This window comes from Phyllostomus hastatus, unplaced genomic scaffold, assembly GCF_019186645.2.
Source record: "Phyllostomus hastatus isolate PE091 unplaced genomic scaffold, TTU_PhHast_1.1 phas_contig_113, whole genome shotgun sequence".
NCBI classification, from domain to species: domain Eukaryota; kingdom Metazoa; phylum Chordata; class Mammalia; order Chiroptera; family Phyllostomidae; genus Phyllostomus; species Phyllostomus hastatus.
In genome coordinates, this window is record NW_025333530.1 from 15,027,871 (window position 1) to 15,099,959 (window position 72,089).

At 38.8% G+C, this 72,089-nt stretch overlaps 2 protein-coding genes across 6 annotated transcripts; one reads left to right on the plus strand and one right to left on the minus strand.

Moving 5' to 3' along the window:
- The first annotated feature begins 2,404 nt into the window (after positions 1 to 2,404).
- On the plus strand, positions 2,405 to 2,800 carry LOC123819556 (60S ribosomal protein L32-like). Its single transcript, XM_045839966.1, has one exon. The coding sequence runs from the start codon at positions 2,405 to 2,407 to the stop codon at positions 2,798 to 2,800; it is 396 nt and encodes a 131-aa protein (XP_045695922.1).
- A 1,612-nt stretch (positions 2,801 to 4,412) lies between these two features.
- DDX6 (DEAD-box helicase 6) lies at positions 4,413 to 40,954 on the minus strand. 5 transcript variants are annotated; one of them, XM_045837629.1, is made up of 14 exons: positions 40,932 to 40,954; positions 37,421 to 37,890; positions 34,458 to 34,521; positions 32,762 to 32,866; positions 23,412 to 23,541; positions 22,475 to 22,621; positions 19,791 to 19,885; positions 18,636 to 18,758; positions 18,029 to 18,157; positions 16,494 to 16,610; positions 15,116 to 15,179; positions 10,736 to 10,837; positions 9,934 to 10,116; positions 4,413 to 8,700 (listed from the first exon to the last, which is right to left on the minus strand). In XM_045837629.1, exons 2-13 carry the CDS (start codon positions 37,618 to 37,620, stop codon positions 9,941 to 9,943), a joined length of 1,452 nt encoding a protein of 483 aa, XP_045693585.1. In that variant the 5' UTR covers positions 37,621 to 37,890; positions 40,932 to 40,954; the 3' UTR covers positions 4,413 to 8,700; positions 9,934 to 9,940. The 5 variants fall into 5 exon arrangements, with proteins under 5 accessions (XP_045693585.1, XP_045693583.1, XP_045693576.1 ...); XM_045837627.1 differs by lacking the exon at positions 40,932 to 40,954 and adding an exon at positions 40,427 to 40,555; XM_045837620.1 differs by lacking the exon at positions 40,932 to 40,954 and adding an exon at positions 40,405 to 40,498.
- Positions 40,955 to 72,089: the final 31,135 nt, after the last annotated feature.

Genomic DNA, 72,089 nt, shown 5'->3' on the forward strand with positions numbered 1-72,089 from the left:
AAAAACAACCAGAACTGCCAGAAAATCAAATTGTGTGGAAGTCTGACAACCAAGGAGTTAAAGAATAAATATTCATCTAGACTAGTAGGAAGGGCAGAGATGAGCAGTTGGAGAGGAGAGGACTCCCAGCAAGGCGGTGGCTGAAGGACCGGAACAGGCATGGGGTTGCTGGTAGACTGTGCAAACCCACATTTGTGAGTGGATAAACCAGGAGAAACAACTAGGGAGCAAGACAGAGACCGTGTAACCCAGGGCTCCAGCACAGGGAAATAAAGCCTCAAGCTTGTAACTGAAAAAAGCCTGTGGGGTTTGTGGTGGCAGGAGAAATTCCTGGCCTCCCAGGAGAGTTCCTTGCAAAGACCCACAGGGTCCTAGAACAAACACAAACCCACCCACCTGGGATTCAGCACCAGAAGGACCCAATTTGCTTGTAGGTAACAGAGGAAGTGACTGAAAGCTTGCAGAGAGCTGAACAAGCACCATTGTTGTCGATATATCAGATCCCTCTCCCACATACACAGCCACATGTAGCAATGTGCATTGTTCCACCCTATCGAATACCTAAGTCTCTGCCCCTTACTATGTAAAAGGTGTGTGAAGACAAAAACAAAAAAGGCCCAAAGCAAAGAACAGATCTAAGCTCCAGAAAAAATACAACTAAGCAATGAAGAGATAGCCAACCAATCAGATTCAGAGTTCAAAACACTGGTAATCAGGATGTTCACAGAAATGGTTGAGCAAGATCACAATATTGAGGAAAAAGTGAAGGCTATGAAAAGTGAAATAAAGCAAAACGTACAGAGAACCAAGAGTGACGGAAAGGAAAGAGGGACTCAAATCAATGGTTTGGAGAAGAAGAAATAAACATTCAACCAGAACAAAATGAAGAACAAGAATTCAAAATAAATGAGGAGAGGCTGAGGAACCTCTGGGACAACTTTAAACATTCCAACATCCGAATCATAGGGGTGCCAGAAGGAGAAGAGGAAGAGCAAGAAATTGAAAAATTATTTAAAAACATAATGAAGGAGATCTTCCCTAATCTGGCAAGGAAATAGACTTCCAAGAAGCTCAGAGAGTCCCAAAGAAGTTGGACCCAAGGAGGAACACACCAAGGCACATCATAATTACATTACTCAAGAGTAAAGATAAGGAGAGAATCTTAAAAGCAGCAAGAGGAAAGGAGACAGTTACCTACAAAGGAGTTCCCATAAGGCTGTCAGCTAATTTCTCAAAAGAAACCTTGCAGGCCAGAAGGGGCTGGAAGGAAGTATTCCAAGTCATGAAAGGCAAGGACCTACATCCCAGATTACTCTATCCAGCAAAGTTATCATTTAGAATGGAAGGGCAGATAAAGTGCTTCCCAGATAATGTACTGTTAAAGGAGTTCATCATCACCAAGCCCTTATTATATGAAATGTTAAAGGGACTTATCCAAGAAAAAGAAGATAAATAGGAACAGTAAAATGACAAGAGACTTGTAACTACCAACAAATGAACCTAAAAGAAAAGAAAAACAATGAAAACAAAAACTAAGCAAACAAGTAGAACAGGAACAGAATCAGAGAAATGGACATCACATGGAGGGATTTCAGAGGGAAGGAGGGAGGGCGGAATAGGGAGGGAAGGTACAGGGAAGAAGAAGCATAATTTGTAGACATAAAATAGATGGGGAGATATAAAAAATGGTATAGGGAACAGAGAACTCAACTTATATGTACAACCCATGGATATGAAGTAAGTGGGGGGTGCAGAGTGGTTGGGGGATAAAGGTGGAAAAACTGGGAAAACTGTAATAGCATAATCAATAAAATACTTAAAAATAAAAATAAATAAAATTTTAAAAATATAATGCACCCCTATGTTCACTGCAGCATTACTATGAATAGTCAAGACATGGAAGCAACCTAGATGTCCATGGATAGATGAATGGATAAAGATGTGGTGTACTATAGAGTATTATTCAGCAATAAGAAAAAACAGTATCTTGCTGTTTGTGACATGGATGGACCTAAAGGGTATTATTATGTAAGTAAAGTAAGTCAGATGAAGACAAATACCATATGATCTCACTAACATGTGGAATCTATAAAAAAAGGAAAGAATGAATAAGCAGAAAGACTCAGAGATATAGAGAATAATTAGCTGATGGTTGCCAAAGAGTGGAGGGTGGAAGGAAAGACACAAAATTCCATGGATCACTTGACCTCCATAAATCTTTACTGTGACCTTTGTAGCATATTGGGTCTCAGTAGTCCTCAGAAATAATATTTATTCTTTTCCAATACACAATCAACCTAGTAAATAGTCACAAGTCCTCTTGAGATAGGTTAGAAGGGGTACCCAGCTTCTCTTTTATTTAAGAGGCTTCTGTCAGGTGGTGGCCATCTCTTACTTGGCACCAATGGTGGCCCTCAGATCCCTCGTGAAACCCAAGATTGTCAAAAAGAGGACCACGAAGTTCATTTGGCACCAGTCAGACCGTTATGTCAAAATTAAGTGGAACTGGTGGAAACCCAGAGGCATTGACAATAGGGTGCACAGAAGATTCAAGAGCCAGATATTGATACCCAACATTAGTTATGGGAGCAACAAGAAAACAAAGCACATGCTGCCCAGTGGTTTTCAAAAGTTCCTGGTCCATAACGTCAAGGAGCTTGGAGTGCTGCTGATGTGCAACGAATCTTATTGTGCTGAGATTGTGCACAATGTCTCCTCAAAGAACCGCAAAGCCATTGTGGAAATAGCAGCCCAGCTGGCCATCAGGAGTCACCAATCCCAAAGCCAGACTGCACAGTGAAGAAAATGAATAGACAGATTGTGTGCACATTGTATTTGTTAATAAACCTTAAAATTCTGGAAAAAAAAAAAAAAGGCTTGTTAGTAGACTGACTCAAGCCTGAAAACTTAAGAGATGTTCAACAGACTGACTCAAGTTGGAATTCTCATCAGATAGAGATTTTCTGCGCATACGAGTCTTATAAAACATTAAAAGGATGCCATCTATTCTGCTCTAGGCACCGTGTAGTCAACTACTAAGAATAAAGGTATCTACAGATAAGAATGCTTTTTCAAAACTCCCAGAGGCCTTCTCCTTCTCTTTGTATGTTAATTGCATGTTCATAATTTTAATTTTTGTCTTAATGTATGCACTCAAGAACCTATTGTTCCATATTGCTAGAACCCCTTGATTTCTCCATGGCTTTCTTTTCCTTTACCTGAAGTTCATTCCATGGTACCACTAGTAAAAATTTGAATTATGACACTGTGCCATAGGTTATACATGTCCCATCCCCTGCCTCCCCTCCACCAATCCCCGTAAGTTTATTATTGATCTCATCATTTAAGAATCTCTTTCTTACCCTCGCTAGTGTGGTTCAGTGGTTGAGTGCTGGCCTTTGAATCATGGAGTTGCTGGTTCGATTCCCAGTCAGACACATGCCTGGGTTGTGGGCCAGGTATCCAGTGGGGGGCTCACGAGAGGCAACAACACATTGATGTTTCTCCCCTCTTTCTCCCTTTCCCCTAAAAAATAAAATCTTAAAAAAGTGTTTCTTGAAGTCACTTCCCATTCCTAATACAATCTGGGTCCCAACAAGAGACCACAGCTATAGCTGTGGTCCTTTATTTACATACACCCTGTCTACAAATGTATAGGTGTGGGGGAAACCAAGGTGACCCAAGGCAGAGAAATACCCAGTACTTTTTTAATTAAGAAGTTTTTAAATCCTCACCCAAGGATACATTTACTGACTTTAGAGAGAGGAGCTGAGAAAAAACATTCATCAGTTACCTCCTGTATGCACAGGGACCAGGGATCAAACCTGCAACCTTCTGGTGTGTGGGACAACACTCCCAGCCAATAGTGCACCCAACCAGTGCACTCAGTACTTTCTGCAATTAGGTTAGTAATAGCCTTGCATAAACAGGGTGAGCAAAACTAGGTGTACTCATATGCAAAATGCAAGTAACATAATACAATGAACTGTTCCGTGTACTATCTGTACACCTACTTTTGCCCCACCCTGTGTTGTTATACCTATCTTTGGAGGTCTTCAGCTTTCTGCACCTCTCATTTAGATCTTTCCACAGTACTTTGTAGTTTTCAGGATACAAGTGCCACTCAATGTTAGACTTATTCCTGTTTTGTAGGCATATTCATTATTTCTGAAACATTTGGGAGGTGATGACTACTGGCAATCAATCCCCTTGGACACCTTGTGGACCAACATCTTTTTCCTTTGCAAATAAGTCTCAGTTCTGTTTATGTGATGAAAACTGACAAAGTGAAACCCAGAGCTGCAGTGTTTTTATTTTACGGGGCTCACAGTAGTGTAGTGTTACTATTTCAACTCAGTATGAATTACTTGAGATAGCACAGCCTTCTGCTTAATAAACATACCACACACACATTTGGAGTTCCAGTGGGCTTTTATTGAGATAAATGAACAAAAATCAAGATTTTACCAACCATCTTTCCTGAACTTTATCAACTCAGCAGAGACTTGGGTCTATATATGCACATACAACATAACACATCCCAACAACAACAACAAAAAATGTCCCACTGGAACACTTGCCAATTAACAGAAAGCCAATTTCCCCTTTCCCCAAATGTTTTCAAAACTTTTGAGTCCCTGCTGTTCACATCTCAGTGGAATTGGTCCCTTGTGGCTAGGGACAATGAAATTCTACCCCATCTTTTTTCTTTTTGAAAAAAATTTTTTCAGGTTTTTAGTTTTCAAAAAAAGGGATGTCACTTTGTTTTCTCCAGGCACCCCTCCCCCACAACCATTGATTAAAATACAGTAGGTCTGTATCTTAACAACCCAATCCTACCCCTCACCCATGCCCAGTATTGTGTATTGGAGAATTTAAATACACCTCTTGTTAGAATCTGTCAGCTATGGAGGGGCAGAGTCCAGGTGCCCAGCTAGCTCCCTGACCTCATGAACTGTTATAAACTTTGGACCCTTAACTCTTTACCCCAAAGATGAGTTTTTACATCAGGAGAGTAGATTTTCTTTGGGAGTTTTTAAAGAACTATCTTTAAGGATATACAGTAGAACCACAAACTCACGCAAATCCATGTAAGTTTACCAAAAAGTTGACTGACTTCAGCTCCCACAAGGCCAATAATTTTGACAAAGATATTTTGCCAAAAGATGATTCTACAATAACAATTTTTAAGGTATACAGAACAGTGAAAAAAGTGGCAAATTAAAATAACATGGCTTAATTCCCAAGAATTTATTTCATCTTTTTGTTACTCATCTGTAGGGTCAGGAGTGTGGCTCAAGGCAGTTTTTGATGAGGTTATGGGCTTTCAAAGTATTTGTAAATCCTTAGTGCAGACACCCTCCCTTTTGGGGCACAGTCACCTCCCTCCCACCCCTATTAAAACAATAAAAATAAACTGAGTGATCAGAATGAGATGTTTTGATTCCAACAATTTACACTCAAGCTTTGTGCTGAGCTGTCTGGTTCTAACCCAAGCATGATGGTATCAAACACAAAGCACACAGCAGAGGAAAGATGCTCCCATCTCATTCTGAAGACAAATATCGATAACCAATTGCCTCCCCCCACCCCCAGCCTTTGGGGTCAACCCTTATGGTGCAGGGGCAACTTGAAAATAATTGAGACATTTTTAGGTTTCCCTCTCCCTTATTTCTTCCCATGGAACATCATTGTGGAATTTATTCCATTCCTAAGGGAAAGGCAAGAAAGTTCCTCCATCAGTATGGAAAAAGATAAAATAAAATAGGCCCAGAGGCAACAAGGTGTGTAACAGTCCATAACCCATTACACAACTATACAACCACAGGCTAAACCATGGGTTGGACATTATTTAAATACTGAAAACGATAGTTTTCATCCAAATGAACCACTGGAAAAAATGTTAGCACTAAAAATAAACACCCAATACTGGAAGAACATGAAAATTTCCAATAGTAACAAATGCTTATTGTTAGGGGGATTTAAAAAGAGACTAGGCTTTGACCTAGTTCTTAGAGCATCTTTCCATTTAACAATTCCTATTCCAAGAGTCAAGCACCAAAACTGGACAGCTGCCTGTACAAGACTGTGTCCAATATTGGTGTCCCAACAGTTTAAGTGCCACTCCTCATCAGAGGCTGTACTTCAGTAATACTTTCAAATCTGTGCTTTAAGGACCCACAGGCATGTGGCACCAAGCAGACACAGTCTTGAGGATGGCAAAGAGGACTGTGCTGTTTATAGTCACCCACATTCTCTAGCAAGACACAAAACTGCATTTACGAGCTTTTTTTTTTTTTTTTAAAAAAATAATGATCCCTCTTATCTTGCCAGAGGTGCAGGAGAAAAGCACTGCATCAGTACTAGGGTGAGTTTTTTTTTGTTTTTTTTTTTTTTTGGTCAGAAGTTGATGCCTTTTAAATCCCCTCCCTCCAATCCCTTCCTGGAAAAAAAAATTACTTCTTTAATTAGGACTTGTATTTAGTAGCCAACACTGGCTAGATACCAAATAAATGAGCTTATTCTTGAGTTTGTACTGTGCAGCTCTTGCTAGTTTTTAAGGAGTTAGGGCTATGTCTGATCAGGAGGCATCTGCAGGATCTTGATCCTCAAGATATTCTGGGTGAGTCACAAAGTTTTTGTTTAGAACAAGACAGTAAAAACTGCAACTATGAATAACTGATTTCTTTATCCAGATGAGTCAAACATAAAAGCATTTGCAGGACTCTAATATTTCAGGGTTTTGAAAAACAATATGGAAATCAAATTTTTAAACATTCTTATTTTGCCTTTTTTAAAAAAAAACCCTTAGATGCCTCCTGATTGACCTAGTATACTTGGGTTAGAAGGGAATTAAAAACATTTAAAAAAAAGTTCACTGGTTTTGATTCAGCTCACTCCTTTTGCCTGGAGATCAGGCCAAACATCAAGCATGTTGGGAGGGGCACAATTTAATGCAACACTATTGACTGTAAAGCATTTGCCAGCAATTTACAATGCAAAATGACAAATAATTCTGGTCACAAAGCTAGAGGATAGCAAGCAGCTTTCTGCAGCATGAAAGTTAACAGTTCTCAGGGGTTGTCCATTCCTCAAGTTTATGTATCAAGGTGGGCAGAGGGCAACACACTTGTACAGTACAGGTGACCCACACAAATTAAGCCCCAGAACTGCTAATTTTAACCAAAGCTGGTAACTGGCTAATATTGTGAAATACAAATCCATGCTCTATACATACACTGCCACTCAACTGAATTCCCACACTGCAAGGCAGATTAATCTCTGTCCCCTTTCATAAAGCTTGAAGTTTCAAACTTTTAAAAAGGGGGAAGAAGCAAAATCAGAGAGAACCTCTCAAAAATAACACCATGAATTAAAAGTTTTGGAACTTTCTTGCACCCTCTGACAGGCCTCCTCTGAAGGTACTACATGAGATAGTGTGGCAGCAAACAGTGAAGATGTCTGGGGCCCTTTTCCACCACAGGGTTCCCAGAGACGCCTGCTCTCTATAGTAGGAGGCCAAAGCACTTTTTAGAATTTAGTGTTGCAGAAAACTGAGCCCCTCTCATCTTTAGCTGCTCCCATAATCACTCTAATCCCCTTAATCCCAGCAACCTTCATCAAAAAAAAAATAGATATATATATGTGTGTGTATATATATATGTATATGTGTGTATATATATATATATATACCCAGAAAAAACTTATTTACAAAGTTTATACAAGTATACACACCCAATTTTCTATGGGACACATTTTGTCACAGAGGAAAGAGGGTCAAGGCTGATATGTCTACACATCAAGTGCCATAACTGCTAATGGAGGCGTATGTAAACCAGTCTTTAGTGTTCTGCTATAGAGCACAAAGGCTTGTCATATGGCTCCTGCAATGATATAGACTGCTCTTTCCTTTGGGGAGCAATGATGTTGCATCTACTCAGCCCAGAAAAAATTTTTACTTGGGAGTTTTTTTTTAAATACATGTATTTACAGTGCGGATGAACTGCAGTTGCATTATCAACTCCTCCACTTAAAGAAAAAGAAAATGGTATCTAACATTACTAATATGTTTCATCTTCCAGCCCCGGGCTTGAGTATTGGATAGAAAAGGAAGAGCGAGACTCCAACTTGAAACCAAAATGGAAGAAAAAATTTTAAAGAGAAAAAAGAAAAGAAATTACTACTGTTGACTTCTTGGGCTGTGTTTAAAAGATGATATTCTGAATGGTCTCATAGCATAAGGCACTTCGCACAAATAAGTAATAAGCTCTCCAGGCTTAAAAAACAGATGAGTAATTAGGGAGAAGTTGAAATGCACTCAAGAACCAGCTGTTTGAGAATTCTGAAATCGTAGACAAGCTTGTATGTTCATCAAGATTCTTCTCTTTTTAAGGTTTCTTCCCTTGTCTTCTTTTCCTCCTTCCTTGTCCCCCTTCTTTCCCAGAAAACATTTAAAAAAAAACCAGCAGTTAGTGCAACTAATGTTCAGTCAGCACACAGTGCAAACAAGTGGAACAAAAAAGGTAAACTCCTTCTTTTCAGTTTTCGCTCTTCACCAGTTAAAAAAAGAAAAAAAAATGTCTGAGCTCTTTTAAGTCTTCATAGTTCCAAAATAAAAGATGAAAAACCCACAAAGAGAAGAGCATCCCCCCAAAATGATGTGTCACAGATCCAAACAAGCCTTCTTTAGTTTGTCAAAGCCTAAAGAAAGAAGAAACCTAAAATTAACACCTTTGAAGGCAATCTGAATTATAGTATATAGGTTTTCATAATCCCCATCCCCAATGTTCTCTCTTTAATAGCTTCTACTGAGCTTTTGCCTACTGTACAAATCCACACAGGATTAAAAAAATTTTGCTAGGCATTCTAGAGACAGAGGCTGAAAATTCTGGTAACAGCTAGCAGTCATCCACAACACTTAAGTCAACATTCCTTTAACCTTACATAAAACTTAATAAATAGCCTGCCAATACACTAGCAAACACTGCCTAGTTTTATGTTTGGCTGAAGATTTTGTTTGACATTTAAACTTTTTTAAAAAATAAAAAGAATAATTTGAGGCAGGTAAAATGTTCATTCCTAATTTGGAAACCATCATCCCTCAGATTAGATTTTCCTTAGAAAAAAACTCCAAAAATAGACACTTTATGTTGAACTTTGTTTTGAGCATGTCTAGCTGAGCCTGAGTGTCACCAAAACATGAAATGAGAGGGAGGTGCAGGAAACCAGAATGGAGGGCATTTAAAAAAGTCTTGTTATAGTTACCCTCATAACCTGATTACACATTTAGCAATAAGGTATTACAGGTAATTTAACCCGATTTATTGAGGTACCCATTAGAAATTAAGAGTGAATTCCAAGAGAGATGACATGATAAAATATTTTCACATTCAAAAATTGCTGAAAATGATTCTCTTTGCTTTATTTTTGAAGTTTGAATTTGTCTTAGTACTGCTCACATATCACATCACTTTGAGTTGCATTCAAGAACAGTGTGGATTCTTCTGCCCTGGCTGGTACAGCTCAGTGGATTGAGCACTAGCCTGGATTGCAGGCCAGGTCCCAGTAGGGGCCACTTGGAGAACTTCTCCTTTTCTCTCTCCCTTCCCCTCTGTCTAAAAATAAATAAATAAAATAGGAAAGGAAAGGAAAAAGAAGGATAATAGAGAAAGGAGGAAAAAGAGAAAGGAAAGGGAGAGAGAAAGAAAAGAAAGAACAATAAAAGAAAGAAAGAAAGAACAGTATGGATTCTTCTCTAATGAGACATACCACAACTTCACCCAACAGATACTCTGTTTTATTGTCATTTATGCCAACAAGTGTTTTACCCTCCACTGCTGTTAGGTATGGTGGGGACATCAAATTTCCCCCACAAAAGACGATTTTGATTTCTTTCAACATTATGCTCACTTAGCTACATTGTAAGGTACGCACATGCTTGTTATGGTTTATCATCTTCTACAGGTTCACTGTGGTATTCTGCCACATATAAGCTCTTGTCAATGTTGCTTGGAATAGGTTTAATTTCTGTTCCCAGCTGCTCCTCAATACTTTTCAGGTTGAAGCGATCATCATATGTGATCAAGTTGATAGCTAAGCCAAGATGACCAAAGCGACCTAACAAAAAATATTTTTAATTAATATAAAAAGTAGTTAAATATGAGAATCAATGTGCATGTGCAAGTCTGCAAGTGTCAAAAATCATAGAAGACTAATGTTTTTGTTCAGTGCCATTCTGGATATACAAAACCACTTTTTCTATTCTCCTCAAATTCATGTTATTTCAGGTTACAGCCCAAACTAGTCTACTCTATTTTACCTTTTTCAAATGACAATATGAATGTTTATTTGTGTCAAAAGTTGCCAAAACCAAGAGACTGTATTCAGGACTTGGGAATAGGTTAGGCTGTTATTTACATAGGAAATAGCAAAAGGACTTTAAAGTTTTTTAAAAAGTTGCCAAAATATACATACTGAACAGTACTTATTGATTGTACCACCTAATGAAAAAAAGTTAAATTCTCCTTTGTGAATTTTATTCTCAAATTACGCATATGGTAGTTAACATTTCTGAGTAAGTGTTCCAGAAGAACCAGAAATTAGCCTTAAATACCAAACAACTAAATTAGTTTTAACTCACTGTTCTCATTGATACCATACTCTATTTCACAGAAAAACATAATTTAATAAATAAACTTCTCAAAAAACTTCCACAAAGAACATCTCTTTTCCTCACCTGATCTTCCAATACGATGGAGATAGGTCTCTGCCAGCTTTGGGAAGTCAAAGTTTATTACCACATTCACAGCTTGTATATCAATACCTCGGGTAAACAAATCTTAAAAACAAAAGCAACCCCCCCATTAGATCTTTTAATTTTTTAGTATTTAAGCAATTTTAAGCATCTTGGTACCATAATAACTACTATTTAATGGATATTTCTAGTATAACCTAAATTAATTTACCTTTTCTGGTAACTCAAATACATTTACAGATTACTGGTATTACCTTTCATGCATTATTATCATAAATAACAATCTGTTCATAAGTTACCTTTGCCCAGCTCTTTTAAGGACATTTTAGAAGATGGTCTATGGTAATTGGAAATACAGGTAGATACCAGGATAACTGGTAAGCTCGTAAGTAAATCTCAGAAATGACCAGGAATTTATTTTCATTAGTCTGTGTTCTAGTATTTAAGATTAAATAGCAAATTATCTTCAAAAATAGTTTGTTCTGTAATACTGAGTATTTCAAAAAGGGAGGTGCTGTATTTTGCTGTGCATACTGACTGCGCACTGTTGGGGGGGGGGGGGTTGGCCCAAGTTTTTGAGGGAAGAATAAGGATGCACATTATACATGGGTATAATAATCCTGTGTATAATGTGCACAAAATGTGAGTGTGCATTATACATGGCAGAATACCATAATACACTAGCAATAATTATGTTTAGAATTCATTCATCCTATTCTGCTAAATTATTTATAATAGGTCTGAGGTGAGCTAATATGCAAAGCCATCCCTTTTAATCTTTTCTAGTCGCACAATTACCACAATAATTTAGACTCTGAAAACTATAAATAGAAACAGGCTAATAACTACGTTTCCCTGCCTCTATCAGCTCCACACTCCAACAAAACAATCCATGATGGTCAGAATAGTATTTCTAAAATACTGCTCTGAATTTCTAACTCATTAAATTGCCTCCAGATAAAATTTAAAATCGACATTCAAGGCCCTTTTCTCTGTATTTTGCTTTTAACATACTTTTCTGACACATCTCCTCAAACCTCTCTCTACCAAATTCATCCTTCTTTGAACATACGTTAGCCTTCTATGGATCACTTTTTACACCAGTCCCCTAAATTAAACTTATCTAGCTTATAAAAGCCAGTTAAAATTCCACCTGTTCTCAGATAACCTCAGCTAGTTACTTCCCTCTCCTATGAAAATTTAAGCCTACTTACTACAGTTGGCCCTTGAATAATACTGAAGGGAAGGCGGGTCCAGGGGCACTTCCCCTGCACAGCTGAAAAATCTGTGAATAACTTGACTTCCCCCAAATTTAACTACCAATACAGCCTACTACTGACCAGATGCCTTACTGATAAGTAATTGATTAGCACATATTTTATATATGTTTTATATATTGTGTTCTTAAAATATTTTTACCTTAACATTTTCTTTAGATTTAAATTTCAATATATATGTACTGTACTTATTGAAAAATAAACTGCATATAAGTGGATCCATGCAGTTCAAATCCATGTTAAGGGTCAACAGTGTACATATCTCAAATTTGCAAACTACCTTTACTCCCTTATAGATCCAGCTCAAGGCTTGTTTTTGCAAATAAAGTTTTGCTGCTTCATGGCCACGCCCATTTGTTTAAGCACTGTCTAAGGGTGCTTTTGAGTTAGAATGGCAGAGCTGAGTACCTCATACCAGAGACTGCATGTTGTACGAAGTCTAAAATATTTACTATCTGTCATTCTACAGAAAAAGTGTGCAGGCCCTGCCTTAGACTCTTAATAATATTGTTTACCTTTTTATCACAGATTAAACTATTGCTCATTGAAGAAAGGGGTGGGTGGTACTCTGCATGTATTCATTTATACATTTAATACATGTTATTCAGTACTTAATGATATATTATTGATCTGTAAAATCAGATAGGAAAAAGCACTAACATTTCAAAACCTTATGAGGGCAACCTTGTAAGTAATTATTAAAAATAAAGTCCATTAGCCACAATAATTCAAATCAGCGTTTTAAGTACTATAAACACAATGAACTTTTTTTGGAAAACAAAACAAAACAAATTTCTCATTCAAATAGGGAACTGTGCCCTGGCTGGTATGGCTCAATGAGTTGAGTAACTGGCCTGCAAACAGAAAGGGCACTGGTTCGATTCCCAGGCAGAGCACATGCCTGGGTTGCAGGCCAGGTCTCCAGCTGGGTGTGTACGAGAGGCAACTAATCGATGTTTCTCTCCCTCTCTTTCTTCCTTCCTTCCCCTCTGTCTAGGAATGAATAAATCTAAATTTAAAACAAAACCAAAACCAAAACCAACAACAAAAAATAAACTAAAACAAAAAAACCACACCAAGTAGGGAACTGCTTAATAGCAAATGACACCTTCTCCTTGCCTATACATTTTCAATTTGCTTAACAATTCTAAACAATTCCCTAATTAATTATTTTCTCATGTAGGTTACAGGGGCCCCAAATTTTTAATTGTGGTAAAATACACATCACATAAAGTAAGGGAGCATATAGTTTTGCAGCACCTAGCTAAGTATCTGGCAAAGAATAAGTTATTTGTTGAATATCAGTGAATATTTTTTGAATAACCTACAACAAATATTTGTCCAGAATTTAGTTTAAAGCATCCCCATTTTACAGTTTTAAAAAGGCATAAAAGAAAAGGATAAGTTGCTGAAAACCTTATGATTAGAGGTAAACAAAGGCAGGACTTGGACCCTAATCTTAAAACTCAGTAATCTAGTATTCTTTCCACTAAATCAAATATTTTATATTTTGAACACTTCAATATATTTAAAAGTCAAAGGTGTTGATAAATGCAAATATAAATGTGTTAATTCAGCTATATTAACTGTTTTTCAAATGTGAGGCAGAGAAACAAGATAAACAGAAAGGTGTACAAGAAATTTGACAGTCCTTTTTTTGATTCTTGTAACTTAACAAATTTAATACTCTACTAAAAATTTTTTGGAGTTTATTTCTATAGCAGTATTTTCTTTTAATCCTCACCTGAGGACATTTTTCCATTGCTTCTAGAAAGAGAAAAAGGGAGAGAGAAAAACACTGGTCAGTTGCCTCCCATATGCACCCAGATTGGGGGGATCATATGCACCAGGACAGGGGATCAAACCCACAACCTAGGTATGTGCCTTGATTGGGAATTCAACCTGAAGCCTTTTGGTTACAGGATGATAATCCAACCAACTGAGCCACAATTGGCCAGGGAAGCAGACTTTTTGTTTTGTTTTTTAAGAATTTTATTTTTTTTTAAAGAATTTGTTTGTTGGTTTTTTTTTTAAGAATTTTATTTATTTATTTTTGGAGATGGGGAAGGGAGGGAGAAAGAGAGGGAAACATTGATCTATGAGATACACTGATTGGTTGCCTCTGGCATGCCCCAAGCTGGGGACATGGCCTACAACCCAGGCATGTGCCCTGACTGAACCAAGACCTTTTGGTTTGCAGGCTGGCATTCAATCGACTGAGCCACACCATCCATGGCAGTTTTTAAAAATACAAATTTTGAGCCCCTGCCAGTGTGTCTCTGTTGGTTGGAGCATTATCACATAACAGGAAGGTAATGGATTTGATTCCCAGTCTGGGCACATGCCTAGTTGGTCCCTGGTTGCGTACAACAGGCAATCCATGTCCTCAGGTGAGAATTTAAAAAATAATATAATAAAAATAAAATACAAATTTTGAAATATGCTACATCTTGATCTAGGTGTTGGTTACATGTGTGTATATACAATGTAAAAATTCTAATAATATATATGATTCATTTATCTATGTGTGTATACCTCAATAATTTAAAAAGAAGTCTAGGTTTTTCTCTCCATCTAGAAGATTGTTAACTTCACACCAATACTAGGATTACATTCCCTGTGTTAAGATGGGAGGAAACTGAATCCATTTGCTTTGTCTGAATGTTCACCTGCCTCACCAGTGTTATTCTTCATGTAGTAAAGTACAATAAAAGTGAGATTAGTTTGCTTCTGGCAAAAAAAATTAAAAGGCCACAACAATTTCTAAAACACAGATGGTTTCATAATATGATTAATTTTGCATATGCAATATATAATTTACTCCTGTACGCTAGCTGAAACTATTCAGAAAACACAAACTCCAAATTGGTTTAAAAGGTAAGTAAGATATGAGTGCCAGAACAAGTCTTCTACAGTTTCAGGTATGGAACCTAATTTTGGGAGCTCTCAACTTTAGGAATTCTAGAAGTGGTAAGTTGGGTGAGGTAGGCCATATGTCATAGGCTCCTGCTGCATACCATGGAGAAAGAAAGCAAAACAGAAAGAGAGGAAAAAACATTCATTACAAGAAGTAGGAAATACTTACCAGTGCAAACAAGATTGCGGCATAAGCCATTTCGGAAATCATGAAAGACACGATTTCGATGTTCCTAGGAACAAAGCAATGCATTTGATTTGATTTGAAGTCATACACATGGCCCCAAATTCCCATTATTTCTTCTATACAAAATTTGTTTACACAAATGAGACAAGCCAATTCAATACACAGAAATTATAGAAATAAAAGGTTAAAAAAACCCTCCATAAATTGGTTTCCCATGGGAATTTTTAAGCAACTTAATACCTATCTGTGCATATCTATATGTAGCATTTATTTTAACTCTTAAAGGTATTTGTTTTTTGCTGGAATGCATTTTAAGTAACAATTTTCACTATGTTTCAGTATTTGTACACTTTAAAAAATGTGTCAAACAGAGGATGCCAAAAGTTTGGCTTGATCAAAACACCTACCCATTTTACCTTTTTAGTAATTATAAACAAAAGCTAAAAAAGAACTACTTTCCAATTTAAAGACAAAAATAAAAACATACAATGACTCGAGGAGAAGGGATAAATCTAGCATCTGGCAAAGTGGCTTAACTTTTCAGTGCAACATTCTTCCACTTTAAAATATTTTATCAGCTTAATACATTCATTTCCTGTGATAATGGTATCTGATCCATGACATTAAGCTTCTTTGAAAACCAAATGTGAGTTGACTCGTTTAAGTTCTTAACCTGACAAGTCTACAGAGAAACTGCTTTCTCTTCATGGAATTTCAATTAGAGTTAGTACATACACAAAAAATGTCTAGTTATGGTTTTGATTTTATTTTTTGTTAAATCAAGTTCAGAAATTTAGAGATTCTATCCTTTTCTTCTGAAGAAAAATCATTTGGTTGAGAAGGTACATAGATACATTAAAAATACACAGCATTGTTGTCCAGTAGAACCTTGTGCTATAATGGAAATATTCTGTATCAGTACTGAACAAAACTGTAGCTGCTAGTGACATGGAATGTGGCACCTGTAATGTAGTTAATGTGACTGAGAACCTAAAGTTTAAATTTTATTTAATTTCAACTCATTTAAATTGTCACATGTGGCTAGAGGTTATTTTATTAAATAGTGCAAACCTAGAGATTACCTGGGGAAAGAAGGGAATAAAGTCTCACATTTGTATCATGCTTGACAGTTTATAAACATTTGTACATTGTCTTAATCTTCCTTGTGTGATGATTATGTATTATTACCTTTATTTCATAGTCAGAAAACTGAACCTCTGAGAAGTTAAAATGAAGGGTCCTTTGACTACTAAGGAATAATTTCTTAAACTCAGGGCATCTGGAGGAGCACTAAAACAAAATCCGATAAATACTTAGAAGGTTTTATAAAAATCTGCCCAAATTCTAGTTTTACACTCACCTGCCTCATTTTAGCATGGATATAGAAGCAAGAATAACCCAGTTGAGAAATCTTCTTGGCTAGCAATTCAACTCGCTGAGAGGAGTTACAGAAAATGATCGACTGGTTTATCTGAAGCTGAGCACAAGGGGGAAATAAAACCCTTTATTTACTTTTGCACATCTTGAAAATACTGACTGGCAAACAAATGTTAAAACCATGGTCTATGACTTAGCATCTTATGATACAAGAGATGCAAAACTGTAAAAACTATTAACTTAATAGCTGTAGAAAATAATTTATAAGTTTTATTGACAAGTATACTTCATAAAGACACATGATTGCCAGCAAGAGTAAAATACAGCCAATTATTATCATCTGTGATAGTTATATTCTATAAGGTTGTGCAAACACTAAATTAGTGAATACAGAATCACTGTTCCTAGAAGAAATACAGGGTAGTTCCTGCCAGCTGCTGGTCATAAATTTTTCATCAATGAATTAGTAAGACAAGCTTGTTTTATGTGTGTTACTATTTAAAGACACCTTATTTACTCATGGCCAACAACACCATAACTTGTGCCTATTATACAAAGTCCATCTAACACACATTTTCTCTGCAAGGAACATCAGTCCTCTTATACTCAGGTGCACTAAACATCACTTTAGTACCCTGACTGGCGTGGCTCAGTGGACTGAGTGCCGCCTTCGAATCAAAGGGTCACAGGTTCAATTCCCAGTCAGGGTACATGCCTGGGTTGCAGGCCAGGTCCCCAGTAAGGGGCACTTGAGGCAACCACACAATGATGTTTCTCTCTTTCTCCCTCCCACCCTGTCTCTCTAAAAATAAATAAAACACAAAAACATCACTTTAGCACTACGCTTAGGGGTCGTTAAAAGTAAAAAATGAAATAAAAAAAGGTACAAAAAAGAAAAAAAAGTGACATTAAATAGGTCATATTGGATATGATATGAGAGCTGAAACAAGAGGGCAGTATTACCTTGTTTGACTTCAGCTGGGAATATGCAAAATGACTCAAAATTTTCATTGTGTTATGCATGTCCACAAATGACCTCAAAAGCACACAAGTATTGATTTTGTGGTTACAAATAAATTTTGGCAAGTTGGCAAATTTGCAAATACTGAATCTGCAAATAATGAGGACTACAATTACTGTAAACAATGAGCATCAATTGTAATTAGGATCAAACTATTTTAGAATTAAATTAAAAAGTACCTGTGACTTGTCAATTATACCCTATCAACTTCAGCTCAACTGAAACTGACTTTTAGGAAAAGCTAAGTCCCCCCCCCCTTTTTTTTAAACATTTGAAGTGGTGGGAAAACTGATACAATGGTCTGGCTACCTTCTGAATGCTCCCCAACTGGGGACCAAACCTGCAAACCAGGCACATGCCCTGACCAGGAATCAAACCAGCAACGCTTCAGTTTGTGGGACTATGCTCAACCAACTGAGCCACACCAGCTGGGGCTAGAACAGTTTTACTGGGGTTAAGTAATGGATAATGTTCAGCAACTGAAGCCTATTATTTACCCTGGAGAAAAGTGTGTTCAGGCAGTGTACTTTTTGGCGCTCAGTTACATATGCGTAGTACTGGGTTACTCCCTTCAAAGTTAGTTCCTCCATCAGGTTAATCTCATAGGGTTTCTGCAAATGGGAATTCTGGGAGAAAAAAAAAAAAGGAGAGTCTTGTTCTTAAGTGAAAAACATATAAACTCAAAATATATCCTATACATCTTTCTGATAAACTCTTGCTTTAGGGGATGCGGTTCTCTTCAAAGCAAGTCCACAAAATTTGTCATAGAAGAAATAAATTATAATTAAATTAAAGATCTAACATTCAGATACATAGCTAAGTTACTATTTTGTACTTTGTATATAGGATTATGCTGTATCAGCCTGACACCAAAAACTAAGTAAACAATGAAGACTTGAATCATATTACTATCACTGCTTTAAAACAAATCAGTTAATTTACGCACAACGAACCTTAACTAATCAGCTGAAGAAAAAGTCAAAAAGCCAAAAACTTGAAATAATCATCCCAAAGTATACAATGATTAGATAAATGATGGATAAAGGTATACTCATGGGCAACAGGGGTTGGCACTGCTTCCAAGTACGTTTGTCTTATACTCACCATGAACTTCTGTACACTAAGTGGGAAAGTAGCGGAATATAATAAAATCTGTCTGTTTTTAGGTAGCGTGAGAATAATATCCTCCATTATCTGCACAAAATCCTGTGACAGCAACTTATCTGCCTGCAATACAAAGAGAATTTTTAAAACAATCAAATAATGTCGAGGTTTTTGGTTAATATGGCTTCATCCAATAAGAATGTTCATGGAATATTCCTAGTTGTAAACATTAAGTTCTCTACAACACTGCATAATTCAATGGCACCAAGACATATGCTGAGTGATTCAGAAAGGGAAAAGGACTCTAATGCCCATCTTTAGGGGGAGAGGTAGGGGATTCCTAGACAGATATAATCCTTGTTCCCGTAACAAAATTTTAATGTGATTTCCATTGAAGAGGCAGTGTGGTGCAGTGGTTAAAAGTATTGATACAGGCTGCAGAGTCAAATTACCTGGATTGAAATCTTGTCTCCTTCACATATTAGCTATGTTGGGAGCTATATAGCTATGTTGCTTAACCAATCAACACTTCAGATTCCATAATTTTAAAATTAGGATGTATACTCACTATAGTAACTACTTTATAGGATACTTACCTTAAAGGGTTGTTGCAAAAATTAAATTAAAGGCAGTCATGTGGTAAGATAATATGTATAACAGAGATTGAAAAACCAAACAACACTAAGTCATATATGCTAAATGAGGAGTTACAGATATTACATGCTTTTAAAGATGTATCACTGAATGGAAAGAGAATTAACTTGGTTTGAGGTTACTCAACAGCTTCTCTGCTTGGAAAACAAAAAACCCCAAACTACCTTGTGTCCCCAAGGCAGACACAAGGTGGAACTATTCCTATAAATTCCTATCATCTGGTGCCCCTTGTTTTCATGTAAATTACATTTTTACTCTAAAGCTCTTTAAGGTATAGTTTTAACAAAAATAATACATATTCAATTGTAAATTTTTTCCATATATACAAGAGTATATAAAGATCACACTTCCTGTAAAATGTTTTGTAAGCGAATTAGTACGAACTGACAAAGGCCATGTTTATTAGAAAGTCATAAAACACAGAACCTTTGCTTCAGTTACTGACAGTAACAAAGCTCAAAATACTACAGAATAATATCTTTCCAAATAAAAGGACATTACCTCATCCAATACTATCATCTGGACATGATCAACCTTTGCTACTCCTTTCTTGATAAGATCCAAGATTCTCCCAGGGGTAGCGATTACCACATGCACTATACAAGATTAGAAAACACATTCTCATTAATTTTAGCTTGGGCCAAAAAGATGTAGTAAGTTTGTATACATATATAAACTTTTTAAAATATATTATTTTATCAGAAATATTGTAGAGCTAGGAATTCAGTAGTCCTCCTTATCTAATTTAACTTTCCATGGTAAATGCAGTCTGAAAATGTTAAATGGAAAATTCCAGAAATAAGCAATTCATATGCTTTAAATCACATGCCATTCTGAGTAGTGTCATGAAAACTCCCACCCTCCCACAATATCCTGCCCAGAATGTAAATTATCCCTTTGTATAATGTATCTGCTACCCACCTGTTACATTACTTAGCTGTCATCTAGGTTGTCAGATTGCTGTACCTCAGTGCTTGTGTACATTTAATTTGTTGGGTTGGCCAAAATATGTTTGGTTTCTTCCCTAAGGTGGTCCTAACTAGAGCTTAGGTGTCTTTAATTTCATTTAAAACAATTGTTAGATTGTATTGTGACTGCTATCATATTAGTGTACATATTTAAAAAAATACCAAAATTGATGAATTTTTGTGCAGCCATTTTAATACTGAAGATGGGAGAAAATACGCAACATTTTCATTATATTATGCATTATTATTTCAAGAAAGGTAAAAACACAATGGAAACTCAAAAGATTTATGCAGTGTATGGAGAAGGTAATGTAATTGATGGAATGTGTCAAAAGTTGTCTGTGAGCCCTGGCTGGCGTAGCTCAGTGGGTTGAGCTCGGGCTGTGAACCAAAGTGTCGCAGGTTCGGTTCCCAGGGTACATGCCTAGGCTGCAGGGTATAACCCCCAGCAACTGCACATTGATGTATGTATGTCTGTCTGTCTCTCTCTCCCCCTCCCTCCCCTCTCTAAAAATAAAAAAAAGTGGTCTGTGAAGTTCATGCTAGAGATTTCTACCTGGACGATGCTCCACAGTTGGGTAGACCAGTTGAAGTTAATAGTGATCAAATAAGAGACATTAACTGAGAACAATCAACGCTGTACAATGTGGGGGATAGCTGACATAGTCAAAATATCCAAATCAATAAAGTTATTGGTGAGAATGAAAACTATCTTTTATTTTTTGGGGGGGCAACCCCAAACAAACAAAAAACAAAACAAAACACTAAATGAACTTTTTAACCAACTTAACAATTAAACCGCCCAAAGCGCAAGAGTGGCAACTTGGGTATGCCAAAGTGCTTCTCCCGGTGAAAAAGTAGAAATGCTTCCTTTAAGTGAAAAGGTGAACATTCTTGACAGAAGAAAAAAAACTATATGCTGAGTTTGCTAAGATCTATGACAAGAACCAACCTTCTACCTGTGAAATTGTGGGGGAAAAAATTGTGCTAATTTTGCTACTGCACCTCAACATGAGTAAGTTATGGACACAGTGTATATAAATGCTTAGTTAAGATGGAAAAGGCATGAAATCTGGGGTGGTAGATGTGAACAGAGAGGAGCCACATTCTATAACACACTCTCCTATAATTGTTCCAATTTATTATTAGTTTTTGTTGTTAATAAATGCCTAATTTATAAATTTATCACAAATATATATACATATACGGAAAAAAACAATATATATATAGGGTTCAGTACTATCCTAAATTTCAGGCATCCAAGGGGAAGTGCAGGGTTATCTTAGCATATATTCCTCGAAAGTAAGGGAGGACTGTAGCACAAAGAGGCAAAGATGTTCTTCAAGATATGGATTTCCATTGCATCTTAGGTTGGCTAAGAGAATACTTGTTTTTTTCACGTATACAATGGGGTGAGCTTCAGCTTCTCAAATCGCCTGCTCCAAATGAAGGGCGTATTTTCCTGTCTTAGGACAATCCTAATGAATAATGAAAGGCATACCAGGCTTCTGATATATATAGTAGATTGCCTCTTGACTAAAGTAATGGTCTTCACAAGATCATTATTAAGAATCAGAGGAGTTAATAATTTTAAACAATTGTGCAATATGAAGAATTTTATAATTAATCTAATGACAATTATGAAATTCTGACTAAAAGTCTACATATAATTTTATATTAAGTATATCTCATTCTTGCTGTTTTATCTTTTTTCACACAATACTGTTATCATGGAGAACTCCTCATAAAAATTAATACAGATAAGCTTCATTCTTTAATGATTGTGGGGAATTCCATTCAGACTATCTTCTATGTTTAGGTTGTTACAGTTTTTCACTACTACACAACCACACAGTAGTAAACAACCTCATATTTGTCCAATCATTTCTTCAGGGAAGAATCTTGAAAATACATTTATAATTTTGAAATATAATGCCAACTTATCTTACACCCCTATGCTGCAAGACAATTATGCCACAAACATTATTGAATACTGAGATTTTTTTGGTCTCACCAATCAGAAAGGCACATAGCAATCTGCTGTTTCTATTTACATTTTCTTGCATGAAACTCATTTTCTTTACTCATTTTTCTACTACAATGTTTCTGTTCCTCATTAATTCTTAAAAACAATTTTTAATAAGTTGTTGTAAGGAAACACCCGTGTGTGAAATTACAGTTGGTGAACTAGGCCACCTTATATCAGTTATTTCCTACCTGTATCATCAAGCCTCATTATGTCATCGCGTAAATTGGTTCCTCCTGTGGTTGCCATCACTTTGGCTCCTCCCATGTGTTTGCTGACCTGGATGCAAATCTGACTGACCTGTAGAGCAAGTTCTCTTGTAGGAACAATCACCATTGCTGGAAAATACCAAGCAACAGGGGAGGGGGGGATAACATATATTTTAAGAATTTAAGTCTTGTACTATTCTTAGTTACAAAACTTTAAAGGATTCTTTGAGTTGGCAACTTGCTGAAGGTTTATCAATTCAGTGTTTCAGTACAAAACTCACTAAACACTCAAATACGAAACTCTTGCTGCCCAGGTTCATTTACATCATATGAAAGTATGCAAAGTGAAGATGGGAGAATGATAATTATAGCTCATAAATGCTGAGGATTTAAGAAAATGCTTTAGAAGTGAAAACTAAACTCTATTAGCTTATTCTGGGTACAATTATGGAAATTTGTTTCTTCCCTACTGCCTAAGCTCTTAAAATTCTAAAACCACATGGCTTAAAAAAAAAGTTCAGGTTTCTATAAGAATCTTGCAGACATACAAGTTGCTACAGAAACAATTCAGTTCCACAGGTTTTTTTTTTCTATTTTATGTTTATTTTGTTCATTAGATTTTACATATAAGTGAAATCACAGTAGTTTTTAAGTAGTAACATGAGGTAATTGAACTTCTCATGCTCTTAGTTTTCTTATCTATAAAGCAGTAACTCACACTTTGCTTATCTTACTGGAATATTGTCAAAACTGCGTAATATGTAAAAATATTTTGAAAACTACAAATCTCTTTAAAGAGCTGTGAAAAGAAAGGGTAAATACTGATTCCAGATTATGTAAATTCTAACAAAAGGTAATTATCTTCTATTAATACATAGCTACAAGATTTCAACTATCATTTTTAGTTTAAACAGCTAACCTTGTATATTGTCCTTCTTCAGGTCTAGCCGTTCAAGTAAGGGAATGAGGTAGGCACCACTCTTGCCTGTTCCATTTTTTGCTCTAGCTAAAATATCCCTACCAGATAAAGCAATGGGAATGCTCTCCTCCTAAAAGAGATAAGACAATGCAAATTACTTGTCAATAAAAACAGCACATAAACAAATTCTTCTCTAAAATACACTGAAGGAATACCTCAGTGGTACTCCTCCACTGCTTCAAAGTGCCTTACACTTGCATTTAACAAGAGTAAGTAGAGACCAAGTAAATTAGCAGGATAAGTCAACATCACCTTCATTATCAATCGATTATTTACCAGAACTGTTTGTGGAATACATTTTATATTGTATCCCAATGTAATAAAAACTGTACATGTTGAGTGTATGTGTGAGAGCGTATATGGCCAAGGAAGCTGAGCATCCACAAGAGAACAAAGAAAGGAGGAACATAGGCTGACAAATAAACAGAGAGAAAAAAAGCAGAAGTTATTTCACAATTAAAAATTGGAGGAAAAAAATTACACAAAAACAAAACAAAGATTATATATGATATTTTAAGATTAGTAAGCCAATTTTACAATGAAAAATTGTAGCTTGGACAACTTATCCTTGCACAAAGCAGGAACAGGCTGAAAAAGTTTAACTTCAGGTCCTATTTGATGTTTATTTTAATGGCTGCCTCACAGCCAACTTCTCTGTCCTAAAATGTGCTTAGAGACTCAACTTTAAGTTATCTCAATCCATGGACACATCACTGAAGGTGACTCTCATTTTAATATTTAAATTATTCTGTCATGTGTGTTTTGCAGAAGACAAATTTCCTATTACCCATATTTTTTGGACCATAAGACGCACCTGTGCTTTAGAGAATAGAAAAAAAATTTGAAGCAAAAAATGTGGTAAAATATTTAATAACATAAGATTTCACCAATATAAATGTTAACAGAACTTAACAGCAGCATTAACAACTATTATTCCTCCCAAATGGGGGGGATGGGGGGTGGACTACCTTATAGTCCGAAAATATGGTAACTCAGGACAAATTTCCCAGACAACAGCAAAGAATGGGGAAATAAATTAGAAAAGAGATTTATAATCACTGTAGTAACTAGTTCTTTCTATGCCTAAGCTAATGACCAGAAACAATTTCCCCAGCACCTTAAAAATTTTTATTGCAAAAACATCTAAGTCATAAGCCCTGGCTGGTGAGGCTCATTGGACTGAGCGCTAGGCCTGTGAACCAAAGGGTTGCCAGTTCGATCCCCAGGCACATGCCTGGGTTGTGGAACATGTCCTCAGTAAGGGAGAATGTGAGAGGCAACCACACACTGATGTTTCTCTCCCTTCTCCATTTCTAAAAAAAGAAATAAATAAGAATCTTAAAAACAAACAAACAAACAAAAAACAAGTTATAAGCATAATGATTTCTATTTTCCACCATGACACTCATTCTATCATACCTAGAACCCCAATCACAGGGGTGAGATGGTTTCCATGTGATCTGAATAACACCGTTGCCAGAACTGTGAAAATGGTCCAATGACAATACTGTTATCTTGTTCCTATAACCAGCATTAAACAGTCTACTTGTTACATTAAAGCAGGTCAAAGAAGAAAACCTTGACTCTGACCACCTGGTCTGAATCCCTTCCCTCCAACTCTGAGTCAACTGCCAGTTGTTCTGGAGATCCATTATCCCCTATCTCCATCAGTTCATTCTCTTCTATGATTTTTAAACAGGCTGCCTATAGTTCTGTGGTGCATGGAGACAAGAGGCCAAATGGTCTCCATGAGTCTTCTAATGATTTTTCTGAGCCAGGTCCTTTAAAACTATACACTTTTCAATTAAGTGAGGCAGGTAGAATTAATTTGAGAGTATTCTCACTCACATTTTGGGTATGTCTTTTGTTTTAATTTGAGGCCGCTGACTTCTATTCCTCTGCCCTCTTTGACAGGGTTTATGCCCTACAGAAACTGTTTAAGGATAACGCTTTTTAACAAAGTAAGTAATCTAGTCTCTAAGTTAAAATATACTCATATTTTGCCCTGTATTATGGCCATCATGATTAGTCTGGAAATTCAGTGCATCACACTGTCTCTTAGGAGACTAGGTAATGAAGCAAGAAAATTCAAGTCTGGCTCAGACAGCTTTGAAACCCAAGAGGAAATCATGGGAAACTGCCAAGGAAAAGAAAAAAAGAAAGGAAGCTAAAAAATTCTTGAAATGCTCACTGTATGCAAGGTACTCTGCTAGGTAGTTACCTTATGTTATTCATTTCCGTTCAAGTTGGTACTTTTTGTTTTACAACTGACAAAAAGAATCCTCAGAGAATAATTGTTTTGCCCAAGGTCACAAAGCAGGAAATGCTAGAACCAAAATTTAAACTTGGGTCTCCTCACTTACAGTGAGGATGTGGAGAAATTGGAACCCTCATACACTTCTAGGGGGAGTGTATAGCCACTTTGGAAAACAGCCTGGTGGCTTCTAAAAAGGTTAAACATTATTACCATAAGAACCAGCAATTCCACTCCCAGATATATATACCCCTAAAATGAAAACATCTCTACGCCAAATTTGTTCATGAATGTTCATGGCAGCATTATTCCTAATAGCTAACAGCGGAAACAACCCTACCAACTGATGAATGGATAAACCAAATGTGGTATAGCCATACAATAAAATAATATTCAACAATAAAAAGAGATGAATTATGGATACATTACAACATGGATGACTCCTAAAAAATATTCTAAGTCAAACAAATTAGTCACACGAGACGGTATATAATTCCATTCATATGAAATGTCCAGAACAGTCAAATCCATAGACAGAATGTAGATTAGTGTTTGCTTAGGACTAGGGTAAAATGAGGAGGGACTGCTGAAGTTCTTTATGTGGTTAAGAAAATGTTCTAAAATTGACCATAGCACAACTGTGAATATACAAAAACCAATAAATTGTATTGGTTTCACACTTTAAATGTGTGAATTGCACGATACATGACTTATATTTTAATATAACCCATCGACCCCACAAACTTAGGTTTGATCACAGCACAATCATGCTACCAGAGCTCTTCAAATCCATGTTCCATGTTTTGGTTACCTTAGTATCCACTCCCTTTTCTTAGAAGCACCCTAACTTCTTTCTGAGGAATTACATCCCCCCCACCTCAATGTATCAATAGTCTAGCCAACCTCGCCAACCTCCTCAGGCAAATGATAGACAATGACTAAACCCAGGCCAGCTGAATGCTCCCTTCTCAGAATTCAAATTATTATAGCGCATCCTATTAACAATTCAGCTTCCTAAACCCTTCAGAGCTTTCTCAGTTCTTGGCCAATTAATTCCAAGTGTGCTCCTCCAGACCTCTCCTTAACCTTGTTCATGAACTCCCGATATTCTTCTAATAAATTTCCTTTTGTTTAAGTTAGCCCAAATTGGTTTCTGTTGCATATAAGAATGGCATAGCTTCCAATTGCCTAGTACTAAGGGGCACTTTACACAAGTATGGTACCTGAAAAAGCTTGAAATTGCCTAACTAGCTGCTTTTAGAGCAGTTGCTGCTCTTACACTTTCAAGGGCCAGGTGGGTTTATGAACCTAAATTTCAGGGGGGAAAATGAGCACTGTGAAGGAGATAGCAGTGGTTGTCAAATACCCACTGCTACCTAGCAAAAAAGAAAATGGAAGATAATAATTTCAACAATATCTAACTTAAAAGAACACATCCAATTTTACCACCGTTATCAATGGAAAAATGCATTTAAAGGTTTTTTTTTGAGAATTTAGAAAAAAATTATTTTAGTCATAGTAAGTCCATGTTAGAAGGAAGAATGATTTACAAAAAGATTAAGAATGTTATAATTCCTAGCTATAAATAATAAACTATTAACCCTTATTAGACTCGGTTGGCAAAATAATTTCAGATTCTTGGTCTGATACGGAATTGAGTCAACAACAGTTAAGAAACTTCCATGTTTCTTTCTATAATGGACTGCTTGCCATTTTATCACCTTATGTAAAACTTCTTCAAAGGCTGTGTCTAGAGTCTAGAAGCAGCAAAACTGCCACCTCTCAATCATCTATCTTAAATAAAAGGTTTCACAATGTTAAGCAAAATAATACAGCAAGTTCTCATGCCCTCCACAGTCTGTGTTTCTATATTAAGATGTCTTTACAATGGCATAGTTATACAGCTGGGCACGAAGAAATAGAGTCACAGATGGTGAACCAAAGAAAGATGTGTGGGAGCAATCTGTAGTATACCTGGTTCCAGCCTATCAGTGTAAAATCTTCCTTTGCAAGGATATCATTTTAAGGGCCTCACTCTCCAATAACCTTATAGCCAAAATGCAACTACATTCCATGTCTTAAAAGAGATTCAAGCCCTGGCTGGCATAGCTCAGTGGATTGAGTGTGGGCTGCGAACCAAAGTGTCGCAGGTTTGATTCCCAGTCAGGGTACATGCCTGGGTTGCAGGCCATGGCCCCCAGCAACAGCACATTGATGTTTCTCTCTCTCTCTCTTTCTCCCTCTCTAAAAATAAATAAATAAAATCTTAAAAAAAAAAAAAGATTCAAATGAAGATGACACCCATTTGATCAAGAAGGCTTTTATCAGGAGGAAAAAATTCCTGTAAAACAATACTTTTGGGGGGGGACAAAAAAAGAGAAAAGGTAGAGACTTCTGGCAAAGATGGAGGCGTATGTAGACACACTGTGCCTCCTCGCACAACCAAAAGAAGGACAACAACAATTTAAAAACAAACAAAAAAAAAAACAACCAGAATTGACAGAAAAATCGAACTGTATAGAAGTCCGACAACCAAGGAGTTAAAGAAGAAACATTCATCCAGACTGGCAGGAAGGGTGGAGACAGGCAGCAGGGGCAGAAAGGGCTCGTTGCAAAAGCAGTGGCTGGTGGCCGAGGCAGTGGATTGTGGACTGGGTGGCCCCACATTGGAGCACAGATAAACCAGGCGAAACTAGGGAGTGGGACAGGCTGCACAACCCAGGGTCCCAGCGAGGGGAAATGAAGCCTCAAACCACTGACTGAAAACACCTGTGGGGGTTCAGGTGCCGGGAGAAACTCCCAGCCTCACAGGAGAGTTTGTTGGAGAGACCCACAGGGTCCTAGAACATACACAAGCAAACCCACATGGAATCAGCACCAGAAGGGCCCACTCTGCTTGTGGGAAGCAGGGGAAGTGACTGAAATGCAACAGAGAGTGGAACAAGTGGCATTGTCTCCTCTCCCACCCCTCCTCCACATACAGCATCACAACCTAGCCACTGGGTTGCCCCACCCTGATGAACACCTAAGGCTCCGCCCCTCATACATAACAGGTGAGACAACACACACACACACACAAAATGGTCCAAACAGAGAAACAGATCAAAGCTCCACAGCAAATACAACTAAGCAACCAAGAGACAGCCAACCTACCAGACTCTCAGTTCAAAACACTGGTAATCAGGACGCTCACAGAATTGGCTGAATTTGGTTGCACATTAGATGGAAAAAAAAAAAAAAGGCTACATTAATTAAAATAAAGGAAAATGTACAGGGAGCCAATAGTCATGGGAAGGAAACTGGAACTCAAATCAAAGGTGTGGACCAGAAGGAAGAAACAAACAACCAAACAGAAAAGAATGAAGAAATAAGAATGCAAAAAAAGAAATGAGGAGAGGCTTATGAACCTCCAGGACATTCTTAAATGTTCCAACATCCAAATTATAGGGGTGCCAGAAGGAGAAGAGGAAGAGCAACACATGGAAAAGTTATTTAAACAAATAATAAAGGAGAACTTCCCCAATCTGGCAAAGGAAATAGACTTCCATGAAGTCCAGGAAGCTCAGAGAGTCCCAAAGAAGTAGGACCAAAGGAAGAACACACCAAGGCACACCATTATTACATTACCCAAGATTAAAGATAAGGAGAGAATCTTAAAAGCAGCAAGACAAAATGAGAGAGTTACCTACAAAGGAGTTCCCATCAGACTGTCAGCTGATTTCTCAAAAGAGACCTTGCAGGCAAGAAGGGGCTGGAAAGAAGTATTCCAAGTCATGAAAGACAAGGACCTACATCCCAGATTGCTCTATCCAGCCAAGCTTTCATTTAGAATGGAATGGCAGATAAAGTCAAGTTAAAGGATTTCATCATTACCAAGCCCTTATTGTGTGAAATGTTAAAGGGACTTATCTAAGAAAAAGATAAAAAAATATCTTTTTTTAGATAAAAAGATAAAAAAAACAGGAAAATGACAACAAACTCAGTTATTAACAATGACACCTAAAACAAAACCAAACTAAGCAAATAACTAGAACAGAATCACAGAAATGGAGATCACATGGAGGGTTATCAGTGGGGAGGGGGAGGGAGGGAGAAAAGGTACAGAGAATAAGTAGCATAAATGGTAGGTAGAAAATAGACAGGAGGAGGGTTAAGAATAGTATAGGAAATGTGGAAGCCAAAGAACTTATATGTATGATCAATGGACATAAACTCAAGGGGGGAAATGTGGATGGGAGGGGATGTAGAGGGAAATAAAGGGGGGGAAATGAGACAACTGTAATAGCATAATCAATAAAATATATATATATAAAAAGACTTTTCATTCCTACAGAACTACATTGTAGAAAAGTAGTTCCTAAATATTTTTAATATCTACATTTACATTACCTGTCTGATGACATATAAGGGGGAACCCCCAATATTCCCCCAAATTTTATTAAAAATTGTGTCCTTATTCTTACATGTTTAAACTTCAGTCACTTTCAAAGTACTCTCCAGCTGATGCAATATACCTATAAGATGTTTTTTCCACTGCTCTAAACAGTTTTTGAACGTGTTAATTTGATGCCTTTTAGTGCTTCTGCCTTTTTTTCACCTCTTCCATGTTAGCAAAACCCTTCCCTTTGAGGACTTTTTTCATGGGGGGTGGGGTGGGGGGAGTCGTTTTGGGTGAGATGGAGTGAATAGGGAGGGTGGGACGTGGGGGTCATATTGTTTTGGGTCAAAAACTGCTGAACATCCAGCACAGTGTGGGCAGGTGTGCTCATAAATCACCCATCCTGAAATGGGCAAACATGTGCAATGAGACTTCAAAAAAAAAAAAAATCACTGAAGATGAATGCAGCCTCTCACAACAATGCCAGCTAGTACACTGATATAGATAAGTCCCTAACACACTCACCTAGTGGGAGAAGCCTGTACTACAAGGAGCCCATCCTCCAGAACATAATTCCATTTTGCGGGGGATCCCCCCTCGAATAACCTTATCTTGATACTTTCTCTAGCTATATTAAACTTCTTTCAGTTTGTCCACAAAGGCACATTTCCACCCCTGGGCAATCACTATCCTAGAATTCTGGGCTTAGAACATGAATCTATGATTCTTCTCCCTGTAAGAATTATAGATTGTAAATTGTTCTATCTTCCTCTAATGGCTGCATATATGTGCAAGTTCAAGTAGAAAGTATTATTATACAGAAATTATCTGTATAATTAGTTGCCCCTTAACCAGACTGTGAAGGCATGAACCCCTTCTGCCTTGTTCATCACAACATCCTGTGTAATACTTCCTAGGTCACTCACTGTTTGCTCAATGAAAAAGTACTCAATGATGTCATAGGGGTTAGTCCTTAATACACCTGGACACAACAGTTTAAATTTACATGAGGAAAACAGACAGGTTTAACAAATCTGTATAGACATAATGCATGTTTATGTCTATATGTATGTATATGTATACAAACATGCTATATATTCCCTTGCTCTTTCCACAAAAAGGAACAAAGAACAAATGCACCTAGTGCTTAGATATTTGCCTCTAATACTACTCCCCACTGATTAGAACCAGGGCTCCTTGGGAGTAATAGCTCATTCCAAGGCTGGGGCAAGGTAGGTACAGATAAGCTTGGTATCATGATATGCCAAAAAGTACTCAGGAAAAATGAAGGAGGAAGGGAGGGGTGAAGAGGTAGAGCACAGAAGATTTTTGGGGGCAGTGAGACTACTCTGTACAATACCATAATGGTAGATACATGTCGTTATATATTTGTCAAAACTTACAAAACATACAATACCAAGAGTGAACCCCACTGTAAACTATGGACTTTGGGTGATACATGTCAATGTGTCAGTCATCAGTTGTAACAAATACATCACAATGTATCACTCTTGCGTGGGAGTGGGGCCTATGCATAAGTGGAGATGGGATATATGGGGTATCTCTATCTTCTGCTCAATTGTTGTAAACGCACAACTGCTCTAAAAAAAAAGTCTATTAGAAAAAAAAGAGGGGCACATTATAAAACAACTTTGAAGGAGCTCACACTGGCCAAATTTGGGAATTTGAGCACAAAAATAGCATTGGTAAAAAGAAATCACAACCCCATACCGATAATATAAAGATACATAAGGAAGAGATAAGGGAAGGCTATTCTTCAAAAGGCCAAATGTGGAAGTAGTCCTAGAGTTGGAAACTCATCATAATCCAACAAAGATAGGATCATCAATGGGTGCTAAGACTAGGAGAAACTTTAATGAAGAGCTGGATCTCTGCATGATTAAAGAGATCCCTACAGACCACTTATTAGTTGCAAGGGAGAAGGGGGAAAAAGCTGCAATTATATCGTAGAAAAATCAGACACAACCTTGATAGGGTAACAGAAATTAAAATCACCAATAAGAAATAAACAATGTGTATACCTCCAAATGTGATACACTGAGGCAGCCATAACATGACATCTACAGCATTTTGGCTAAAAAGTACTTTAATCACACAGAAACATGAGACAAAACCAGCCTGAGTAATGTTCTATTAAAAAAAGGAAGGGGGCTATATTTTTACTATCAATGTCATAAAAGACCAAAACAGACCAGAGAAATGCTCATCATTAAAGAGACCATAACTATATGCAATACCTAATCCTAGGATGGATCCTGTACAGAAGAGGAAAAAAAATGCTAAAAAGGGCATTTTTGGGTCAGTTACAAATTAGAATACAAATGATAGATGAGACAAATATTATATAATGTTAATCTGACTATACTACAGCAGACAACTATACTATAGTTACACAAGAGAATATCTCTATTCTTGAGAAATACACTCGAATACTTAGATGATGGGCCATGATTTTACAACCTATGCTTAAGAGGCTCAGAAAAAGAATGTGTGTATGTGCACATAAACATGTGTGGGTATGTACACACACACCAGAGAAATATTGGTCCATTTTATTATCCCCACAGATAAAAACAAAAAGTACACAGTAATGCTTCACTCATAACATTATGCATGTGATAAAAAGGGGAAACATACCTGAATAGGAGATGGCTTTTCCCAGCCCATTTCAAAAATTCCCATCAGTAACTCCCGTTTCAAACAGTAATCTTCAAACTCATTTCCTTTTGTGGAGGTTACATCCTAATTAACCAAACAAAACAAACAACAATAAAAGAATAAAGCACAACTGTGTTCCTTTGGTAGTTAGCATATTTAAGAAAGTTTAAAAAACTAATTATTTACCTCATTTGAAATACATGCATATTAGCTGCCTTGATCTACATTTCAACTATTCCTTAAGAATAATCACTAATACATGCAAGCAATTTAAAAACTGTGTTTTGGGGAAAAAGCCAGCCTGTGGTTATATTCTTTTAATGACAGGTGGAATACTGTTAAGAATCATGGCATGAAATGCAAATCACGAGATATGAAGTCAAACCCTAGCTCCATTCCACTCATTGCCTACTAATATCCTTATCAAAATCAGGGTTTCTCAAGCTCAGCATATTGACATTTGAGCCAAAAAATTCACTGTTGTTAAGGGGCTGTCCTGTAGCATTTTCTCAGCTGTGATAACCAAAAATGTTTTTATAGCTATCGATGAATACCCCTTGGAAACAAAAATCACGCCTGGTTGAAAATACTGAGCTAAGACAACTAACTTGTCAACTCCAATTTCTCATCCATAAAATGGAGATAATACCTAGCCTTATTCCTTCTTTCTTTTTTTAAAAGATTTATTTATTTTTAGAGAGAGGGGAAGGGAGAAAGGGAGAAACATCAATGTGCAGTTGCCTCTTTTGTGCCCCCAACTGGGGACCTGGCTGCAACACAGGCGTGTGTCCTCACTGGGAATCACACCAGCAACTCTGTGGTTCACAGACCAGTGCTCAATCCACTGAGCCACACCAGCCAGGGCCCTAACCTCACTGTTACTGAACAAAAGAGAATATGCCTTGAAAACCATTATTCCATAAGATATACATACATATAAATGAAATATTAGTATGTAAACACACATACTAATATAATTCCTACAAATAGCATTTTTGGCAATTCACCACATGATCTATTAGAATGGCCAAAAAAGTTGGTTTGGTTTTTTTCTGTAAGATGTCTCTAGTAGTGCTTAGTTGTCATTAAATTCACTTGAAACAATTTCATTAATACAACAGCTTCATATCAGTGTGCATAAAAACACATCAAAATTGCTGAATTTTTATGCAGCCATTTTAATACTGAAGATGGAAGAAGATACACAACACACAACACTTTCAGTGTATTATGTTTGATTATTACAAGAAAAGTAAAAACGCACCAGAATCACACAAAGAAAAGATTTGTGCAGTGTGTGGAGAAGATGCTGTGACTGATCGAAGTGTCAAAAGGAGTTTGCAAGGTTTTGTGCTGGACATTTTTCACTGGACAATGCTCCATGGTTAGACCAGTTTAAGTTGATAGTGATCAAATCGAGACATTAACTACAAGCAACATTATACAATGGGAAAGACAGCTGACAAATTCAAAATATCCAAATCAATAAAGTTATTGGTAAAAGTGAAAAATGTCTTATTTTACAGAAAAAACCATACGAACTTTTTGGCCAACCCAATATAATTTGAACCATTTCAACTTATTTAAGAGTAAACCCCATAGTGCCCATTGTTATTAAGTAACTACTTCATTTTTAGAGTTTCTGCATTTTAAGTTAATTTTACAACCAACTTACAGAAGTTTTGATTCTTAGATCCTTTGGAGGGAGTTTTAAAGTCTTTTTCCAGTCATCACCAGGTCTAGAGAGAATATAGTAAAAATGAAGTATCAGAATTCATAGCACAACTGTTCTAATACAAAGATAATTCATCTCAACTATAATTAAGTTATAAAAAGCACAGTAAGTCTAATGTATCATTTACTTAATAGTTAAGAGACTTTAAAAAACTTTAGAAAAACTCCCCTTACAAAGAACAACAATCTAGAGAGAAAAAAAAAATGTAAGAAAATAAGGAAATAAGGCAACCATCTTCTTACTTAAGTAGTACAGTGTAACAATAGAGCAACTGTGGTCACAACTGGGAACCAATGTGGTTTATTTGACCTATATACCGTGTGTGTTTTAATTTAAATTAGTTACCAATGTTAAGAAATTAGATGATTTTGTGTAAAAGTGCAGATGTTGACTTCTCCTGAAAAATTAGAAGCTTTAGCAACATTGGCTAAATTTCTGTTATGACAATAGCTTGACAGAACTTAATAACTGGACTTTTAAAAATCAAGCAGCTGGTCCCTTTAAAGGGCAAGTATACTTTCATTTGCAACTTCTAGTGGCTAGTTGAAACTAAGAGCTCTAAAGTTTCACACCTGAGTTCAAGGTCTGACTCTACTTCTTACTAGTTCTGACCTTGCAGCAGCCACTTTTCCATTCTCTCATACATAAAACAGGTTAAGAATTATATCAAATAATTTACATCATGCATTCAACACAATGTCTGGCAAAAAAAGAACTCAGTATTAGCTGTTAATGAATATTTCTCTTAATCTTTTTTACCAGGGATGCTTGAAACTATGAAAGCGAAAAAAAAAAAAAAAAGGGAAAATTAATTTTTAAAATCTTTTAAGTCAGGCAAAAACCTCTAACATAATGCCTAAGCATCCAACAGAAAAAAATTGGCAGTAAACACAAACAACGCTTTGTGCTACCTTTAAAATAAGTTTTCATTTATTTCATTATAGCCACACTGCTGACCCCCCAAAACATTTCAAGTCTTGATTTAGAAAGAACACTTATTTTACTTAAAGCTGGGTCCCACATAATCCAAGAAACTAACACAGCTATTTGCTACCACTTCCAAGGGTACTAAAGCCTTCTACCTCAGCCTACACCACAGCGAAGTTCCTGAGCAAAAAATGTCAGTTGAACATCCTGGTAGGCCAGCCAACTACACTGTCAAATTCAGTAGTGATAAAATATGGAAAATACTATGCAGAATCTGTCCACAGGGAATTTATAAACCAAAGTAATTAAAATGAGAAAATACGTGATAAAGTATTAAAAGAGTTCTGAATAGCTGATGGGATCTACGAGCCTTCATGGGGATGACACTTGAACTAAGATTTAAAGAAGCCACCGAATTGAGAAGATATCATTAATCCACAGAAAAGCAAAAAAGTACCTGGGTAAAAAATCCACTGCCATCTTGAATTAAAATTTAAGTAGAAAATACTCAATGAAATGACACAGCTTTATGATCCTTTTCTTTTTTTTCACATTTTATTTATTTATTTTTAGGGAGAGAAGGGAAGAAGAGAGGAAGAGAAATATCAATGGGTGGTTGCCTCTCACACATCACTTACCGTGGACTTGGCCCACAACCCGGGCATGTGCCTGACTGGGAATCGAACCAGCAACCCTTTGTTTCACAGCCCGCACTAAATCCACCGAGCTACACCAGCCAGGGCTATGGTTCTATTCTTAAGGATTAAAAATAGCCTAAATTTTGCTAGCTATTCAATTTGTCAAGACAAACTACAATTTAGAAAATATTCTAATTAAAGCATTGACCTTAAAAATAAAATATGCATTATATGACCATTCTCCTAGTGACCAAACCAATTCTACTGGAAATTCTTATATGTCACTGGTGAACCACCCAGCAGTAACCATCTGTATGATATCCTGGTAGCTTATAAAGGCTATTTTTCTTAAGGAAGTGCTTCTTAAGCATGGACAAGATCTAGGTTATAACAAAAAATACTTTAATACATTGAACCAGTTTAATCATCTTATATTTCTAGAGGTTAAATTATATGGCTAAATGTTTAAAAAACATTTTATTTATTTATTCTTAAAGAGAGGGGAACAGAGAAAGGGAGGGAGGGAAACACTGATGTGTAAGAGAAACATCAATATGCTGTCTCTCACAACCCACAGGGGGGACCTGGCCAGCAACCCAGGCACATGCCCTGACAGGAACTGAACTGAACTGGTGACCTTTTGCTTCATGGAAAGACACTCAACCTATAGATCATGGCTATAGGCTGGATTCTTAACAATGAAGTCAAGCCTCAAATGCACTGAGTTTTAAAATGTTAATTTTCTATTAACCAAATCTTTAGAGTGATGTTTACCATTCAAATAATTTATAGTGAACACCTAAAAGATGACAGCATACAGTCTTTCCAATTCAAAAGAAAACACATTCTAGAGTAAGACTGAGGCTCTTAAATTTTTAGAGGCAACAAGGGGGATGAGGACTATTCAGCGTTGTTCCCAAGAGCTCAAAATCCTGAGTGTCTATGATATTTAACTGCCTGCTATTTTGTGTGTTTAAAGGGAGGAAAAAGCTTATTTAAAAAAAAAGAAAAAGAAAAGTTGCATAAACTTAATACTGGGGAAAAGCCATACAGGCAAGAACAAGATGAATCTGAGCTAATTAAGAAAGCTAGCAATGCTTTTTTTTAAAAATCTATACAAAATATATCTCTATCTATATCCATCACTTAATAAACATGAATTATGGCAGAAATATATTATTCTATTGCAAATACCTACTAGCATAAAACAAAGTCATCTGTTCTCTATTTGCAATTAAAATGGTTAACATACACAAAGAGAAGTCAACAACAGAATAAAAAAAAAAAAGAAATCTCCTTGGCTCCTCCCCCAAGAACATTTATTATTCTGACACTTACTTAATAGTGGTGGTCATACTCTGTGCTTGCTGTTGAGTGCCATTATTGATTGTGTTGGTGTTTTTCAGCTGGTTTATTTGTTGCTGTGTCTGTGTGCCCCCTCCTCCAGGGCCACCACTGGGTTTCACAGGGCCCCTCAGCTGACCATTTTGACTGGATAGACCCATTATAACAGGGTTCTCTGTTCTGGCCGTGCTCATGCTGTATTAAATGTAAAGACGTCTCTTTCAAACTTCAAAACTTGAAAGTCAGTAGAGAAACTGAAATACAGTTTATTAGGCTCTCCAAAACGAAGAGATATATATAAGTCTTGCTCAATATTGAGTCTTTTATTGCAATGCAGGCAAGCACCTGTAAGTCTCTGAACAGTAAGCAGCAGTAACTTGCTCTCATGCACCAAATCAACTTTGTATTTTTTAAAAAGCTCTCTAACAAGGTTGAGTTATGTATCTGAATTCAGTCACTTCAATCTGAAACAAAAAAAGAGTTGTTAGTAAACACAGGAAGGTTAGAAAAAAATGTTTTCCTGAATTCTTTTAATTTTAGGAATTAAGACTACAGCTGCACTTAGACCAAATCATTAGCCAGGCTAAGAGACACAAACAGATGAACTGCTCCCAAAACCAAACCCACAATGAGACCGATCTCATTTTAAATTGTCAGTTCAAAGCAACCCAGAGATTAGATAGAAGAATACAGTGATTAAACTAGCACTAGTTGTCAAATGACAATCTCTTCCCTTCATTGCATTACAACTCAATTAAGTATGTCACAACTTAAGTAAATCTACACATGTACAAGGCAAGACAATCTATGCTTTCAGAAATAAAAAACCCATTTGTGCCCTTACAAATTTCAATTGCAAAAGTTAAACTTTATGAAGAAAAACACACTTTTCCCCCTGTAAGTTTTTGCCCTTTAAAACAATAACCAAAGCAGGGATTCAGACGTGTACATGTCAAAATCTTTTGCTTGAAAAACAGCCAAGAAATTCTTTAGTTACTACCTTAACGTAATTTGAATACTAAAAAACTATTAGCTACATTTCAATGTAACTTTTTAAAAAGGATAACCTAACTTAAAATAGTATTACTCTAAAAATTATTTTAAAAACTGTGCCTTGTTTAAAAAAAAGTGTAAAAAACACACTAGACTTTCCAAGAAACCCAGAGTACTAACAGTTGTTTTAAAAAAGAACTGATTAACCTCTTTCACTTTGTATTATTCCCAAAACCGAATTCTTATTTTAAATAGTAGTAAATAAAAACTTAGTTTACAAAGGCCTACTCTGTGGTGTTTGTTCCTTAACTCCTTTACATTTCTTACCCAAAATACGTTAGTTTATTAATTAGTGTTATTTAGTGTTACTTTTTTGCCTTACACCAAGGTTTCTCGAACAGAAAAATTTTTCTAAAATACTGATATCCTTTAAAAAAGAAAAAGAAAAAATAAAGTTGCTCACAAGCAAATCTTGATTATCACACACAGGAGGAGACATTACTTCTAACTCTCCCAAAATCTGATTAACCTCTTAAGCAGACAGTGGTTAAACAGCCACCTCATTTCAGTTCAAGGCCGTAAATGGTATCCGGCATTGACAGGCTTATATTATGAGCACTAGAAAACTTGTTTGCAAAGTACTAAGAGGATGATGAAGAGGACAACCTCCAGTGATTAAATGATATCATCACTGTCCATCATGCATGGAAGATCTTCTATCTCCCAAGGCCCAAAATGTAGTAACTGCTCTCAATTAAAATGAAAACTGCACTGCGGCATTGTCTCAGAAAAGTAAATTTTCCTCCTATCCCTTCCCAATTTAGATTTACAACTTATATTTCTACATTCCCAAAAGTGTGAACGAAACTTAAGACTAACTGGGAGAAAACCCGTGCTGAATTAATTATAAGACTCCTCAAATTTTAGTTAGCAACTGAGTTTTACACCCAAAACAGTTATCGTCATCTCCAGCGCAATTTCTCTAAGGTGGGTCTGCACGCTGGAGTGACATGTTTTATTGTGAAGAGAAAAGGGGACTGTGAAAAAGAAAAAAAGTCAATTATTTGAACCCCGTGATTGCACGAAAATAATTTCTTGCTCTCCTTGTTTCCCCATTCCCCCCAAAGCACCCACACTTCAAGTCGGCTACCTTTGACCATAGACACAAAAGAATTGGGGCCCGGCAACCCAATCTGCGCAAGAAGAGCAAGGAACGAACCAGCTCGCGGGTAAGAAACAATATGGACTCTCCCTATAAGGCCTCAACCAGAAACCCTTAACCAAGAAAGCCCTCATTTCCTCCACGATTCGGGGGCTCCAGCAACACTCTCTCGTTTTCGACCTACAAGGCCTTATTCCAATCAAGCTACTTAATGCTGGTCCCCTTCTAAAGCGAGTCCTCCACTACTGCACATCCCTGTCGCCCCCTATAGGGGCTGCCTCGTATCCTGTAACCTCCACCATCGCCCTAAGTCCTTGCTACTCCCAGGGTCCCTCATTCCCTCGTCTCCATAAAACTCCTCCGAGTACTTGGCCTGCTCCTTCCAAGGACACCGCCGCACACAACATCCCCCTATTGGACTCTTCTCAGGTGTCCCCAATCCACAGCTGCCGCCGGCCTTCCTCCCCAGGGCCCATCCAAGGCCTTAGGCCTCCGCCTAACAGCTCTCCACGACGGCTGAGGGGCCTCCGGCAACCCCGACTGCACCGCCGATCTCGACCCTACCCCCTCGCACACACCTCACCCAACTCCCCGCGGCTCGGGCCGAGTCCTACCACGGAGGCCACTCCCGCTCGCCCCCTCGGTCCTTTATTGTTGATTCGAAGCTCCCAAAATGGCGGCGCTCCTTCCTCCTCGGAAATCTCCGCCCGCCCCCACCCGGCCCCTGGCTGCTGCCTCATCCGTCACCGTCCACCCCGCCCTGCTCTCCGGACGTCAGGCCAACCAGCCCGAGTCCGCAGCTACCCGGGGCGGCGGGCCCTACCTCCGCCGCCGCCCGTTCTCACCGCGCCACCGAAGTCGCCGCCCGGGCTAACTCCGCTCCTCTGCCCCTCCCTCGCCCGCCGCTCCCCAACCCCGCCTCGCTCTCCGCCTCTCCGCATGGCGGCAGTCTCGGCTCCGCCTCCACACAAAATGGCGAGTATTCAGTCACCGCCGCCGCCGCTGCCGCTGTTCCCGCTTCTCCGGCTTCTGGCAGGCGCCCGGGGCCAGGGAAGCTCCCTGAAGGAAAGATGGAGGGCAGTACTGGCACACCGATGAGGGCTCGCAGATGCCCGAGTAAAGGAAAGGTGAAGGGGAATTACAGTTACGCTCGGAAGGGAAAGGAGGGTTGCTTTTTCCACAGCTGAGAGGAGACGACTGGGCAATGGTGGCTAGGAAGGTTCCGCCCTGCTTTGGCACCCCCAAAACTGAAATCGGGGGTTATAACCAGAGAGGATCTGCTTATGCCGACCCGGGACACGCTCCAAGGATAGCCTCTGGGCGCAACGGCTCGGGGGCGGGAGTGCTGACCTGACATCTCCAGCGGCCCGGGAAGCTGCTGCAGGGCCGCGCGCACGGCAGTCCAGGAACGCGTGGGACTAGTGGGCGCCGCACGCTGCACGCGCTTGGGGAGGTAGCCGGAAGGAGGCTGGTGGGACCAAAGGGAGCGCGGGGGCAGGGGCCCTACGTGTGGACTGTGCGGGAACTGTGCTGGGGAGGGGGCCCAGGCGCGACTGTCCTCCCGGCCCCAGCGGGGCTGTCCCTAAAGAAAGAAGGACGCAAAGGAGTTAGTTGTGCTGATAACTAGTTCTGTAGAAGACAAGGGGAAGCGATAGACCCAGAGTAATTTTCTGGCCTGACCCTCACCAGGGAAATATTTATGTATTTGTTCCCATGAATACTCTTTATCCTAATGTTTCCATTTATCCTTAACAAATAATCGGAAAGCTATGTTCAGATAAGACAAAAATTTGAAGCTAGAAAGCTAGCTAGGTCAAGGGAAAAGAAAAACCGCCTCAATCAGCTGAGAGACTGAATGTACAGGACAATGGCCAGACCATGTGAGCACAGAACTCTGACCCACAACACCTGCACCAACCAGCCAGGGAAGTCAAACCACAGCCTGGCAGCAATTCAGCGCAGAATAAGCAGGAATGGTCGTTGACTTCCAGCGTCCCTAATTTTTGCCTCTGCTTCCAACTTTGGGGACCCATCAGAGAAAGTCAAATATGTTCCCCAAATTAGTCGCACAAGATGCCCCTTTTCTAGTTAGTCTGTGTCCAACTTCCCCTTGCCAACACCCTCCAGTCTGCTCTAATTTGTTGTTTATTTCCACACAGTCAATAGAGAAATGTGAAAAGGCTGTTCTTGAGATTAAAAAGACTCCCCTTAGAATTTTTAAAAATTCTTAATTTGTAGCATGTCATCTCAGTTTAAAACACTCATGTAAGGGAATGATCCTACACCTTGTACCCATCCTAGAGAGAAGGGGCAAAATGGTTCCTCAATGTTAAAGTGTGAGGCCTTGTTTGCTTCATTGTCTTTCAAAGCAGCATGAATGTTAAAGGGAGAGGAGCCTAAAGATTTAAAACAGGCCACTGTCTGGTGGGGTCTGTCCCTATACCACTCAAGAAATAAGACCAGGCAAAGGAAACTGTTACCGTCCAAAGAAGCCTGGTTAAAGTCATGACCCCCTGCCCCCTACCCCCGAAAAAAAGAAAGTGAAGAGGCAGTCAGCAGGAAAATATGAAGTAGCTGCCCATTCTGGCCTGGGAATCCTGCCAGGGCTAAGACGTCTAAAGATAGCCTTATAACGTATTTATGTCAACCTTTTTTTCAGTTTTCTGATGAGAAGCATAGATGGCGATAAAATAAGTTTATGAACCCTTTGGATCTTGGGGTTCAATTTAAGTAGTTGGTAGGTCCAATCCAACTATCCCAATACTTTAGATTTTATTTATTTATTTTACAGAGGAGAAGGGAGGGAGAAAAACATCAATATACGTTTTCCTCTTGCAGACCCCCTGGGGGGGGACCTGGGCCACAACACAGGTATGTGTCCTAGGCTGGGAATCAAGCTGTTGATTCTTTAGATTCCCAGGCCTGCAGTCAATCCACTGATCCACACCAGCTAGGGCCACTATCTCAATACTTTTTTCTCTCTAATTCAAACATTAACATAAATCATAGAAAATATTACACCTTAATAATACAGGTGAATTGTTTGATAATGCACACAGTATCCTTATATATATTTTATATTATAAAATGTATATTAAGAAGTACTACATAAATGCAATCCTTTTAATTAATATTGAATATAATTGTTTGGGTGTTCTGTGGTAAATATGGTTTCAGCAGACTGTGCTATAGCAAGTGAAGTCACCTGTTGTAATAAAGTACTTCCCAAGATGTATTGGCCATTTTCATGTTGTTTTTAGTCACTCACTTCCTTCCTACCCAACTTTTTAAGTTTTAAAATATAAAGCTGTTAGCTAAAGTGGTAAGCCTGGATTGTTGGCTGACTTCTAGAGAATCTGTAGAAAAGATGTTTTTAAAAAGGATTTAGCCCTGGCGGGTGTAGCTCAGTGGATTGAGCACCAGCCTGTAAACCAAAGGGTCACTGGTTTGATTCCCAATCAGGACATATGCCTGGGTCATGGGCCAGGTCCCCAGTAGGGGGTGGCAAGAAGCAACCACACATTGGTGTTTCCCTTCCACTCTCTAAAAATAAATAAATTAATTAAATCTTTTAAAAAATAAAATAAAAAAGGATTCAGAAACACTGGGTTGGCCAAAAAGTCCATTACATTTTTTTCTGTAAGATGGCTCTAGTGGTGCCTAGTTGTCTTTCATTTGAAACAAGTTTGTTAGATTGTATTGTGACAGCTGTTGTATCAGCTTGCTTTTTAAAAAAACTTATCAAAATTGGTGAATTTTTGTGCAGCTACTTTAATATTGAAGATGGAAGAAGATTCACAACATTTCCGGTATATTATGTTGATTATTTCAAGAAAGGTAAAAATCCAACTGAAATGCAGAAGATTTGTGCAGTGTATGGAGAAGGCACTGTAACTGATTGAACTTGTCAAAACTGGTGTGTGAAGTTTCTTGGTACTGTTGACATTTTGGCCAAATCTTTGCTCTAGGGCTATCTTATGCATTGGAAGATGTTTAGCAGCATCCCTGACCTCTACGCACTAGAAGCTGGTAGTGGGAGATAGCCAATATACTCAAAATATTCAAGTCAATAAAGTTATTGCTGAAAAATGTCTTGTATGTTATAGAGAAAGCCATATGAACATTTGGCCATCCCAACAGAATTGAGGTTTTCAGTAGGTCCAAGTAGAACACAATGAGATTCTTTTTTTGAAAGAATAAGATGCAAATAAATACTAGTTGGAGTGCAATCACAATAATGGGTTCTCCTAACAAACATTATTTGCCAGTCTCACATCCTATTTACCTAAAAATAGCCATAGGGGAAAAAAATCACAGGTTAATTTACACTTGATTTCATTTTAAGTTCAATTTAAAATATTTAGAATCTATAATTCCAAGTAATTTGAAGTTGGATATATTTACATCTGTGTTACTATCTTAAAACTCAAATGTTTTTAACATGCTAAAGTGGATTCACACTTTTAACTTTCTATAAGTTTTTTAAAGGAAACCTTTTAAACTATACCTTTTTTTCAAACTATAAGCAAATGTGTTCATTACTTAAGAAAAGTGATCCGCTCATACCATATCCTCAATAATGATTATATCACATCTGGCTAAGCTTTATACTTCAACATTTTTCCTTTTTCATGATGTGTGCAGTATAATATTCTGATTTCCAAAAGAAGTTTCAACAGATAACCTATGCTTTAGCAACATCTTGTAGTCACTAAGATTAAAGGCTACTGAATCCAAGCAGTCAAGTACCATTTGTCTTTGGACTTCATAGTGGATAAAAAAAAAAGAAAGAAAAATTGCCCCTTCAGTATATACACCTGAAGAAAATAAAGCAGCATCAGCCAACTGAGGGGTGAGTAGAAATATCCTCAGAGAAGTACTACACTTAGGTTAATGCATACTAAGCAGGTGTTTTTAATCACTGAGAGACCAAATCAGGCACATTTTGTAGGCATAAATGTTCTACTTCCATAGTAAACGCAAACTGAAAAGTAGGAAAGCAATATTACAAACACAGGGTTAAAATGGGTTAAACACTTTCCCCCAAACTACCAGGTTCCATTTGCAGAATTTATATTCTTTGACAGATACCATTTCCCCAGCCCAGGGCACCACAACAAGCTAGCTCAGCTTACCAAATGTCTTTTGGTCTCATTAGGTCCCAGCATTGTTTACGATTTGGTCATCACTCAGAGAATTCTAGCTATTCATTTTGCTTCTTTAATTTTTCTAAAATTACTGTTCACTGGCAATTTTAACTTATTCATTAACTTGAAAATAATGTGTGGTTGGGAAGACATTGAAATCCACAAACTAGTTCTTTAGGTATAAATTTAATTTAGTCCCTTAGATCAAGAAAGAACTGATGCTCTTCCCATCTATGATGTCTTGGTCTCCTTGGGTCCTTTCTGAGTTCGGAGGTGGTTGCTGACAGGTAACTGCCTCTGAGCTTTTGAAGGGGATGGGCCATGGCAATCTTGCAGAATGGTCATGATTTGTTATGTGTACCATGCCTTCTTTGTACCCAGGGCTTTGTAAGCAAGATTATATTTCTGAATAACCTTCTGTACAGGGGTAGCAACAATCATAAAAAGTGCCCAGCTCTGGTTTCCTGCCACCAGTCAATTTGCAGAGCCTTTTTATTGGTCATTGAAAATAGAACTGTAAGAAAACTAAAACTGGACTGCCTCTTGACCCAGCAATTCCACTGCTAGGATTCTATCCTAAGAACCCTGAAACACCAATCCAAAAGAACCTATGCACCCCAATGTTCATAGCAGCACAATTTACAATAGCCAAGTGTTGGAAGCAACCTAAATGTCCCTCAGTAAATGAATGGATCAAAAAACTATGGTACATTTACATGATGGAATTCTATGCAGCAGAAAGGAAGAAGGAGCTCCTACCCTTTGCAACAGTATGGATGGACCTGGAGAGCATTATGCCAAGCAAAATAAGCCAGGCAGTGAAAGACAAATACCATATGATCTCACCTTTAACTGGAACCTAAACAACAAAACAAACAAACAAGCAAAATATAACCAAAGACACTGAAATAGAGAACAGGCTGACAGTGACCAGAGGGGAGAGGGGAGGAATTTCAGGGGGAAGGGTTTACAGGAACAAGTATAAAAGACACATAGACAAAAACTAGGGGGGAGTGGAAATGGGAGGGAGGTGGGGAGGCCTCGGGGAGGCAGTGAGCTGGGATGAGAGTAAAAGGCAAGTCTGTACTTGAACAACAATTAAAATAAAAATTAAAAAATAAACATAACATGCAAATAAAGGGAAAAAAAACCCCCAAAACTGTGATCTTAGGTATGAGCCCTGGGAAGGCAGTTTATAGCTAAAAAGTAGGCAACCTCTTCAGTCCTGAGTGCCATGGTTAGATTACCTAGTATCTGTGGCTAACAGGACAAGACAAGGAACAAAGGGTGTGGGCCAGGGCAGGACAGGCAGGTTGTGGGGGGAGTATTGCAATGTGGAGGTCTCCTTAGTAATCTTCCTAACCCTTCATCCGTGTGACGACTTAAATATTCATCATGTCAACCACCCCCTAAATAAACCTTTAGTGTCTCCCAGTTTGTTTTTATCACATGGAGTTTATACTTCATCGACAAATAGGGACTGCCAATGTGCCTAGTCAATCTGACTTCCCACTTTTCATCCAATATATTATTTACTCTCTTCTCTTAAGTAGGACCCATTTCCTCACATTCCATTGTTTCTCTTGGAATTCCTCTCATTTCCTTTCCTCTGGGCCTACCTAAAGCCCATTCAAAACCCAACAGACTTTCACAAACTCCTATCCTCCCACCTTCCCACTGCTTGTTCTCCCCCAGCTGTTACCCTTGCAACATTTGTGTGCTTGTCACTTCAAAAGGCCAATATTCAAAACAACAGAGTTTGAAGTAAGGAAAGGTTTATTGATTGAAAATGTACCAAATCCAGATGGGGGACTTAGAGTTTCCTCGAATCCATTTTTCTAGAGCCCAGAATTCAGGTTTCTTTTTTTTTCTTTTTTCTTTTTTCTTTTTTTTAATGTCAGGTTTAGGGAAATAGGAGGGGCAACGGTGATTGACAACTGCAGACATCTGGATGCCAACAGGGATCCAAGGAAGAGTGAGAAATCTCTTAATCTCTTTGTAGGAACAGGAATCCATTGACCCCTGCTGATTTGAGTCTGGTCTTAAAGCTACTGCAAACCTTTGATAAACAGTCTTTTATTTTGTACATAAAAGAGAGGTGCCACCTCTTCCAGAGAGGCACCTTCTGGCAAGGGGTTGTTCTTCCAAAAACTCAAGCCTCAATTCAAGCAGAATTCCTCCAGTAATCCGCATATCTATAGCAGGAGCTATGCAAGTTAGAGTCAGAGGGTAAGCATTTCCCTCTGTTACACACTCAAAGTTCAGGTTTTAGACTTAGTCAGATCTAGGTTCAAATCCCAGTTCTGCCACTTATTAACTCCATAAACTTGGGAAACTTTCTTAACTTCTGAGCTTCAATTTCTGCATTTATAAAGTGGGACTAATAGGACCTAGAACTATTGTAAGAGTAAATGAGGAAGTGATTTGTATAAATCACTTATTTTAGTGATTGGTAGATAGCCCTAATTTTTTTTTACTTGATGTTGCTATTATTATTTTGTTGACTTTCATCTGCACCTCTTATTCTATCAGATTAGAGCTCTTGGTTAGCCAATTCAGTCCTCCCCATCCCCCAAGCCTCTAAGTATCTTACTTCTTCAGTTTAGTGCCTCACCAACCTCAGTAAACAAGTGCCAGGCTCTAATTTCACAGCTTCTGCTCCTGGGATGTTGGTGCTGCAGAGAGCCAGGTAACTAGGCTGATTGGCTCAACAACAAATTTCTGTTCCCACACCTCAGCTCAGCCCTTTTGTGGCTCTGCAAACTTTTTACAGGTGGTTCTTAATCAAGGCTGCTCATTAGCACCAATGTAGGCACTTTTTTTTAATACTCACCTGAGGACACATTAATTGATTTCAGAGAGAGAGAGGAAGGGATAGAGAAATATCAGTGTGAGAGGAACATCAGTTGGTTGCCTCCCATACACTCCCCAACCTAGGACCAAACCAGCAACCTAGGCATGTGACCAGGAGTTGAACCTGTGACCTTTTGGTTTTCAGGGCAATGCTCCAACCAACTGAGCCATACCAGCCAGGATGGGTGTTTTTGTTTTTGTTTATGTTTTTCCCCCAGCACATGCACTTTTAAAAACACTGGTGCTGGGCACCGTCCCTGAGGAATTAAATCAGAATCCTTGGAGCTGGGGGTACAGCATCATTTTTTGTTTTAAGGCTCCCAAGAAGATTTTCATATGCAGCCAAGGATGAGAACCACTGTTCTTAAAGGACAATTATTTCCCACAGCAGCATTCCAAATTGTTTCTTCTATTCTAAGCCCACATTCAAATCAAAGCCATACCAAAGAAGTTTTATTAACTTTCCTCCTCTCTCAGAGAGACTTCTGTTTATTACCATCTTAGAAAATGACATATCATACTTTAGATGTAAGGCCAGCTGACCCTTACATCCCTTCCTTTTTAAATAGAGTATTCTATTAGTTACTTCCTTTCCCTTACATTTTTAATATTTTCCTCTATGCTGGTTCTTCCCCTTAACCTGGATTCATGCCCAAGTTTTTCTCCTTTCTAAATAGCTAACAAAAACAATCTTCTCTCAGTTCCATTGCATACTGAGTGAAAGAGGGAAGAGCTAGCATTTACTGAGGGCTTTCCAGGGACAAGCACAATGCTCGGTGACATCCAGTTGCAAAGTCCGATTTGTTCTTGCTCCAGGATATCACTTCCATCTCTGCTTCTCCATTACTGTTGCTACCATCCCAATCCAGCAGTTACTTCTCTTGCTCAGACTATTTCAGTAGATTCCTGGACTTCCTGCCTCTTCTCCTCTCTAACCCACTCTATATACTAGCCCCTCTCCAACCCACTCTATTTATTAGTGCCAGTGTAATTTTTCCAGTCACATTACTCTCCTGCTCAAGAGTCTTTAATGATTCTCTATTACCAAGGGAATAAAGTAAAAATCCCTTCATCAATCTTCAAGAAAAATAGGAGGCCCCTGGAACACTCCATAACCCATGAATAGGAGGTTGAGTCTACTGACCTTCAGATCATTGCTGAGATAAGACTGTTCTTGTGATTTTCTTTTTGTCTTTGAAATCCAACCCTCTCATTCTAGTTTTAGCTTAAATGTTATCTCCTGTGAGAACCCTGACAATCCTTTTTAAAACAGATTCCTTCCCCACTTACTCTTTACCCCATTAAGCCATCCAAAATTATTTTGTTCACATATTTATAACCTCTGCCCTCCCAAACAACAAGCCCAACCACTTTTACCACTGGGTTTGCTAATTTCCCCTAGCTGTTCCTTTGTACTCCCCACCACTTCAAGCTCTTTCATTGCTAAAATGAAGGAAGCTGCCCTGGCTGGTGTAGCTCAGTGGATTGAGTGCAGGCTGAGAACTAAAGTGTTGCAGGTTCGATTCCCAGTCAGGGCACATGCCTGGGTTGCAGGCTACAGCCCCCAGCAACCGCACATTGATGTTTCTCTCTCTCTTTCTCTCTCCCTTCCCTTTCTAAAAAATAAATAAATAAATAAATCTTAAAAAAAAGATTGTTTAAAATGAAAGAAGCTAGTTTGTTTAGAAGAATCTGGGTTTATGCCTGGGTTTTTCCACAGTAATTATGAATAGTGCTCCTATTTATTCTCCAAGGTGTTCCACTTTGAACAATAAATTCTATAATCAGTGTATTTATAGCCCTGCACCATAGTCATTTGAATACATGTCTTATTTTTAAGCTTATGAGGACAGGGATAAAGTCATGTTTATATTTCTTTCACCAATAACATCTAGGAAGGTATTTTGTATAAATGTAGAAGCTTTTGTTAAATGTGATTGGATGATACATTAAATACTGAAGAGTCTAGCATACTATCTAACACATGGTATGTTAGGTTTTCTGAAAAGTTTGATGAATTGCCCCAGATGATTCCAAATGTCATGTCTCCCAAGCTGTTTTTTAATAGACTGTGACACACAATTTAGTACCTACGTACACACTGGCTTGTTTGCTTTTATTGAGTTTTTTTGTGGTCTTTTGTCTTCTACTAGAATTGAAGCTCTTTGAAGGCAAGTATCATGTCTTATAATTCCCCATTCCACATAGCAAAATTGTTCATATTTATAAATTGGTTGATATTGAGTTGCTCAATGCTTATTGTGTGGTTAATGTGCAGGAAACAGTGAAATGATGACAATGGTAAGAAATATCAGGTTAGATACCCACGGTCTGTGGCAGAAGGGTCAAAGACCACTTCCCCTGTTTGCAAATGCATGCCTCTGAGTTCTCCCAGCAAGCAAAACTAGGAGCTTCAGATAACTTCACTCCTAACATTTTCAGTAATTAAACGGATACAGGTTCAAATGATCAAGTAATGTTTATGCAAAAGCATAATGTCTTTTGGAAGCATGGGAAGAATGAAAACAATGCACTGTTGAGATCTGACTTTGGGATAATAAGATCAGGACTTGAATTCCTAAGCTATTTAGCCTCTCTAAACTTGTTTTCTCATCTGTTAAATCAGGATGATACATTTGCCCCTGTGGAGACTGTAAGAAGACTAAATGAGAAATACTTGTATATGTAAAATGCTTAGCATAGGGTCTGATTCATGGCAAGCCTTAATAAACAATAGCTATTTTTTTTTACAATGGGCAATCTTGGCCCTTCAAAGCCTGTTTTGATACTAAAGGTGGGATAGCTTAAAATATAATTGTTATCAAATTTTTAGTTAAATCTTGTTTCTAGTGTTAATGAGAAGTTACAGTTCTTCATTCATTCAACAATTTATTCTTTTGTTCATTCTATGTCAGGTACACAATACATGCTTATTAAATATTGTTGAATAAATAATACAATAATAATAAGTAACAGAGGAAATTAAGACTTTTTGGGAGCTATGCCCTCAATGATATCTCTGGATGAGCATAAAATGCCCTGTGACTAGCGCCTTGATATCATGCTGTATTCTGAAGGTACAAATCCAACCACCTTACCTATGGAGAAAGCTGCCAAGAATATATAGCATTCCTTCAAGTCTTCTAACCTGTTACCTACTTGCAGCAGATGACTGCGTCGTACTTTGTGGGGAAAATCAAGTTCATAAAGGTCAGTGCTCCTCAATTGCCCTTCTCCACCTCTAGACTCATCTCCACAGAATCTAGCTTTACCTCCTTCCCTGACATCTCTTCCCTCTTGTTACCCCAGGGAGAGTGAAGCATTTCCACCTCTGTGCCACCATTGTGTAAATTTCTATTACTGTGCAAATCAGTAGTGTCACAGTTAATTTGGCTTTAGGTTTGCCTTCCAAAAACACTGGATCTATCTATGCCTTATTATTCTCTATAGGTCCGCCACCCACCACATGGCCTGAAATTTGGTAGGTGCTGAATAAATGTTTACCTTCCCACAGCCACATTTCCTCAATTTTGTTCTGCACAACACTAGTCCCTTGAGCTGCTCTGGTGAAAAACTGTGTTCATGTTTTTCCTATTAGATACTTTTGTAGTACCCTGTGCTTAAACTCTGTATCATTTAGCACAATTGCAGTTAATTAATTTAAGTAGTTAATGGTTGACTTTCCTGAGAAATGCCAACTCTTGAGGGCAGGAACCCTGTTTGTTTTGTTACTAAGTAGCCCTATAATTCCAGCACATAAAAGATACTTAGTATTTGTTGAGCTAAGTGAATGAATGTTTCTCTCTGGGAAATTCACAATGTGAACATATTTAATGTAAAATCCTACACAAAAGAAATGTGTTTAAATTTTTTTAGTTCACTATTTTCCAAACTATAGCTCTCTTTGTTCTCTCACACTGCCAGTAGTCAGATAGTGTATATGGCAAAACAGCTGCTATCAATAAGAGCTATAGGAACTGGCCCTGGCTGGTGTTGCTCAGTGGATTGAGTGCCAGACTGCGAAGCAAAGAGTCACAGATTGTGTTACAGGGTGCAGCCAAGAGGGGGGACCCCAAATAGGCATTTGAAATGGGGTCCAGAACTCAAGGTGTCCAGGAGATTTTAAGATATCTCCACCCCTTCCTCCACAGGTGTGAGTTGGGGGAAGGGGCACACAGAGCAAGAACATGCAGGGCAGCTTTGCAGCTAATCCATGGCATGGTCACTTAACATACCTATAGCCTTTGACTGGTCACTTAGATATGCTAAACTGCTATGGCCATGCTCAAGGCCAGGGGGATGGAAAGGGACCTCCCCCCCAAGATGGGACTGGGGGGCAGGTGCCCCGAGTTACAGCGCCTGCGTGGGAGCTCGGAGAAGATTGGCTCCATGACATGGGGTCACACCTGCCCAGACCCACGATGGCGACCAGAAAAGCTGGAGAAGACAGCAGATTGAGGGCAAATGTGGGAAGTGTAGGAGGAGTCGGAAATGGGGCTGCAGAGGAAGATTGGCGCGGGGGATTTAAACCCAGACACGGCAGCCATTGAAGGGAGAAGCATGCGGTTTTGGCTGAGTGGGGACTCCCGTGGCCCTGGGAGAGAGGACCATGTGCCTTTGCCAGACTGGGGACCCCCACAGCTTTAGAAGGGGGAACCACCACCTGGTTTTAGCAGAGATCCTGGCGACTCAGCTGAGGGTGCCAGGAACCCAGGGAGGTCTCCCAGTCGAGGTGGAGTACTAACTGGGAATAACCAGAGGACTGCCTGGGCCATGGACTTCTATTTCCTTTCCTGAGATACGGTACTCTGGACTGGGCAAAGGGGGAAGGAAGGAAGGACTGTGTCTGTTTGTGGGTGTTTTAAGGGACTTTAGGATTTTTGATAAAGACATTAGGTCACTACTTTAAGTTTGTATAGCATTAAATAAACATTTCCTTTTCTTTTCATGAGTCTCTGGCATTGAGAGACATCTTTCCTCTGGCGGCGGACATAATGGACCTGGGGGCTTCTTTCAATAATAGTATATCATCCCAGGCCCCCCTTGTTTGTTCTGTAACAATTGGATTTCCAGTCAGGGCACATCAGGGAATATGCCTGGGTTGTGGGCTGGGTCCCCAGTAGGGGGCATGTGAGGGGCAACCACACATTAATAATTCTCTCCCTTTCTTTCTCTTTCCCTCCCCCCTCTCTAAAAATAAATAAATGAAGTATTTTTTTAAAGCTACAGGAACATTCAAGAAGGTAGTAATCCCCTACTGATGATTTAAAATTTGGCAGAAATCAGCTTGAACCAACATGGTGACTGATTTCACCTAAAGGTACCCTCTAGCCTCATTAGACGCTCATTGTAATATAATACATTAGCATGCTAAACAATGCACCCTGTGCCCCCATGATCAGAAACAAAAACCCATATAAGGACACAAATAGCTGATGGAGCTCCTCTGAGAAATATCCACTCCCTTTCTGGGAAGATCCTGAATATTCCTTCCCATTATTGAATACCCTACCCCTCAATTAAATGAACCTCAATAAAGAAAGCTAATTCCACTTAAGCGGGGCTACCCTGTCTGTGGAGTAGCCTATCCTCTGTTTCACTGCTTCACTAACAAACTCACTTTCACTTTAATTCTATGCTGGATTGAATTTGAATTCTTTCCCACATGAAGCCAAGAACCCACAGTGGATCACAGACTCTTGGGTCCCCTGACCTTTGGAATGCCTGTGTCAGTAGAATGCCACCAAACACCCTGGGGTACTTAACAATACACACATTAGAACATTTACTCTCTATCATTAGATACTGTTGAGTACTTATTATTTCTCCATGTTTTCCTTTATTGGCTCCCAGAACTCCACTTTTCCTGGTTTTCTTTTTTCTTTGAACATTATCTCACCCATAATCATGGGACCACCAGAAATTAGTTTGTTGACAACCACCAAGTCACAAAGCCCCCTGGCCTATGACACTATCTAGTGACTATGTGCATTTATTCTAGCTGTCTCATTAGCCCTTCGTTTTGACTGTATCCCCCCCCGCGCCACCGCTGCACCGAACCTCTCTTCTCTTCCTGTATTGTTTATCTTGGTTAATGGTATCACCAGGCATCTAAGCCAGAAACCAAAAGGTCTTATCTTGATTCCTGTTATTACCTTGCCACTCTGAATTGTTTAAATTGGTCAACTATTTCAGAAATATTATTTACCATTTTAGCTCTTTTTTGTCTGTATCCACTGCCATTTTCTTGATGTACACATTTTTAAATCTATTCCCTGCATTATTGCAACAGCTCTCAGAATGTTCTTCCTATAATAGTGATCTCCCTATTCCAATTTATTCTTCACAATGCTATTAGAATTGGCTGCTTAAAACAAATTTGTTCCTTTCACTCCCAAGTTTGAAGACTCTGCTGGCTCTAGTTTTCCATAGGATAAAATCCAAGCTTCATTGATTCACATATAAGGTGCCTTCTCCCAACCTCTCCAACCTTAGCTCCTGCCTCTCCCTCCCTCCTTCATGCCTTACCTGTACAGAATGTTGGTCTGGGTACGAAACTCATAGAGAGTTTAGATTTGTGGTTACCAGAGTATGGGGGTGGAGAGATGCCTCTTGGGCATTGTCCTAATCAGTTCAGGCTGCTATAACAATATACTAGACACAAGGCTCATCAACAACAGAAACTTAGTTCTTATATTTCTGGGGACTAGAAGTCTGAGATTAGGGTGTCAGCATAGTCAAGTTCTGGTGAGAACCCTTTTTGGGCTACAGACAATTGACTTCTCATTTTTTTTTTTCTTCACCTGGCAAAAGAGTGATCCAGCTCCCTGGCCTCTTCTTATAAGGGCATTAATCCTATTCATGAGGGTTCTATCCTCAAGACATAATTACCTTCCAAAGATCCTAGCTCCAAACACCATCCATCACATTGGGAGTAAAGTTTCAACATATGAATTTGAGATATATATAAACATTCAGTCTATTGTAGGCATCCATCTGGATATATGGGGCTGGTGGTTAGGGGTGATGTCTGAAGTAAAGATAGAAAAAATGTCATCTTCATAGAAATGACAGTTAAAATGATGGTAGACATGATCTCCCAGAAAGGTGGGTGGAACTGAGGCAGGAGGAAAAAAGATGAACTCAATGAGGAGCACTTGTGGGAGTCAGGAAGAAGAAGAGGATGTGGCAAAGGAGGCCAAGAAGGAGAAAACAGGCCAAAGATAACAAGGAGAAATTGGGATCCAGCAGCCAAAGGGAGAGAAAACCGCAAGAAAAAAGTTATGTCAAGTGTCATAAGAGTTCAATAAAATGAGTACTGAAAACCATCCTTGGGTGTTTTCAGGCAAGTACAAGGTCACTGATAACCTTGGCCAGAGCATTTTCAGTAGAGTGCTAGGTAGACTATAGATTTTAGTGAGATAATACTAATGTTTATTGAATGCTTATTGTGTGTCAGGCATGTGCTAAGCGTTTTGTATGAATGATCTAATTTAATCCTCACAACAACTCTCTGAGGTGAGGCAATCACAGTTATTTTTTGTTTGTTTGTTTTTCAGGCAAAGAAATTGATGCTTAACGAGATCGAGCAACTTGGGTTACTAATAGCAAGAGTTTGGACACAGGTATGTGTGATAACAAAATCCATGCTATTTTGTAAAAATATTATTCCTTTATTTTAGAGAGCGGGCAGGAGAGGGAGGGATAAAGAGAGGAAGAAAAACATTGATTGGCATCTTGAATACTGCCACAACCCAAATCGCTGCCCTGATCTGGAATTAAACCAGCAAGCTTTTAGTCTGTGGGATGACACCCAGTTCACAAACTAGTCAGTGCCCAATTTTTACTTCTTAATCCCTTTACTTTTTTCACCTAGTTTCCCCAACCCCACTCCCCTCTGGCAACCATCAGTTTTTGTATCCATGAGACTGTATCTATTTTCTTTGTTCATTTATTTTGTTCTTTAGGGTCCACATTAAGTTAAATCATGGTATTTGTCTTTCTATGTCTGACTTATTTCACTTAACATAATACCTCTAGGATAATCCATGATGTCACAAATGGTAAGATTTCATTCTTTTTATGACTGAGTAATATTTCATTGTATATATGTACCAGATCTTTTTTATCCACTTGTCTATTGATAGACAATAAGGTTGCTTTCATACCTTGGCTATTGTAAATAATGCAGCAATGAACATAGGGATGCATATATCTTTCCCTTTTTTAAAAGATTTTATTTATTTATTTTTAGAGAGGGAAGGTAGGGAGATAGAGAGAAACATCAATGTGCGGTTGCTGGGGGTCATGGCCTGCAACCCAGGCATGTACCCTGACTGGAAATCGAACCTGCGACACTTTGGTTCACAGCCCGAGCTCAATCCACTGAGCTACGCCAGCCAGGGCGGGACACATATATCTTTTCAAATTCAGGTTTTTGGTTTCTTTGATTATATACCCAGAAGTGAAATTGCTGGGTCATAAGGTAGTTCTATTTTTTAATATTTTGAGTAAACTCCATATTGTTTTCCATAATGGCTGCACCATTCTACATGATCACCAACAGTACACAATGGTTTCCTTTATTCCATATCCTCTCCAGCACTTATTGTTTGTTGATTTACTAATTAATAGCCATTCTGACAAGTGTGGATGATATATCATTGTGCTTTCAATTTGCATTACCCTGATAAGCATCTGTACATATGTCTATTGGCCAACTGTGTGTCCTCTTTGGAAAAATATCTATTCAGGTCCTCTGCTCATTTTTAACATTTTTCTTAAGATTTTCCTTATTACTTTTAGAGAGAGGAGAAGGGAGGGAGAAAGAGAGGGAGAGAAACAGCAATGTGTGAGAGATACATCAATTGGTTGCTTCTTGCATGCCCCCAGCCAAAGACTTGGCCCACAACCCAGGCATGTGCCCTGACTGGGAATAAAACAGGCAACCTTTCTGTTCACAGGCTGGCACTCAATTCACCAAGCCACATTAGTCAGATGTGCTGCTAATTTTTTAATTGGATTGCTTGGGGTTTTTTTTTTTTGGTATTAAGTTGTATTAGTTCTCTATAAATTTTGGATATTAACCCCTTATCAGATGTATCATTGGTGAATATCTCTTCCCATTTGTTAGGTTGTCCTTTGGGGTTTTTTTCCTTAAAATTAATGTTAAGTATATTTTAGGACTTCCAGCCAAGATGGAAGGGTCGGTAGATACACTGTGCCTCCTCCCACAATCAAAAGAAGGACAACAATGTTAAAAAAGAACAACAACCAGAACTGCCAGAAAATCGACTGTATGGAAGTCTGACAACTAAGGAGTTAAAGAAGAAACATTCGTCCAGACTGGTAGGAGGGGCAGAGATGGGCAGCAGAGACAGAGGGGACTCATGGCAAGGTGGTGGTTGGAGGACCAATGTGGGCAGTGGTTGGTGGAGCAGGCAGTCCCACATTTACATGTGATAAACTGGAAGGAACAGCTGAGGAGCAAGACAGACCACACAACCCAGGGTTCCAGCATGGGGAAATAAAGCCTCCAAGCCTTTGACTGAAAAAACCCATGGGTGTTGCAGCAGTGGGAGAAACTCTGAGCCTCATAGGAGATTTTGTTAGAGAGACCCACAGGGTCCTGGAATGTACACGGATCCACCCACCCAGGAATAAGCACCAGAAGGACCCAATTTGCTTGTGGATAGTGAAGGAAGTAACTGAAAGCTGGCTGAGAGCCGAGCAAACTGTATTGTTCTCTCTCACACCTCTCCCTCACATACAGTGCCACAAGGCAGAGAATAGGTTGCCCCACCCTGGCAAATACCTAAGGGTCTACCCCACTGCATAACAGATGTTTTGAGAAAAAAAAAAGAATAGCCCAAAAAAGAAGAGATCAGAGCTCCAGACAAAATAGAACTAAGCAGTAAAGAGATAGCCAACCTATCATATGCACAGTTCAAAACACTGATACTCAGGTTGCTCACAGGTTGTGCACAGAAATGGTTGAGTATGGTAGCAAAAAAAAAAAAAAAAGGAAAAGTGAAATCTATGAAAAGTGAAATAAAGGAAAATGCACAGGGAACCAACAGTGACAGGAAGGAAACCAGGACTCAATTCAATGATTTGGAGCAGAAGGAAGAAATAAACATTCAACTGGAAATGAATGAAGAAACAAGAATTGGAAAAAATGAGGAGAGGCTGAGGAACCTCTGGGACAACTTTAAATGTTCCAACATCTAAATCATAGGGGGGCCAGAGGGAGAAGGAGAAGAAGAAAAGCAAGAAATTAAAAACTCATTTGAAAACATAATGAAGGAGAGCTTCCCTAATCTGGCAAAGGAAATAGACTTCCATGAAGTCCAGGAAGCTCAGTGAATCCCAAAGAAGTTGGACCCAAGGAAGCACACACCAAGGCACGTCATAATTACATTACCCAAGATTAAAGACAAGAAGAGAATCTTTTATTTTTATTTTATTATTTTTAATATATTTTATTGATTATGGTATTATAGTTGTCCCATTTCCCCCTTCACTCCTCTCCACCCTGCACACCCTCTCCCACCCACATTCCCCCACCTTTAGTTCATGTTCATCTGTCACACTTATAAAGTTCTTGGCTTCTACATTTCCTATACTATTCTTACTCTCCCCCTGTCTATTTTCTACCTACCATCTATGCTACTTATTCTCTGTACCTTTCCCCCCTCTCTGCTCCTCCCACTCCCCTGTTGATAACTCCCCATGTGTTCTCCATTCCTGTGGTTCTGTTCCTTTTCTCAGATAGGGACAGAATCTTAAAAGCAGCAAAACAAAAGGAGACAGTTACCTACAAAGGAGTTCCCATAAGACTGTCAGCTAATTACTCAAAAGAAACTTTGCAGGCAAGAAGAGGCTGGAAAGTATTCCAAGTCATGAAAAGCAAGGACCTACATCCCAGATTGCTGTATCCAGCAAATCTATCATTTAGAATGGAAGGGCAGATAAAGTGTTTCTCAGATAAGATCAAGTTAAAGGAATTCATCATCACCAAGCCCTTATTTTATGAAGTGTTAAAGGGACTTATCTAAGAAAAAGGAGATAAAAAATATGAACAGTAAAATGACAACACACAACTATCAACAACCATACCTGAAAAAAAGAAAAAACAAACTAAGCAAACAGCTAGAACAGGGACAGAATCACAGAAATGGAGAGGATATGGAGGGTTATCAGTGGGAAGGGGAGGGGGGAGAATGGGGGAAAGTTACAGAGAATAAGAATCATAAATGGTAGGTACAAAATAGGGAGAGGTTAGGAATAGTATGGGAAATGGAAAAGCCAAAGAACTTATATGTATGACCCTTGGATATGAATTAAAGAGGGGGGAATGCTGGTGGGAGGGGGTGCAGGGTGGAAGAGAATAAAGGGGGAAAATAGGACAACTGTAATAGCATAATCAATAAAATATATTTTAAAAAGAAAAAACAGGAGATAATGTATTTATATAAAGTGTATCCCTGTACCTGACCCATCATAACATACTTAGTAAGTGTATTTATTAATTAAAAAATATTTATTGAGAATCTCCTATATGGAAAATAATGTTATGACATACAAAACAATAAATAGGTAATTATATTTGTGATAAGTGCTATTATAGAGGAAGTCAATAGAGTATGCAAGGAGAGCCAGTGGGAAGAGCACAAACCTGGCATGACTTTCCAAAGGAAAGTATTATATGCCTATATTGAGACCTGAAGGATGAGTCAGAATTAGCTGGAGGAATGAGACAGGGAGAATGACAATAACACACAAAAAGCACTGAGGCAAGATAGAGTTTGGCAAATTTAAAATAAAATAGCTCCTGTTTGCTGGAGAATGGGGTTATGGGGTAAAATAAGACTGAGGTGAATTGAGCAGGGACCAGATCCTTAACAGTCTTGTACGTCAGGTAGAGTTCGTAGTTTACCTTATGGCAATAGAAACTCATTAAAGCATGTGGTCAAAAGCTCAATTATCTTCAGAAGCAAAGCAGGTGACCTAAATAAATGAAGGAGTGCTGGGGCCTGAAAAGACTCCAAGAAAACACACACTTACCTGAAAATATTCAAAGTCAAGTTTTAAAATCACGACCCTGGGAAAGGAGTGTCATGGTCACATATGTATTTTAGAAAAAGAAATTAGAACGCATGGAATGCAGCTCAACTATAGGCAGGAAGACCAGAAGGTAATCCAGGTGAGAAATGAAGGTTTGGGACTTCCGGCTGAGATGGAGGCATAGGTAGACACACTGTGCTTCCTCACACAACCAAAATAAGGACAACAATTTAGAAACAAAATAACAACCAGAACTGACAGAAAATTGAACTGTATGGAAGTCCAACAACCAAGCAGTTAAAATAGACATATTCATTCAGATAGGTAGGCAGGGTGTAGTTGGACAGCTGGGCAGAGAGGGGTCGTGGCACAAAAAGCGGTGGCACCAGGTGTGCAAGACATCCCGGGAGAGCAAGATGGTGGCTGGCAGACCCTAGGTGCGAGGTGGCAATGGGCAGACCCAGCAAGGCGGCGATGGTGAAGCAAGGCACTGCACCCAAGGTGGCTGGCTGTCCAGGCGGTCCCACATTTATGCACAGATAAATCAGGTGAAACTGGGGAGCAAGACAGACCCCGTGGCCCAGGGTCCCAGCTTGGGGAAATAAATCCTCAAAACACTGATTGAAAACACCTGTGGGGGTTGAGGCACAAGGAGAGACTCCCAGCCTCACAGGAGAGTTTGTTGGAGAGACCCACAGGGTCCTAGAACGTATACAAGCCCACCAACATGAAAATCAGCACCAGAAAGGCCCAGTTTGCTTGGGGTAAGTGGCAGAAGAGACTGAAATCTGACAGAGAGTGGACCAAGTGCCACTGTTCCCTCTCGAACCCCACCCCCACATACAGAATCACAACCCAGTGATGTGGTTGCCCCGCCCTTGTGGACACCAGAGGCTCCCGCCCCTCATACCTAACAGGTGAAACAACACACACACAAACCGAAGAACAAATCAAAGCTCCACAAAAAATACAACTAGGCGATGAAGAGACAGCCAATCTATCAGACTCACAGTTCAAAGCACTGGTGATCAGGATGCTCACAAAACTGCTTGAATTTGGTCAGAAATTAGACAAAAAAAATGAAGGCTATGTTAAGTGAAATGAAGGAAAATGTACAGGGAACCAACAGTGATGGGAAGAAAACTAGGACTCAAATCAATGGAGTGGACCAGAAGGAAGAAAGAAACAACCAAACAGAAAAGATTAAAGAAACAAGAATTCAAAAAAAATGAGGAGAGGCTTATGAACCTCCAGGACAACTTTAAACATTCCAACATCTGGATTATAGGGGTACTGGAAGGAGAAGAGGAAAAGCAACAAGTGGAAAAGTTATTTGAACAAATAATAAAGGAGAACTTCCCCAATCTTGCAAAGAAAATAGACTCCCAGGAAGTCCAGGGAGCTCAGAGAGTCCCCAAGAAGTTGGACCCAAGGAGGAACACACCAAGGCACATCATAATTACATTAGCCAAGATTAAAATGAAGGAGAGAATCCTAGAAGCAGCAAGAAATAAGGAGACAGTAACCTACAAAGGAGTTCCCATCAGATTGCCAGCTGATTTCTCAAAAGCAACTTTACAGGCAAGAAGGGGCTGGAAAGAAGTATTCCAAGTCATGAAAGGCAAGGACCTACACCCCAGATTGCTGTATCCAGCAAAGCTTTCATTTAGAATGGAAAGGCAGATAAAGTGCTTCTCAGCACTTACTGTTAAGTTAAAGGAGTTGATCATCACCAAGTCCTTATTTTATGAAATGTTAAGGGGACTAATCTAAGAAAAAGAAGATAAAAGACATGTACAGTAAAAGGACAGCAAACTCACAAGTATTAACAACCACACCTGAAACACAAACGAAAACAAAGCAAACAACTAGAACAGGAACAGAACCACAGAAATGGAGATCACATGGAGGGTTAGCAACAGGGGAGTGGGAGGAGGTGGGGGGAAGGTATGGAGAATAAGTAGCATAGATGGTAGGTAGAAAATAGAAAGGGGGAGGGCAAGAATAGTATGGGAAATGTAGAAGCTAAAGAACTTATGACACATGGACATGAATTAAAGGTGGGGAATGTGGGTGGGAGGGGGTGTGCAGCATGGAGGGGAATGAAGTAGGGGGAAATGGGACAACTGTAATAGCGTAATCGATAAAATATATTTTTAAAAATAAATGAAGTTTTGAACTAGGATCCAATGCAGAGAGAGAAAAATGGCAGAGCCTAGAGATATTTAGGAGGAAAAATGAATAGGCCTTGGGGACAAATTTGGTGTGACAGTAAGGGAAAATCAAGATTTCTTTATGATGATGATTATTATTATTGTTGTTTTTGCAATGAGGATTCTATAGGGCAGAGTGAAAAAGATGGCAGAGACATCAATGACAAGAAGAGTCAATGGAAGAAACACAAAAGTAAAAGGATGAGGGATTAAAAAAATGTGTGACTCAAAAGAATTGCATCCTTGACCCTGGATGCTGAGAATCATGGAGGCAAATTAAAAGCCTAAAAGTTTAAATTGAAGTTCTGGTAAGAGATGTCATATTAAAGCCCTATTAAATTTTAATCCCTTTTAAAACTCCCTAAAATGACAAAAAAGGCTTTTCAAAAAACCCTTAAGGACCAAGAGAACAAGAGAGGGGATGAACAATCCAGTTAGCAGAAACAGGAAACCTGTATCCAAAACAGAGAGAAAGCCAAGAAGCAACCTGATCTTCACCACAGAATTTCCAAAGGGTCAGGAACTTATGACATAGGTACCTCCAGAAGTTGTGTTGAGATGTGACTCCAAACAAATTGATTGAAAGTCTGCTTAATATGCAATTAAATGCCCGGAACCCCTCACTAGCTCCAAGCAGCTGGGCAACTGATCCTCCCTTTTCCCTCATTTCAGCAAAAGGCTAGAAGTCTAGTTTCTGGAGCATATAAAACAGACAAGAGCGAAAGATATTGCCTTTGGATGTTCCTCACTGAAACAGCCCAGACAGATCACTAAAGTGCCCAAATAATAAACAAACACTTCCCTCTACCCATGTACCCACAACAGACAACCAAGAATCACTAGTTATTTAAGGAAGTTCTCTTATATGAAGGTGAGACCAAAACAAACAGAAAAAAAAACTATTTTAAAGAAAACAGACTAGGTAGAAACTTCCTTCCTGCCTTCCTTCCTCCCTTTCCTTCCTCTTGAGTATTTTAGTTATGAAGTCATTACATGGGTATGAGCAAGGTAGGTATCTATGTGGGGGTTGGGAGGAGGGGTATCAGAGCAGGGTGAGAAGGACATCTGTGGAGTGGGGGTAGAGGTTGGTGACTCTGGCAGCCAGGTGTGAAATGTTGAAGTCCAAGTAGGGTGATGAGGAATCCACACAGGTATTGGGGTAAAGAAGGCATATACAGAGGGGGTAGGGGTAGCAGCAGGAGCAGCCTAGCAGGGTGTTTGTACTCAGATGAGTCAAAGAAACCATTGAGTATTGAGATGGGGGTGGCAATAGCTCTAACCTGGTATCAGAGCCCTGAGCATGGCAAGGAGGGTGTCTCTCCAGGGGAGGCAAGAGACAAAGAGAGCCACACAGCTTGGGAGATCAGAGTCTGAGCAGAGTGCAGACTCATTCTTGCAGTCGCCAATGTGGTTTATTGGAGCTCAAGTGGAGGGAAGATGCCATCTGTGTGGGGTGAAGGGCTGTATGTGACAATGTCCCAAAGCAGATTATGGGTGCCTAAACAGAATGAGAAACATGACTGGGGTGACAGAAAGCATGTGTCTACAGCAGGGTTTGGGAACTTAATGAGGTGAGGCAGTCATCAGTATGATGTCAGGCTGAGACAGCAAAAGCAGGAAATTGGGACTTCCGGCCAAGATGGAGGCATAGATAGACACACTGTGCCTCCTCACATAACCAAAAGAAGGACAACAACAATTTAAAAACAAATAAAGAAAAAAAAACAGAACTGACAGAAAATCAAACTGTATGGAAGTCTGACAACCAAGGAGTTAAAGAAGACACACTCATCCAGACTGGTAGGAGGGGTGGAGATGGGCACACAGAGAGGACTCCCAGCAAGGCGGTGGCTGGAGTACCCAGAAGGGCAAAGTGGCAGCTGGCTGGCAAGACTGCGGTGGCAGCTGGTGGAGCAGGCAGTCCCACATTCGCATGAAGATAAACCAGGAGGAATGACTGGGGAGTGAGACAGACTGGGGAGAATAGAGCAGAGCAAGAGCCATTGTTCCCTCGCAGACCCATTCCCCATGTACAGCATCACAACAAAACAACATGGGCTACCTCACCTTGGAGAATCCCTAAGGCCCCACCCCTCACTACGTCACAGGTGCGCCAAGACAAAAAAAAATGGCCCAACTGAAAGAATCGGTCAAAGCTCCACAAAAAATACAACTAAGCGATGAAGAAATAGCCAACCTATCAGACTCACAGTTCAAAACACTGGTAATCAGGATGCACACAGAATTGATTGAACTTGGTTGCAAATTAGATGAAAAAATGAAGGCTACACTAAGTGAAATAAAGGAAAATGTACAGGGAACAAATAGTGATGGGAAGGAAACTGGAACTCAAATCAAAGGTGTGGACCAGAAGGAAGAAACAACCAAACAGAAAAGAAGAAACAAGAATTCAAAAAAAAAATGAGGAGAGGCTTATGAACTTCCAGGACAACTCTAAATGTTCCAACATCTGGATTATAGGGGTACCAGAAAGAGAAGAGGAAGAGCAACAAGTGGAAAAGTTATTTGAACAAATAATAAAGGAGAGCTTCCCTAATCTGGCACAGGAAACAGACTTCCAGGAAGTTCAGGAAGCTCAGAGAGTCCCCAAGAAGTTGGACCCAAGGAGGAACACACCAAGGCACATTATAATTACATTAGCCAAGATAAAAATGAAGGAAAGAATCCTAGAAGCAGCAAGAGATAAGGAGACAGTAACCTACAAAGGAGTTCCCATCAGACTGTCAGCTGATTTCTCAAAAGCAACTTTACAGGCAAGAAGGGGCTGGAAAGAAGTATTCCAAGTCATGAAAGGCAAAGACCTACACCCCAGATTTCTGTATCCAGCAAAGCTTTCATTTAGAATGGAAAGGCAGATAAAGTGCTTCTCAGATAAGGTCAAGTTAAAGGGGTTCATCATCACTAAGTCCTTATTATGTGAAATGTTAAAGGGATTTATTTGAGAAAAAGAAGATTAAAAATATGAACAGTAAAATGACAGCAAACTCATAATTATTAACAACCACTCCTGAAACAAAAACAAAAACAAACAAAGCGAACAACTAGAACAGGAACAGAACCACAGAAATGGAGGTCACATGGAGGGTTATCAACAGGGAAGTGGGAGGAGAGATCGGGGAAATGTACAGGGAATAAGTAGCATTGATGGTAGGTAGAAAATAGAAAGGGAGGACTACTGGCAAGATGGAGGCATAGGTGGAGGCACCGTACCTCCGTGCACAACCAAGATTGGAACAACAACAATTTAGAGCTAGAATAACACCCAGCACTGATAGAGAATTTATCTGAATGGAAGTCGGACAGCCAAGAAGTTGAAGTAGACCCGTTCATCCAGACTGGTAGGAGGGGTGGAGCCGGTCGGGTGCGGGTCCGCAGAGGCGTGGGGTGATCCGGGAGAACTCAGCGCAAACTCGGTGCGTACTTGGTGTGTAAGCCATCCAGGGTGCGCAAGATTGCAGCAGTGGACCCTGAGTGTGCAAGCAGTGGCTGGTGGACCCAGTGAAGCAGCGATTGTGGACCAGGGCAGAGCGCGCAACCCAGGATCCTAGAGAAGGGACTGTGATCCCAGGAGAATGTAACTACCGCCATTGTTCCCTCCCACCCCCACACCCGTCCCCACATACAACGTCACAATCTAGGGACTGGGGTGCCCATCCCAGGTAAACACCTAAGGCTCCGCCCCTCACTGTAATAAGAGCGACCACACAGGGGGAAAAAAAAGGAGAGACAGAGAGACATGTCTCCAACAGAAGAACAGATCAGTCCCCCAGGACTCATCCTTTTGAGCGACTAAGAAATAGCCAATCTATCAGATGCACAGTTCAAAACACTGGTTATCAGGAAGCTCACAGAATTGGTTGATTTTTGGGTGCAAATTACATGAAAAAATGCAGGTTACCATAAAAGAGATGAAGGAAAATGTTCAGAGAGCCAATAGTGATGGGAAGGAAACTGGGTCTCAAAACAATAGAGTGGACCAGAAGGAAGCAAAAAACAACCAAGCAGGAAAACATGAAGAAATAAGAATTCAAAAAAATGAGGAGAAGCTTAGGAACCTCCAGGATATCTTTAAACGTTCCAGCACCCGAATTATAGGGGAACCAGAAAGAGAAGAGGAAGAGCAACAAGTGGAAAAGTTATTTGAACAAATAATAAAGGAGAACTTCCCCAATCCAGCAAAGAAAATAGACTTCAAAGAAATCCAGGAAGCACAGAGAGCCCCAAAGAAGTTGGACCTAAGGAGGAACACACCAAGGCACATCATAATTACATTAGCTGAGATAAAAATGAAGGAGAGAATCCTAGAAGCAGCAAGAGATAAGGGGACAGTTACCTACAAAGGAGTTCCCATCAGACTGTCAGCTGATTTCTCAAAAGAGACCTTACAGGCAAGAAGGGGCTGGAAAGAAATATTCCAAGTCATGAAAGACAAGGACCTACATCCCAGATTGCTCTATCCAGCAAAGCTCTCATTTAAAATGGAAGGGCAGATAAAGTGCTTCTCAGATAAGGTCAAGTTAAAGGAGTTCATCACCACCAAGTCCTTATTTTATGAAATGCTAAAGGGACTTACCTAAGAAAAGAAGATAAAGAAAAAACATGTATGGTAAAAGGACAGCAAACTTACAAATATTAACAACCACACCTAAAGGAAAACCAAAAGAAACTAAGCAAACAACTAGAACAGGAACAGAACCACAGAAATGGAGATCACATGGAGGGTTTGCAACAGGGGAGTGGGAGGAGGAGAGAGGGGGGAAAGGTATAGAGAATAAGTAGCATAGAATGTAGGTTGAAAATAGATAGGGGGAGGGCAAGAATAGTATGGGAAATGTAGAAGCTAAAGAACTCATAAGCATGACACATGGACATGAACTAAAGGGGGGGATGTGGGTGGGAGAGGGTGTACAGGGTGGAGGGGAGTGAAGGGGGGAAAATCGACAACTGTAATAGCATAATCAATAAAATATATTAAAAAGAAGAAAATAGAAAGGGGGAGGGTAAGAATAGTTTAAATATATTAAAAAAAAAGAAAATAGAAAGGGGGAGGGAGAATAGGAAATGTAAAAGCCAAAGAACTTATATGTAGGACCCATGGACATGAACTAAAGGGAGGGCATGTGAGTGGGAGAGTGTGTGCAGGGTGAAGGGGTGTGAAGGGGGGAAAATGGGACAACTGTAATATCATAATCAATAAAATATGTTAAAAATTGAAAAGAGAAAAGCAGGAAATTGGTTATATTAAGGAAGGAATCGATCAAATAAAGATGTATATTGAGGATAACAGGAACCAGGTTTTTCAGTGAACAAGAAGAAATTTGCAAACAGGGAAAAATGGGGGTGGGACTGTGGTGTTGGGTAGCTAGAGATATAAACATATATGTAAATGTACAAATATACATCCATATACATGTTCCCTAACTTTTTCCACTGAGAGAGCTTGGAAACAGCAGTACTTCAATAGCAATTAACACCCCTAATGCACAAATCTTGGTCTCTGAATGCCATTCTCCACTGAAAGAAACCAGGGACCCTTGGAGAAATTATTGATTCCAGAGTTGAGAAAGGGAGAGTGTAAGATAGGCTTGAACCATCTTTGTGGGACAGAAAGTAAAAAAGTACATAAAGAATAATGAAGACAGCCCTGGCAGGTGTGGCTTAGTGGATTGAATGCTGGCCTGTGAACCAAATAGTTGCTGGTTTTATTCCCAGTCAGGGCACATGCCTGGGTTGTGGGCCTGTTCTCGAGTTGGGGGCACAGGAGAGATAGCCACATATTGATGTTTCTCTCCCTCTCTCTCTCTCTCTCCTTTCCCCTCTATAAAATAAATAAAATCTAAAACAAACAAACAACCAGAATAATGAAGACATGTACAAATGATGTAGAAAGGGCTTGAAGGGGACACCCACTAACCAAATCTGAGCATCAAAATAAATTACCTGACTGGTGTGGCTCAGTGGTTTGAGCATCGGACTGGGAAGCAAAGAGTTGCTGGTTCGATTCCTAGTCAGGGTACATACCTGGGTTGTGGGTCAGGTCCCCAGTAGGGGGTGCATGAGAAGCAACCACTCATTGATTTTTCTCTCCCTCCCTTTCTCCCTTCTCATCTCAATAAAAATAAATAAAATCTTTAAAATATAAAATGTATTCAAGAAAAAATAAATTATAACAGTCAAAGGTTATAATCCATTGAATAAAATAAGAACCTATCTTTCCATACTGACATAAATAAAAAAATGGGGAGAAGAGAAAAATTTTCTTTTTACTAGAATGGCAACTAATAAATTTATAAATAATGAAATTGGAAAATTGCCATTTGGAAACTATCATAGTGAAATTCATTCAGCAAAAACACCTCAAAATTAATTAGTTGAAATTTGATGAGGTATAGGATATGTACATAGTCTCAAAGTACCTCCCCACATAATTCTTACTATTACAAAAAAACACAAGTAACTTCGCAATGGAGAAACCGATCAAGTACCACTTTAATCAGATGGTCTAAATTAATATTCTCAATAATGGGACAAACTAAAATCAGTTACCACTGACCATAATAAAGAAGAAAAATTTACCCTTTGTGAAAGTATGGGTGGACCTGGAGAACATGATGCTAAGTGAAATAAGCCAGTCAGAGACAAATGCCATATGATTTCACTCCTATATAGAATCTAATGAACAAATAAACTAACAAGCAAAATAGAGACAGACTTATAGATGGAGCAGGATGACAGCTAAGGGGTCAGGGAGGTTAGTAGGAGGAGGCTAGGAGAGATTGAGCAAAAAGGAAAAAGGAGTCATGGACATGGACGACTGTGGTGATTGTGGGAGGTAGGGGGTATAAGGTTGCTAAATGGTAATGGAAAAAATACAATAATTTTTAAAAAATAATAAAATAAAATCAGTTACCACATAATAGGAGGCATGAAAAGAACACAGCATTATTGCTGTGCTATTCCTGTCAAAAAATGTATAATGTGAATTTGATCATGAGGAAATTCAAACTAGGGGACATCCTACAAAATAATTGGCATGGAAAAATTGTCAAGGTCATATAAGTCAAATACACACCAAGAAAGAATTGTTTCAGATCAAAAGAGACAACAATAATTGTCTATGACAACATTTGTCCAGGAGGCAATGTATTGACTCCTTTCGCTAAAAGGACTGTATTGAGACAATTGGAGAAATTTTATTAGAGTCTATGAATTATATGGCAGTCATGTATCAGTATTAATTTGTTGATTTTAATTATTGTGTTGTTAGGTAGAAGATATTTGTTTGAGGAAGTTCACACTAGTATTGGAGATGCAAGGAATCATGTTGGCAGTTCACTCATAAAGTTTAGGAAAAATTTCTTTAAACTAGTCCTGAAATTTTTTGGAAATTTAAACTTTTTTCATAAAAATTTTAAATTAAAAATCTACCACTAATATCTTCAGAGAAATGAGAAGCTATTAAGTTAATGAAACAAGAATATTATACCATAAAAAGACACATTCATAAACAAGACAGAACTCTTGAATATTAGCAATCGGGTAGCAGAAAAAATTTTAAGTATATTAACAGAAAGTTTGCAAGATAGAGTTGAGGAAATCTTACAGAGAAAAAGACAAAGTAGAAAATAGAGGAAGGCAAAGAAAAAAAAAAGCCCCAAGATAATTAGATTAGACTAAGAGATCCAACATCTAAATCATACCTGCTCAAGAAAAAGAGAACAGAGAAATCAGAGGGGAGGTAATCACCCAATGAGTATTAAAGAACATTCCCTAGAATTAGAGAACATGAGTTTCCAGATTGAAACGTCCCATCCAATGCCAGCACAGTTAGTGAAAACTGACCCACAACAGGGCACCTCATCAAGGTATATCAGACAATCAGGGATAAAGAGAAGCACAATCCCTAGAAAAGGGAAACAAACAAACAAACAAAACCTAATCTAAAATAGGCTACATAGAAAGGCTTAGGAATTGAAATAATTTCAGACCCACTAGCAGCCATATTGGAAGGTAGAAAGCAATAAAGGAACATAACCTAGAATCCCAAATATAGTCAAACTATAAAGTATAAAAGGAAAAATATTTTCAAGCATGTGAGGTTCCCAAAAACTTACTTCCCAGCTATGCTTTATTCAGAAAGTTACTGAGGGATATATGTTACCAAATTTAAGAACTAAAACAAAGAGGAAAACAGGAGATAAGGAGAAGCAACACAGAGGAAGGTAAAGGGAATCTCAGGATGATGATGAAAGATGGTTCCTAGAAGACAGCTGTGCACCAGGAGTCATAGCAACCAGTGGAGTTGGTCAGATGACTACTGGAGAGATCTTTCCGAAATGAAAACAATAGAACCCAAAAAGCACTTAATGTATTGAGTTAGAATTTCACAGTTGGGAGAAAGTTTCAGGCTGCATTAATAAGTACATAGAAAACTAAGTATTTAAACAAATACACAAAAAGTAATCATTAATTTCCAGGAAGCAAAAAGTTTAGCCACAAGGGAAAGTAAAAATAATACACTATATGTCTCACTCATGAACAGCAATTACATAGTCTTAATGACTTAATAACAGTAATGACACTAAATAACTAAAGTTTTAATATAACTATTGGGGAATAACGGATGGGACAATGAACATGTGCTGGTGGTGGTGGTGATGGTGGTGGCAGTATGGAGATGGTGGCAATGCTGGTGGGTGTGAAAGAGGGATAATTCTTCATCTTCTATAATGTGAAAGCTAAAAGACAATATCTAAAACAGAAAAATCAGAAAGTAGTAGTATAACTAACTATATTATTCAAATATGCTAGAAAATGCAAAGGAATCACTTAAAATAGAAATTGAGTAAGAAAAGGGGTGAAGGGAGCAAGAGGCAACTGTTTTTGTTTTTTAATGTCTTGTAGATTCTTTAAACATTTGGGAAGGGAAGGAGGGAGTGAGGAAAGGAGGAAGGATGGAAGGAAAAGAGAGAGAAAGAGGAAGGAAGGAAGGAAGGAAGGAGGGAAGGAGGGAAGGAAGGAGGGAAGTAAGTAAGTAAGTTCAAAATAGTGATCCAAAACAATGTATCACACAGAAAAATTAAAAATTCATTTATCTTGTAGCCAAAATACAAAGTAAATGGATGGGGGGAGCAATTGAAGGCTGTGTGTTGTATAGGCACTCATGCAAGCTGAAAAGTCCAATATTCAGGTATTTAAATGATATTGTCTGGCCTGTCTCTCTATCACTCAACTGTTTTCCTGTGTGTTAGACTCTTTTCATGTAGCAGTAAGATGGACTTGGGCAGCTCTAGATGTGTGTTTTTTGTTTTGTTTTGTTTTATTTTATTTTTAGAGAGGAGAAGGGAGGTAGAAAGAGAGGAAGGGAATCATCAATGTGTGGTTGCCTCTCATACATTGGGGACCTGGCCTGCAACCCAGGCATGTGCCCTAGACTGGGTATCAAACCAACCACCCTTTGGTTTGCAGGCCGGCACTCAGTCCACTGAGCCACACCAGCCAGGGCTATCTGTTTTTTATAGCATTAAAATTAGCTTAAGCCCTGACTGGTGTAGCTCAGTGGATTAGCACCAGCCTGTGAACTGAAAGGTCTCTGGTTGATTCCAGGCCAGGGCACATGCCTGGGCTGCTAGCCAGATCCCCAGTTGGGGGCGTGTGGGAGGTAACTGATTGATGTGTCTTTCACACATTGATGTTTCTCTCTGTCTCTTTCTCCCTCCCTTCACCTCTCTCTAAAAGTAAATAAATAAAAATCATTTAAAAAATAAAATGAACTTAAGCTGAACTCTTTCCTGATCACTCTGCCAGATCCTGATAGGACCCGCTTGGGTCATGTGTCCCTTACCCAACTGGTAAGGGACATGGAATATTTTGATTGGCCAGACCAGGCCCCTAGGGCTGTGACTGACAGTGATGTCAACTGTACAGGTCAGATGAGCACTTTATAACTGGTGACATGTGATGCAAATATAAGTACAATTATCTGCCCAAAGCTGATTAGAAACTGTATTAGAGGAGGATCTATTATATTATAAGTAAGCTCTATCCTAAGAGCAAAGAGAAGTAGGACCCAATAACAGGGACAGTGACAGAAAAAAACTATAAAAATCCTACATAAAATCCTACATGATCCTACATCATTCTGAGACATTTGGTGTACAGACAACTAGTTGTACAAACTGAATATACCCCATTGTTATCAATTTAGA

Excerpts from the sequence above, each read along its gene's own strand:
- DDX6 (XM_045837629.1), bottom strand. The coding sequence starts at position 37,620 with ATGAGCACGGCCAGAACAGAGAACCCTGTTATAATGGGTCTATCCAGT. Across the intron at positions 23,542-32,761 it reads AAAAGCCATCTCCTATTCAG|GAGGAGAGCATTCCCATTGC; the intron begins GTATGTTTCCCC and ends TATCTCTTTTAG. Across the intron at positions 15,180-16,493 it reads TCCATGCTAAAATGAGGCAG|GAACATCGAAATCGTGTCTT; the intron begins GTGAGTGTAAAA and ends CTTTGTTCCTAG.
- LOC123819556 (XM_045839966.1), top strand. The coding sequence starts at position 2,405 with ATGGTGGCCCTCAGATCCCTCGTGAAACCCAAGATTGTCAAAAAGAGG.